The sequence below is a fragment of the Liolophura sinensis genome, chromosome 11 (genome assembly GCF_032854445.1).
Source record: "Liolophura sinensis isolate JHLJ2023 chromosome 11, CUHK_Ljap_v2, whole genome shotgun sequence".
NCBI lineage: Eukaryota > Metazoa > Mollusca > Polyplacophora > Chitonida > Chitonidae > Liolophura > Liolophura sinensis.
Genome location: NC_088305.1, coordinates 14,484,561 through 14,556,649, shown reverse-complemented (window position 1 = coordinate 14,556,649; position 72,089 = coordinate 14,484,561). Strand labels below are relative to the sequence as shown.

The following is a 72,089-nucleotide window of genomic DNA, read 5'->3' as shown; positions in this document are numbered from 1 at the left end:
ATTCTGGAGAATGGTATTTAGCAGTCAGACATATGCACAAGCAAGTAACATCTCAACATGATTGCTACATGTTGGCCGTTATGGCCATCACTATTGTGGGAGGAAACCGGGCAGACCATTCCTTATGGGCCATAGTCTAAAACAATTATCTTTGTTCACTTTGTAAGCCTTAAGTTAACAGAATAAACACGTAACTAAACCCATCATGTAGGAAGTTCTTCTACACGTGCTATAACCTGGAACAGATGTCGACCAATTCTACAGGAAGAGTGATAACAGGAATTTTAGGAACACTCATTTACAACTTACAAGGATATAACAATGACACGGTAGCACTGACCAGGTATAATTGTATTTTAATATAGATCCATGAGAATCTAGATCCATGAGAAATACTGTTGTGTTTTCAACGCAGCTGTTGATTGACTCACATCTTTTGATTTAATACGTGTGGATGAGGGGAGGTTAAAATAATATATTAACCTGAAAAAGCCTTTACCATTCCTGATAAATTATATGGTGGAAACAATAATCCCTGAACTCTTTGCAGGCCATCAGTCACCAGAATAAACATGTAACTAAACACTTCATGAACATGTAGCAGTTTGTTCTGAATGTGCTTCACCCTGGTCAGAAGTCAACCATTTAACAGTAATGCCGATAAAAGGACTGTTGGCGACACTCATTTACAACTCAGTGTGGTATAGCAATGACACATGAGCAATAATCTGCTACAACTATGCTGACAGATCCATGAGAAATGCTGTTGTTTTATTAACACAGCTACTAATTGGGTGACTGTGCCGCTTTAACACGTCTGGATTATGGGAAGTTATTGCCCATTGGTGGAGAGATCGAAGGCGACAGACAAGCCCGCAGACATGTTTGGAGTTCTCTTCACCAACTGATATTCTCTGCTGATTGATTATCACAATTAGGTGGACATGCTTCATTTGTACACTTTTTAAAGTAGACATCTGCCTAAAGGCTTCTTCGACAACAGTAAAAGAAGCAGAGAAATTCGCACGAGGCAAAACATGAACAACCTAGCCCTAAGTGTTCACCATAAACTAACTCGGGCTTTATTTACAAAACTTGTTCGAGTCAATTGTCCATTTCAAAAACGTATACTAACACACAATTTAATAACTATCCAAACTGTAAATTAACGACAGAAAACTTTGCAAATCATAACATGCAAGCTATTAAATCTTCCAAGCCATCTTGTTAACTGGCTTGTCAGAAGTTCATGACACCGCCAAGTGTAATGGAATCTTATTACGTTGTGCGGATATTGTACTCAAACTGAAAAATATTCAAATGTTATTTCAAGCCTCTTTTTCACTCCAAAACAGTAGTAATCAACAAAATTCGTAATAAGCATGGCAGGAAATCTGCTCTCAAAAGTACATTTTTCTGTCGCAGTGGGGCACAGCAATGACACGGTAGCCATGATCAGTCATCATTACACTGACAAACCTGTTGTTCACAAAACACAGCAGTTGATTGGCTCTCGTGACAGTAATCTGGTATGGATTAAAGTGTCAATAAAAATTGAAGGCCAGTGTAATAATGACGTCATCATTATGACGCTGTTGTTTTGTCATCATCAAAACACAAGCTGGCTCGTGTCTAATCGTCAGAATTGATTTCACTTGTTAAATACACAATCAGTTCATATTTCAGGTGTACCTGTATATAAGTGCTGTATGAAGGTGAAACAAGTCAGTTTTCTAAGAACATTTGCAAAGCAACATCGTAAACATATCAAGCTCTCCTTAACTTCTCTCTGGAAATTTACCAAAATGAACCGAGTGACCTCTTTTAGTGACATCTCCACAGTGTCGGATTCGGGATTCTCGTGCATGTCGGAAATGTCTTTCCTCTCCAGCGGTACGTTCCTCTTGTTTCTCTTTATTTCCTGGTGTACATATATACTGGTGAAGGTAGTCATTTGTATGTTTTAAACCCAATTCAACATTACTATAATCAAAATGAAATTTTTTTTGGATACTTTCGTTAAATTGTATTTGTTTGTTTTTTTCGTCCACAGAATATTCTCTTTCCACTATGTCGTCACATTCTCTGACGACGCATTGGCCGACCACAGAAAGTGACAGTTGTCCTAAAAATCTCCAAAACGACATCAATCGGAAAATGTCGTTTTGTGACACCAGCACCCTCTGCCATGACCTCCGATTGGTCACGGAAATGCCGGATCTCTGTGACGTTATGTTTCTTGTTGGCAAAGATGAAGTTCCTGTTTACGGAGTGAAAGCCATCATGGCTACTAGAAGCAGGTAAATATTAAAATTCAGGCTTTAAATGTCTAAATTTCTAGGAAACATTGGCTTATCACTCTATACGGTTCTAAAATGAGGTAATTTTGATTTCTCGGTTTTAAACTTAAAACGTAATATATGTCATTATTGAAAATGAGCATCTTGCCAAATTTAAACTGCTGCCTTAAAATGATAGAAATTCATGTATAAATAATATTTTGTCGATTTTTTCAGATTTTTGTACCAAATTATTCTTGCGTACACAATATTGTTGGTAAGTTGTAGTAACTGTGTGGAAAAGTAGAGTGCCCTCCAAACACTTGGAAGAACGTTTCTGTCTTGACAGTGGATTTGTGTTTAAAGTTCATGTATCCAGTATTTTGAGTCCTCAATTTCAAATGACAATTTGTTAATGCATGTTCTGTGTTGTAGTTTTTACATATTCCCCACATTTCACATATCCTGGGATTTTAGTAACCGTTGTGACCGTTTTCTCCACAGATGTGATGGTCACAGCTGACAGTTACGGTCTCACAGAACTCTGCTCCTCCTGTTTTCACTTCGCCACCAGCTTTATCAACCTGGATAGCATTCTTCTACTTGTCACCTCAACTTTAAGGTTTCTACAAAACATGTGGATAAAACGCTTGTTGATTAAGGTAAGTCAGTGACAGAAAAGATCGGCTGATAACACTGGTTATTAAAAGTGATTAATGCAAATGAAGACATCTGAATGCCAGCCAATCTTTAATAGAGTAATATTCCAGGTCAAATAAATGTACATACGCATATTTGCATGCATTTCCAGCTATATTGTTACATTTCTTTTTTAGATCCGGGATTTTGTGGAGGAAAATGCTGCTCTAATTTTCCAAACTTCAGCATTCGTGAAAATCCCCAAAGAAGCAGCAATGTTGATATTATCCCGACCTAAACTCAGCGTTAAAGAAGCAGAGATTTGCACGGCCGTGTCTCACTGGTGCAGACGACATGGTGACGAGACCGATAAAGAGACATACGACAGTCTGGTACAAGAATTCCTTGCAGTTGTTACATGTTCACAAAACCGTCTCCAGCAGCTTACTGAGGATTTTGACACTGTCGATGAAGAAGTTGAAACAAGGGTAAATGAAAGCCAGCTAGAAATGAGAGCATATGACACCGACTTTTAGTTTGTCTCATTCATGTCTTTGAATTCGGTAAATTGCCACAAATCTGGACATTTGCAGTCAGCGGACCTTAGTGGCTGTTCAGAATATCCTTTCTCCGACAGTGGTGTTGATAATGGCTCTTTTTGATTATTTTGTTTCTTCTTTACGATGAAAATAAAAGTGCTAATGTAATACATAATTCCGTTGTTGACTTACTTTGTACATCTATCTTATTGCTGGCTGAGGACATGCAGACTCTAAAATTCCCCACCAACACAATAACGATTAGGTTTACGGAAAACACACTGCACGGATTAAACCAACCACCTTCTGCAAGTGACTGACCAACATTCCAATGTGTGACATACAGGCTGCACGACTTATTGGTAAAACTGCGTCGAAACAGACAGTGGTATACAAGCCGTCAAGCAATAACAGAGTCCGTGGTCTATAATAGCCAGGTCAATTCTAAAAACGACGTATGACACAAACCAGCAAAGAACAAAGAAAATATATAAAGTGTGAAAGTTGAACGCAGTAATGCAAAGAAAACCACTCTATTGTTTTCAATGATTGTGGAAAGATGGAAGGTATGTTCTAGGTGGCTGAGTGAAATCAGTAGTCAGATCGAGTATGATTTTAGAATATCAGTTGTCGATAACTCTAGAGACTTCTAGATGGAGATATATTTATAACACTCACTACTTGTTTACAAATAGAATTCGGGATGTGGTAATGTCTTGACCCTACATGACGGTAAAACATCCAATTTCTGCTCCTTTTTCGTGAATGCTATTGTTGTTCTGGTCTTCTTTATACCGAATGTGGTAATATCGTGACCATACATGACGGCAAAACTTCCAACTGCTGCTTTTCCCTGAATGATGTTGTTGTTGGGGGCTTCTTTAAACCAAAGCTGTTTTGGTGAAACCAATTATAATTGAGAACAATAACTATTCATGGTAACAATAAAACATTCTGGAAAATGGCATTTAGCAGTCAGACATATGCACAAGCAAGTCTCATCTCAACATCACCAGTCTTCATCGTCCATCACATACTGACCGTAAGTTTGTATAGGCCTATGTTACTCATTTTGTCTGGTTTGTAGAAATGTGTTTTGATATCTACCTGGAGGCTACAGTGAAATCCTATTGGAAAAACATCAGTTAAGCACCGATAAAAATACTTTTTGTTCTTTATTTGCCTCTGAAAAAAACATTTTGAAGTGACTTTTTGGGCTCATGGATTGTTCAGACATAAATACAATTACCGATTAATTGATCATATTGTATGGTCACAGACACTGATATTCACACGTTTACAGACGCAAATTTGAGAGTTCCAGACCTAGAGTGAGAGTTGACGACAGTGTTTACTTGTGGTCTAGTGTGTAATAACGTGACTTGAGTTAAGGCTGGGAGTGAGAGTTTTTGTGGGGTACTGCTGGGATCGACTGTGGGTGGTACGGTGAGGATAACAGACACATCAGGGCAATTTGTTATAAGTAAAACTCGTTAATGACTTAATTAAGTAGATTGAATATGATGTCAGATTGAATTAATAATTAACGTCAAATGTCGCCGGATATACTTTATTGACAGATATAACATCACTAGATAAATCCCAAAACCAAAACAGGTCTCACTTGACAGTGTGATAATTAACAAAGTGAAGATATTTAGTTTTCAGCTGTTACGTGGAAAAGTATTAACTGTTGATGGAAATAAAACACAAACACCCCACAAACCTTAGGTCATTGTTTACATTTATTTGATTGGTGTTTTACACTGAACTCAAGCATATTTCACTTAGGCGACTCTGGCCATCATTATGGCTCCTTACGGCTCATAGTGTAAAACAATAATATCTGCTCTCCTCTCAGGCCATATATTACCAGAATAAATATGCACGTATACTCCTCATGTAATAAGTTATTCTAATAAGAACCAACTTGGATCAGAAGTCGACCAATTCCACAGTAACAGTTATACAGGGTGTCCCAATAGTCGCGCTACATCCATAGCAAGTGTGTTGCCCCATCTCTTCTAAACAAAAAAAAAGAATTTGTCTTTTTCTTGTACTGTTAGTTTATTAGCCATTGTTAACTCTGAAAGAAGGGAAAAAAAATTAAAATCACTATTAATAATAAAACACAGAAAAAAAATGAAAATCAGGAAGGTGTGCGACTTTTGGGACATGCGAATTCTGGGAGATGCGACTTCTTGTATAGCAAGACTATCAGGAAGACTCGTTTACAACTGAGCAGGATATAACAATGACACGGGAGCATTGACCTGCTATCATTATATTTTAATACAGAGTTATGAGAAATCTTGTGTTGTGAACACAGATGTTTATTGAGCCACGTGTTTTGATTGAACACGTATGGTTTAGGGGAGATGTTTCACACATTGTCGGACGAACGGAAGGTGGGGGTCAATTTTTAGAGCTCTCTTCACCGAATGCAAATGTTACTGTTGACAACGTTTTAGAGTTTAGAGAAACTAAAATATATTCCCTTGAAAAAGTCTCTACCATTCTTCATAACTTATATATCGTGGAAACAATAATCCCTGGTCTCTTTGCAGGCCATCAGTCACCAGAATAAACATATAACTAAACAACCCATGGATATGTAGCAGTTTGTTCTGAATATGCTTCACCTTGGTCAGAAGTCAACCATTTAACAGTAATGCCGATAAAAGGACTGTTGGCGACACTCATTTACGACTCAGTGTGGCATAGCAATGGTAAATGAGCAATAATCTGCTACAACTATGCTGACAGATCCATGAGAAATGCTGTTGTTTTATTAACACAGCTACTAATTGGGTGACTGTGCCGCTTTAACACGTCTGGATTAGGGGAAGTTATTGCCCATTGGTGGAGAGAGGGACGGAGAGGGACAAGCAGGCAGACATGTTTGGAGTTCTCTTCACCAACTGATATATTCTGTTCATTTATTATACCAATTAAGTAGACAGGCTTCATTTTGTACACTTTTTAAGTATACTTCTGCCTAAAGGCTTCTTCGACAATAGTAATACAAGCAGAGAAATTCGCACAACTTGAAACCTGAACAACCCAGTATCTATACAAATACCAAAGTGCTTACGTCAAGTCCAAACGGACACATATATTCCACAATATATACCACACAGGCATAAATGCTCAGAAGCAAATTTACAAGAGGGAAATCCACAGTATAACTGAGTCTACGACGAAATATACACAAAATTCCACAGACAGGGTCCGTGTACTAATAAGCACTGTGTATACAAGAGCACAAATTAAACATACAAGTTCAGACTGAACAAGTGCTCTGTGGAGATAGGATATAACAAAGCCAGAGGCTATAGAGACACCAAAATTCAGCACAAAAGGCCTACTAAAGTAATACACAGCGAAAGCATCCAAGCTCTCAATAATTCTCCTTTCTCCGTTCTCTGTTCTCTCCCTTTGACCTGCTTTCATGGGTTTTATATAGCCTGGTGAAATTGTCTAGAATAAGAAAATTCCTGAACACTTGTAAACAAACAGGCACCGAACTGAGCACATTCTGGAATATTCTAAGGTAGAGGCAGACAGCAGGCGCTGAACTCAGCGTATGTACACAGTGGCAAGCTCAATTTAGAAACTGACAGCAGTCGTGCACATAACAAACACCCACTACTTTTTACAAATATAATTCGCGATATGGCCATATTGTGGTCATACATTACGTCAAAACTTCCAAATGATGCTGCTTTTCTGTGAATGTTGTTGCTGTTGTTGGGGTTTTCATTCTGCCGCAGTTGTTTCGGAGAAACCAACATTAATTGATTGTCAGTCAGCTCGTGGAGTGATAAAATGACAATAGCCACAACTTGTTATGGTCAACATCACTTCACACATGCCGGCATTAACCACCAATGAGATACCTTATTGTCAGTTTGGCCCGAATGATACCTGACTGGCAGAACGTTGACTGACAGCTGACCTGCCATTAGCTGTTTGAAACAATCCAAGTGTCTGGACAAATATGTTCACTGATCGGTTTACAATACCTTTGCGTATTATATCAACAAACGTCTCCACGTTAACCCGAACTTGATCCGCCAGAATTTTGCCAACAAGAATTTTTGTAAAATACGGTATTACTTGATCAGCTATTATTCGCCTTAGATAAGCTAGGTCAGAACAAACATTTTAACAGTACAAGAAAGCCTTTAATACAAAAGAGTCAAAAGTTATACCATAATTTTTAGGGCTAAATGATTACAGTTTTTTCTATTATCCACTCAGTTCAATATAGGAATTTTTCATTGATGCGTTATATTTATGTTATATATATTTAATTGTCATTAAAACCGATTTTAAAAAAATTACTCCAAGATCAATGTTTCATCTCGTGGTTAAATAATTAATTTAAAAATAAAAGTAATGTTTATGTTAACGTCTGATTCACCTCTGTAGAGCCTATTGTTCTCGAGTCCTTCCTTATTTGACAATTGTTATTTGTTTTATTGAATTATGCATTATGACTGTTTATTCTTTGGTTGAAGACAACCTCTCCGATTATGATTGGCGCCCAAGTCTGTAGGTTACACGTAGAAAAGTTCAGGTGTTTACCCCGATCATTGGAGTTTTCTTGCACACCACAAAAAAAAGAACTCCATGGTATCAATAAGACATTGCGGTGAAGGCCTTAAAACAGTCAAACATATGCACAAGCAAGTCTCATCTCAACATCACCAGTCCTCATCGTCCTTCATATACTGACCATAAGTTTGTATAGCCCTATGTTACTCATTCTGTCTGGATTGTAGAAACGTGTTTTGATATTTACCTGGAAGCTACAGTGAAATCCTATTGGGAAAATATCAGTTAAGCACCGATAAAAATACTTCTTGTTCTTTGTTTGCCTCTGAAAATAACATTTTGAAGTCGAACTCAAGCATATTTCACTAACGCGATGCCGGCCACCATCACTATTGTGGGAGGAAACCGGGCAGACCATTCCTTATGGGCCATAGTCTAAAACAATTATCTTTGTTCTCCTTGTAGGCCTTAAGTTACCAGAATAAACACGTAACTAATCCCACCATGTAGGAAGTTATTCTACACGTGCTATAACCTGTAACAGTATTTCTACAGGAAAAGTGATATAACAGGAATTTTAGGAATACTCATTTACGACTCACATGGATATAACAATGACACGGTAGCACTGACCGGGTATAATTGTATTTTAATACAGATCCATGAGAAATCCTGTTGTTTTTTCAACGCATCTGTTGATTGACTGACATCTTTTGATTTAATACGTGTGGATGAGGGGAGGTTATTAACACATTGTCGGAGAGACGAAAGGTGGGGGTCAGTATTTTAGAGTTCTCTTCACCAAGTGCAAATGTTTTTGTTGACAACGTTCGGTTATTAGTGGAAATAAAATATAATCCCCAGAAAAAGCCTTTACCATTCCTGATAACTTATATATCGTGGAAACAATAATCCCTAAACTCTGGTCAGAAGTCAACAATTTAACAATAATGTCGATAAAACGACTGTTGGCGACACTGATTTACAACTCAGTGCGGTATAGCAATGACACAAGAGCAATGATCTGCTACAACTATGCTGACAGATACGTCAGAAAAGCTGTTGTTTTATTAACACAGCTACTAATTGATTGACTGTGCCGCTTTAACACGTCTGGATTAGTAAAATTTATTGCCCATTGGTGGAGAGAGCGAAGGCGACAGACAAGCCGGCAGACTTGTTTGGAGTTCTCTTCACCAACTGATATTTTCTGCTGATTGATTATCACAATTAGGTGGACATGCTTCCTTTGTACACTTTTTTAAGTAGACTTCTGCTTAAAAGTTTCTTCGACAACAGTAAAACAAGCAGAGAAATTTGCACGAGGCGAAACCTGAACAACACAGCCCTAAGTGTTCACCATAAACTAACTCGGGCTTTATTCACAAAACTTGTTCGAGCCAGTTGCCCATTCCAAAAACGTATACTAACACACAATGCAATAACTATTCAAAATGTAAATTAACGACAGAAAACTTTGCAAACCATAATATGCAAGCTATTAAAACTTCCAAGCCACCTTGTTAATTGGCTTGTCAGAAGTTAATGACACCACCAAGTGTAATAGAATCTTATTACGTTGTGCGGATATTGTACTCAAACTGAAAAATATTCAAATGTTATTTCAAGTCTCTTTTTCACTCAAAAACAGTAGTAATCAACAAAATTCGTTATATACAGTGCAGGAAATCTGCTCTCAACAGTAAATATATCTGTCGCAGCGGGGCACAGCAATGACACGGTAGCCATGATCAGCCATCATTACACTGACAAACCTGTTGTTCATAAACACAGCTGTTGATTGGCTCTCGTGACAGTAATCTGGTATGGATTAAAGTGTCAATAAAAATTGAAGGCCAGTGTAATAGTGACGTCATCATTGTGACGCTATTGTTTTGTCATCATCAAAACACAAGCTGGCTCGTGTCTAATCGTCAGAATTGATTTTACTTGTTAAATACACATTCAGGACATATTTCAGGTGTACCTGTATATAAGTGCTGTATGAAGGTGATGCAGGTCAGTTTTCTAAGAGCATTTGCAAAGCAACATCGTAAACATTTAAAGCTCTCCTTAACTTCTCTCTGGAAATTTACCAAAATGAACCGAGTGACCTCTTTTAGTGACATCTCCACAGTGTCTGATTCCGGATTCTCGTGCATGTCGGAAATGTCTTTTCTCTCCAGCGGTACGTTCCTCTTGTTTCTCTTATTTTCCTGGTGTACATATATACTGGTGAAGGAAGTCATTCCTATGTTTTCAACCTAATTCAACATTACTTAAAATTTTCTATTGATACTTTCGTTAAATTGCATTTGTTTGTTTTTTTTTCTTCCCCAGAATATTCTCTTTCCACTATGCCGTCACATTCTCTGACGACGCATTGGCCGACCACAGAAAGTGACAGTTGTCCTAAAAATCTCCAAGACGACATAAATCGGAAAATGTCGTTTTGTAACACCAGCACCCTCTCCGATGACCTCCAATTGGTCACGGAAGTGCTGGATCTCTGTGACGTTATGTTTCTTGTTGGCAATGATGAAGTTCCTGTTTACGGAGTGAAAGCCATCATGGCTACTAGAAGCAGGTAAATATTAAAATCCAGGCTTTAAATGTCTAATTTTCTAGGAAACATTGGCTTGTCACTGTATACGGTTCTAAAATGAGGTAATTTTGATTTCTCGGTTTTAAACTTAAAACGTAATATATGTCATTATTGAAAATGAGCATTTTGCCAAATTGAAACTGCCGCCTTGAAATGATATAACTTTATCTATAAATAACATTTTGTCGATTTTTTCAGATTTTTGTACCAAATTATTCTTGCACGACAGAAAACGTTGAGGGGGTCGACAGAGCAAACCAAGTCAAAGTTTGCCTTGTTGTCCAAACTTAAACAAATTAGAAAGAAGAAATCATCGCCTTCAGAGAAAAGACAACCATCGCCTGGACCACTTACTGTGCATTTACCAGACGAAAATCCAGCTACTTTCCGTGACGTCATCCAATTTGTGCACAGTGGAAGAATCAGTGTGGGTGTACACAATATTGTTGGTAAGTTGTAGTAACTGTGTGGAAGAGTAGAGTGCCCTCCAAACACTTGGAAGAACGTTTCTGTCTTGACAATGGATTTGTGTTTAAAGTTCATGTATCCAGTATTTTGAGTGTTCAATTTCAAATGACAATTTCTTAATGCATGTTCTGTGTTGTAGTTTTTACATATTCCCCATATTCGACATATCCTGTGGTTTTAGTAATCGTTGTAACCGTTTTCTCCACAGACGTGATGGTCACAGCTGACATTTACGGTCTCACAGAACTCTGCTCCTCCTGTTTTCACTTCGCCACCAGCTTTATCAACCTGAAAAGCATCCTTCCACTTCTCACCTCAACTTTGAGGTTTCCACAAAACAAGTGGATAAAACGCCTGTTGATTAAGGTAAGTCATTGACAGAAAATATCCGCTTATAACACTGGTTATTAAAAGTGATTATTGCAAATGAAGATATCTGATTGCCAGCCATTGTTTAATAGAGTAATATTCCAGGTTAAAAAAATGTACATATGCATATTTGCATGCATTTCCAGCTATATTGTTACATTTCTTTTTTAGATCTGGGATTTTGTGGAGGAAAATGCTGCTCTAATTTTCCAAACTTCAGCATTCGTGAAAATTCCCAAAGAAGCAGCAATGTTGATATTATCCCGACCTAAACTCAGCGCTAAAGAAGCAGAGATTTGCAAGGCCGTGTCTCACTGGTGCAGACGACAAGGTGACGAGACCGACAAAGAGACATACGACAGTCTGGTACAAGAATTCCTTGCAGTTGTTACATGTTCACAAAACCGTCCCCAGCAGCTTACTGAGGATTTTGACACTGTCAATGAAGAAGTTGAAACAAAGGTAGATAAAAGCCAGCTAGAAATGACAGCGTATGACACCGACTTTTGGTTTGTCTCATCCATGTCTTTGAATTCGGTAAATTGCCACAAATCTGGACATTTGCAGTCAGCGGACCTTAGTGGCTGTTCAGAATATCTTTTCTCCGACAGTGGTGTTGATAATGGCTCTTTTTGATTATTTTGTTTCTTCTTTACGATGAAAATAAAAGTGCTAATGTAATAGACAATTCCGTTGTTGACTTATTTTGTGCACCTATCTTATTGCTGACTGAGGAGATACAGAGTCTAAAATGCCCCACCAACAGAATGACGATTAGTTTTACGGAGAACACACCGGACGGATTAAACCAACCACCTTCTGCAAGCGACTGACCAATATTACGATGTGTGGCATGCTGGCTGCACGACTTATTGGTAAAACTGCATCGAAACAGACAGTGGTATACAAGCCGTCAAGCATTAACAGAGTCCGTGGCCTATAATAGCAAGGTCAGTTCTAAAAACGACGTATGACACAAACCAGCAAAGAACAAAGAAAATAGATAAAGTATGAAAACTGGACGCAGTAATGCAAAGAAAACCAGTCAATTGTTTTCAATGATTGTGGAAAGACGGAAGGTATGTTCTAGGCGGCTGAGTGAAATCAGTAGTCAGATCGAGTATTATTTTCAATTATCAGTTGTTGATAACTGTAGAGACTTCTAGATGGAGATATATTTGTAACACTCAATACTTGTTTACAAATAGAATTCGGGATGTGGTAATATCTTGACCATTCATGACGGCAAAACCTCCAATTTCTGCTCTTTTTTCGTGAATGCTGTTGTTGTTCTGGTCTTCTTTATACCGGATATGGTAATATCGTGACCATACATGACGTCAAAATTTCCAACTGCTGCTTTTCCCTGAATGATGTTGTTGTTGGGGACTTCTTTAAACCGAAGCTGTTTTGGTGAAACTAATATTAATTGAGAACAATAACTGTTCATGGTGACAATAAAACATTCTGGAGAATAGCATTTAGCACTAAGACATATGCACAAGCAAGTCTCATCTCAACATCACCAGTCTTCATCGTTCTTCATATATTGACCGTAAGTTTGTATAGGCCTATGTTACTCATTCTGTCTGGATTGTATTAATGTGTTTTGATATTTATCTGGAAGCTACAGTGAAATCCTAATGGAAAAATATCAAATATGCACAGATAAAAATACTTTTTGTTCTTCATTTGCCTCTGAAAATAACATTTTGAATTGAATTTTTGGGCTTATTGATTGTTTAGACATGAATACAATTACCGGTTAATGGATCATAATGTATGGTCAGGGACACTGATATTCACACGTTTACAGACGCAAATTTGAGTGTTCCAGACCTAGAGTGAGAGTTGACGACAGTGTTTACTTGTGGTCTAGTGTGTAATAATGTGCCCTGAGTTAAGGCTGAGAGTGAGAGTTTCTGTGGGGTACTGCTGGTAGTGACTGTGGGTGGTACGGTGAGGATAACAGACACATGAGGGCAACACTTTCTCCTCAAAAGTACATTTACCATAAGGTTACGGTTAGATTGAATATGATGTCAGTTTGAATTAATAATTTACGTCAAATGTCACCGGATATACTTTATTGACAGATATAACATCACTAGATGAATCCCAAAACCAAAACAGGTCTCACTTGGCAGTGTGATATTTAGCAAAGTGAAGATTTTTAGTTTTAAGCTGTTACGTGGAAAAGTATCAACCTTTGATGGAAATAAAACACAAACACCCCACAAACCTTAGGTCATTCTTTACATTTTTTGATTGGTGTTTTACGCTGAACTCAGGCATATTTCACTTAGGCGACGCCTGCCATCATTATGGCTCCTTAAGGCTCATAGTGTAAAACAATAATATCTGCTCTCCTCTCAGGCCTTATATTACCAGAATAAATATGCACGTATACCTCCTCATGTAGGAAGTTATTTTAAAAGAACCAACTTGGATCAGAAGTCGACCAATTCCACAGTAAGAGTTATGCAGGGTGTCCGAGAAGTCGCGCTACATCCAGAGCAGTGTGTTGCCCCATCTCTTCCAAACCAAAAAAAAAACAATTTATCTTTTTCTTGTACTGTTAGTTTATTAGCCATTGTTAACTCTGAAAGAAGGGAAAAAAAATTAAAATCACTATTATTAATAAACATGGAAAAAATGAAAATGAGGAGGGTGTGCGACTTTTGGGACACGCTATTTCTGGACACGCGACTTCTTGTATAGCAAGACTATCAGGAAGACTCGTTACAACTGAGCAGGATATAACAATGACACGGGAGCATTGACCTGCTATCGCTATATTTTAATACAGAATTATGAGAAATCTTGTGTTGTGAACACAGATGTTTATTAGGCCACGTGTTTTGATTGAACACGTATGGTTTAGGAGAGATTTTTCACACATTGTCGGACGGACGGAAGGTGGGGGTCAATTTTAGAGCTCTCTTCACCCAAGTGCAAATGTTACTGTGACAAGGTTTTAGAGTTTAGAGAAACTAAAATATATTCCCTTGAAAAAGCCTCTACCATTCTTCATAAATTATATATCGTGGAAACAATAATCCCTGTCTCTTTGCAGGCCATCAGTTACCAGAGTGAAGATATAATCAAGCAACTTATGGATATGTAGCAGTTTGTTCTGATATCCTTCACCTTGGTCAGAATCAACATTTAACAGTAATGGCAGATAACAGGACTCGTGGGAACATTGATTTACAACTCGATGTGGTATAGCAATGGCACATGAGCAATAATCTGCTAAACTTATGCTGACAGATCCATGAGAAAATGCTGTTGTTTTATTAACACAGCTACTAATTGGGTGACTGTGCTGCTTTAACACAATCTGGATTAGGGGAAGTTATTACCATTGGTGAAGAGAGAGACCGAGAAGGACAAGCAGGCAGACTTGTTTTGAATTCTCTTCACCAGCCTGATATATTTCTGTTCATTTATTATACCAATTAAGCAGACAGGCTTCATTTTGTACACTTTTTAAGTATACTTCTGCCTAAAGGCTCTTCGACAATAGTAATACAAGCAGAGAAATTCGCACAACTTGAAGCCTGAACAACACAGCCCTAAGTGTTCACCATAAACTAACTCGGGCTTTATTCACAAAACTTGTTCGAGGCAGTGATCATTTCAAAAATTTATAGTAACACACAATGTAATTACTATCCAAAATGCAAATTAATGACAGAAATCTTTGACAATCATAACATGTAGGCTGTTAAAATTTCCAAGCCATCCTGTTAATGGGCTTGTCAGAAGTTAATGACACCACCAAGTGTAATGGAATCTTATTACGTTCTGCGGATATTGTACTTAAACTGAAAAATATTCAGATGTTATTTCAAGCCTCTTTTTCACTCAAAAAATTAGTAATCTACAAAATTCTTTATACGCAGTGCAGGAGATCTGCTCTCAACAGTACATATATTTGTCGCAGTGGGGCACAGCAATGACACGGTAGCCATGATCAGCCATCATTAAACTAACAAACCTGTTGTTCACAAACACAACTGTTGATTGCTTCTCGTGACAGTAATCTGGTATGGATTAAAGTGTCATTAAAATGAAAGGCCAGTGTGATAGTGACGTCATCATTGTGACGCTATTGTTTTGTCATCATCAAAACACAAACTGGCTCGTGTCTAATCGTCAGAATTGATATCACTTGTTAAATACACAATCAGGTCATATTTCAGGTGTACCTGTATATAAGTGCTGTATGAAGGTGATGCAGGTCAGTTTTCTAAGAGCATTTGCAAAGCAACATCGTAAACATATAAAGCTCTCCTTAACTTCTCTCTGGAAATTTACCAAAATGAAGCGAGTGACCTCTTTTAGCGACATCTCCACAGTGTCGGATTCGGGATTCTCGTGCATGTCGGAAATGTGTTTCCTCTCCAACCTAATTCAACATTACTTGGAATTTTCTATTGGTGGTTTAGTTAAATTGTATTTGTTTGTTTTTTTCTTCCGCAGAATATTCTCTTTCCACTATGTCGTCACATTCTCTGACGATGCATTGGCCGACCACAGAAAGTGACAGTTGTCCTAAAAATCTCCAAAACGACATCAATCGGAAAATGTCGTTTTGTGACACCAGCACCCTCTGCGATGACCTCCGATTGGTCACGGAAATGGCGGATCTCTGTGACGTTATGTTTCTTGTTGGCAATGATGAAGTTCCTGTTTACGGAGTGAAAGCCATCATGGCTACTAGAAGCAGGTAAATATTAAAATTCAGGCTTTAAATGTCTAATTTTCTAGGAAACATTGGCTTATCACTGTATACGGTTCTAAAATGAGGTAATTTTGATTTCTCGGTTTTAAACTTAAAACGTAATATACGTCATTATTCAAAATGAGCATTTTGCCAAATTGAAACTGCCACCTTGAAATGATATAACTATATCTATAAATAACATTTTGTCGATTTTTTCAGATTTTTGTACCAAATTATTCTTGCACGACAGAAAACGTTGAGGAGGTCGACAGAGCAAACCAAATCAAAGTTTGCCTTGTTGTCCAAACTTAAACAAATTAGAAAGAAGAAATCATCGCCTTCAGAGAAAAGACAATCGTCGCCTGGACCACTTACTGTGCATTTACCAGAGGAAAATCCAGCTACTTTCCGTGACGTCCTATAATTTGTGCACAGTGGAAGAATCAGTGTTGGTGTACACAATATTGTTGGTAAGTTGTAGTAACTGTGTGGAAGAGTAGAGTGCCCTCCAAACACTTGGAAGAACGTTTCTGTCTTGACAATGGATTTGTGTTTAAAGTTCATGTATCCAGTATTTTGAGTCCTCAATTTCAAATGACAATTTGTTAATGCATGTTCTGTGTTGTAGTTTTTAAATATTCCTCACATTTCACATATCCTGGCGTTTTAGTAACCGTTGTAACCGTTTTCTCCACAGACATGATGGTCACAGCTGACATTTACGGTCTAACAGAAATCTGCTCCTGTTTTCACTTCGTCACCAGCTTTATTAACCTGGATAGCATCCTTCCACTTCTCACCTCAACTTTGAGGTTTCCACAAAACAAGTGGATAAAACGCTTGTTGATTAAGGTAAGTCATTGACAGAAAATATCCGCTTATAACACTGGTTATTAAAAGTGATTATTGCAAATGAAGATATCTGATTGCCAGCCATTGTTTAATAGAGTAATATTCCAGGTCAAATAAATGTACATACGCATATTTGCATGCATTTCCAGCTATATTGTTACATTTGTTTTTTAGATCTGGGATTTTGTGGAGGAAAATGCTGCTCTAATTTTCCAAACTTCCGCGTTCTTGAAAATTCCCAAAGAAGCAGCAATGTTGATATTATCCCGACCTAAACTCAGCGCTAAAGCAGCAGAGATTTGCACGGCCATGTCTCATTGGTGCAGACGACATGGTGACGTGACAGACAAAGAGACATTTGACAGTCTGGTACGAGAACTCCTTGCAGTGCTTACTTATTCACAAAACCGTCCCCAGGAACTTACTGAGGACTTAGGCTCTGTCAGTGAAAAAGTTGCAACAAATGTAGATGGAAGCCAGCTAGATATGAGAGCGTATGACACCGACTTTTTGTTTGTCTCATCCATGTCTTTGAATTCGGTAAATTGCCACAAATCTGGACAATTGCAGTCAGCGGACCTTAGTGGCTGTTCAGAAGATCTTTTCTCCGACAGTGGTGTTAATAATGGTTCTTTTTGATTATTTTGTTTCTTCTTTACGATGAAAATAAAAGTGCTAATGTAATACATAATTCCGTTGTTAAATTATTTTATACATTTATCTTATTGCTGCCTGACGACATGCAGACTCTAAAATCCTCGGTTACTATTGGTTAGAGGAGCGGCTTTCTATCAGTATAACATGATCATTACCCAGTTTGCCATGTGCGGACTACCGTTGATTGACAGTTACCACAGACATGTCCATTACCTTTTAACAGAATATTGCCGTTTTAGGACCAAGCTTCACAAAGGAGCATACCACATATTTTATCGTACATTTGTCGTACGATATTGTGTACGTTACTATTACCGTACCATTGTATTTGCGATTACCGTACATGTACGACATCTGTATGTGCCATTATAGCACATTTACGACATCTGTATGTGCGATTATCGTACATCTATGACATCTGTATGTGCGATTATCGTACATGTACGACATCTGTATGTGCGATTACCGTATATGTACGACATCTGTATGTGCGATAATCGCACATGTATGGAATCAATACGTGCGATTATCGTATATGTACGAGATCTGTATGTGCGATTATCGTACTTGTACGACATTTGTATGTGCAATTATCGTACATTTATGGCATCTGTATATGCGATTATCATACATGTTCGACGTCTTTGTGAAACTGGACCCTGGTCTGCCTTACCCACTTGCATAACCAACCGGCCTCCAAAGTTCTGCAATTTTGTTTACACATTAAACGCTCCACTGCGACGGTTGTATGGAAATTTGGAATAAAATAAAGTCGAACATTGATTTCAGATTCTATCAGATTACTATTATGATACAGAAACTAGTAGTTTATAGTAGCTGTGGAGCTACTATGGAAGCTGTGGAGCTACTATGGGAGCTGTGGAGCTACTATGGAAGCTGTGGAGCTACTATGGGAGCTGTGGAGCTACTATGGAAGCTGTGGAGCTACTATGGGAGCTGTGGAGTTACTATGGGAGTTGTGGAGCTACTATGGGAGTTGTGGAGCTACTATGGGAGCGGTGATTTTAAGGAAACCAAATTACATTGCATTTTCGCAACGTGTTATAAAAACCATTACATTTTTAAAACATGTTATGAAAACCAGACAATATTTAAAGCAGGAATGACACGGACCATTAATCAATGAGAATCACAGAGTTCATATATGTTTATACTTATTTGTAAAATTTTTGATGGCTCGGGCTGGTTATCGAACATAATTTGGGGAGGACCGCCAATCGCTCAAATACATGACTGCGTGGTATACCTGTAAGTTGGCTCACAGCACTGACAGGCTAAAGCAAGGAAATGGTTGACCCATTTTTATTTAATCAGATTTGATTTCGTGAATCCCTTAAAGTGTTCAAGGTCCTGGACTTTTCTTCATAAATATGCACGATTCTCAGCCCAAGTAGTTTACGCTTTACAAAGCGTGCGGTGTACACGTATAGGTGAATGAATGAGTGAGCGCTTGGTGTTTAACGTCGTACTTAACAATTTTTCAGTCAATTGACGACGATACATGTATATGAGATAAATTATCTCAGAGTAGTCTTAGAAGAACAGCTAGAGCAAAAAAAAAAAAAAATCCCTGCCCACCGACTTGTTAAATACTTTAGTGGGAACGGTCATTTTTAGTCTAGAAATTTGAGGTGAAACAATATAGGCTACACTGGCTGTTCGGCCTCTTACTCCATTGCTGGCATTACCTGAGAGTTCAGTGTTTATTTATTATTTATTTATTTGATTGGGGTTTTGCGCCGTATTCAAGAACATTTCACTTATACGACGGCGGCCAGCATTTTGATGGGAGGAAAGCGGGCAAAGCCCGGGGGAAACCCACAACCATCCGCTGGTTGCTTAAATACCTTCCCACGTGCGGGCGGAGAGGAAGCCAGCATGAGCTGGACTTGAAGTCACAGCGACCGCACTGGTGAGAGACTCTTGGGTCATTACGCTGTGCTAGCGCGCTAACCGACTGAGCCACGGCGGCCCCTGAGAGTTCAGTGACTTTCCGTTGTCTGTTCGTGTCGATAAAAACACATCACGGCACTGTTTATTACTGTTGTCTAATGTTGTATTTTTTAATAAACTGGATCCGAAAGTGCATGCATTTGCGTCTAAAATTAGGAAATAGGTGATTAATAACTGATTGAAAAGCCCTAGGATATAAGTATCCGGCCGCAAAGCCACTAGTTGTCAAAAGAGCAGGTTTCTAAAGATTTCCAACATTGATTTGTATGTGCTGCTAGAATGCATTCTGTTATTGCAGCAGATTCACACACATTATTCTATGAAATCAACATAAAGATTATATTAGACTAGGTACAGGTACATGTCTGTCTGTTTGGGCTGACGGCTGTTACAGGTAAATGTATGTCTGTTTTAACCGACGGCTGTCACAGGTACATGTATATCTGTTTTTGCTGACGGCTGTTACAGGCAATTGTATGTCTGTTTTGGCTGACGGCTGTTACAGGTACATGTATGTCTGTTTTGACTGACGGCTGTTACAGGTACATGTTTGTCTGTTTTGGCTGACTGTTACAAGAAACAAGTATGTCTGTTTTAACCGACGGCTGTACATGTATGTCTGCTTTTTTTTCTGACGGCTGTTACAGGTACAAGTATGTCTGTTTTTTTCTGACGGCTGTTACAGGTACAAGCATGTCTGTTTTTCCTGACGGCTGTTACAGGTACATGTATGTCTGTTTTGTCAGACGGCTGTCACAGGTACATGTATGTCTGTTTTGTCAGACGGCTGTTACAGGCAAATGTATGTCTTTTTTGTCCGAAGGCTGTTGCAGGTAAATGTATGTTTGTTTTGGCAGAGGGCTGTTACAGGCACAAGTATGTATGTTTTGGTTGACGGCTGATACAGGTACATGTATGTCTTTTCTGTCTGAAGGCTCTTACAGGTACATGTTTGTGTGTTTTGTCTAAAGGCTGTTACAGGTACATTTAATTCTGTTTTTTCTGACGGCTGATACAGGCACATGAATGCGTATTTTGTCTGAAGGCTGTTGCAGGTAGATGTGCGTCTCTTTTGGCTCACGGCAGCTACAGGTACATGTATGTCTGCTTTGGCTGAGGGCTTGTACATGTACATGTATGTCTGTTTCCGCTCACGGCTGTTACAGGTACATGTATGTCTGTTTTGGCTGAGGGCTTGTACATGTACATGCATGTCTGTTTCGGCTGACGGCTGTTACATGTAAATGTATGTTTGTTTTGGCTGACGGCTATTACAAGTACATGTATATCTGTGTTGGCTGACGGCTGTTACAGGTAGATGTATGTCTGTTTTGATTGACGGCTGTTACTGAAACATATATGTCATTTTTGACAGACGGCTGTTACAAGTACATTCATGTCTGTTTTGGCTCACAGCTGTTTTTGTACATGTATGTCTGTTTTTTTCTGACGGCTGTTACAGGTACATGTAAGTGTGTTTTGGCTGACGGCTGTCACAGGTACATGTTTGTCTGTTTTGTCAGACGGCTGTCACAGGTACATGTATGTCTGTTTTTTTTCTGACGGCTGTCACAGGTACAAGTATGTCTGTTTTTTTCTGTCGGCTGTTACAGTTACATGTATGTCTGTTTTTTTCTGACGGCTGTTACAGGTACAAGCATGTCTGTTTTGGCTGACAGCTGTTACAGGCACAAGTATGTCTGTTTTTTCTGACAGCTGTTACAGGTACAAGTATGTCTGTTTTTTCTGAGAGCTGTTACAGATACAAGCATGTCTGTTTTTTTTGGCTGACAGCTGTTACAGGTATATGTATGTCTGTTTTGGCTGACGGCTGTTACAGGTACATGCATGTCTGTTTTAGCTCACAGCTGTTACAGGTACATGTATGTCTGTTTTGCCTGACGGCAGCGACAGGTACAAGTATGTCTTTTTTGGCTGACGGCTATTACAGGTACATGTATGTCTGTTTTGGCCGACGGCTGTCACAGGTACATGTATGTCTGTTACAAGCATATGTATGTTTTTTTGTCTGAAGGCTGTTACAGGTACATGTATGTCTGTTTTGGCTGACAGCTGTTACAGGTACATGTATGTCTGTTTTTTTTCCTGACGGCTTTCACAGGTACAAGCATGTCTGTTTTTTCTGTCGGCTGTTACAGGTACATGTATGTCTGTTTTTTTCTGACAGCTGTTACAGGTACAAGCATGTCTGTTTTGGCTGACAGCTGTTACAGGCACGAGTATGTCTGTTTTGACCGACGGCTGTCACAGGTACATGTATGTCTGTTTTGTCAGACGGCTGTTACACGCACATGTATGTTTTTTTTTCTCTGAAGGTTGTTACAGGTAGATGCATGTCTGTTTTGGCTGACAGCTGTTACAGGTACAAGTATGTCTGTTTTTGCTGACGGCAGCTACAAGTACATGCATGCGTGTTGCGGCTGACAGCTGTTACAGGTAAATGCATGTCTGCATTGGCTGACGGCTATTACAAGTACATGTATGTCCGTGTTGGCTGACGGCTGTTACAGGTACATGTATGTCTGTTTTAGCTCACAGCTGTTACAGAAACATGTATGTCTCTTTTGGCTGACGGCTGTTACAGGAACATGTAAGTAAGTTTTGGCTGACGGCTGTTACAGGTACATGCATGTCTGTTTTTGCTGACAGCTGTTATAGGTACATGTATGTCTATTTTGGCTGACGGCAGCTACAGGTACAAGTATGTCTGTTTTGGCTGACAGCTGTTACAGGAACATGTAAGTTAGTTTTGGCTGACAGCTGTTACAGGTACATGTATGTCTGTTTTGGCTGACAGCTGTTACAGGTACATGTATGTCTGTTTTAGCTCACAGCTGTTACAGATACATGTATGTCTCTTTTGGCTGACAGCTGTTACAGGTACATGTATGTCTGTTTTAGCTCACAGCTGTTACAGGTACATGTATGTCTGTTTTTTTTCCTGACCGCTGTCACAGGTACAAGCATGTCTGTTTTTTCTGTCGGCTGTTACAGGTACATGTATGTCTGTTTTTTTCTGACGGCTGTTACAGGTACAAGCATGTCTGTTTTGGCTGACAGCTGTTACAGGCACAAGTATGTCTGTTTTGACCGACGGCTGTCACAGGTACATGTATGTCTGTTTTGTCAGACGGCTGTTACACGCACATGTATGTTTTTTTTTGTCTGAAGGCTGTTACAGGTAGATGTATGTCTGTTTTTGCTGACGGCTGTTACAGGTACAAGTATGTCTGTTTTGGTTGACGGCTGGTACAGGTACATGTATGTTTGTTTTGGCTTACGGCAGCTACAGGTACAAGTATATCTGCTTTGCTGACGGCAGCTACAAGTACATGCATGCGTGTTGCGGCTGACAGCTGTTACAGGTACATGCATGTCTGTATTGGCTGACGGCTATTACAAGTACATGTATGTCCGTGTTGGCTGACGGCTGTTACAGGTACATGTATGTCTGTTTTGATTGACGGCTGTTACAGGTACATGTACGTCTGTTTTGGCTGACGGCTGTTACAGGTACATGTATGTCTGTTTTAGCTCACAGCTGTTACAGATACATGTGTGTCTCTTTTGGCTGACGGCTGTTACAGGAACATGTAAGTAAGTTTTGGCTGACGGCTGTTACAGGTACATGTATGTCTGTTTTGGCTGACAGCTGTTACAGGTACATGTATGTCTATTTTGGCTGACGGCAGCTACAGGTACAAGTATGTCTGTTTTGGCTGACAGCTGTTACAGGTACATGTATGTCTGTTTTGGCTGACAGCTGTTACAGGTACATGTATGTCTGTTTTGGCTGACGGCTGTTACAGGTACATGTATGTCTGTTTTAGCTCACAGCTGTTACAGATACATGTATGTCTCTTTTGGCTGACGGCTGTTACAGGAACATGTAAGTAAGTTTTGGCTGACGGCTGTTACAGGTACATGTATGTCTGTTTTGGCTGACAGCTGTTACAGGTACATGTATGTCTGTTTTGGCTGACGGCTGTTACAGGTACAAGTATGTCTGTTTTGGCTGACAGCTGTTACAGGAACATGTAAGTTAGTTTTGGCTGACAGCTGTTACAGGTACATGTATGTCTGTTTTGGCTGACAGCTGTTACAGGAACATGTAAGTTAGTTTTGGCTTACAGCTGTTACAGGAACATGTAAGTTAGTTTTGGCTGACAGCTGTTACAGGTACATGTATGTCTGTTTTGGCTGACAGCTGTTACAGGTATATGTATGTCTGTTTTGGCTGACGGCTGTTACAGTTACATGCATGTCTGTTTTAGCTCACAGCTGTTACAGGTACATGTATGTCTGTTTTGCCTGACGGCAGCGACAGGTACAAGTATGTCTTTTTTGGCTGACGGCTATTACAGGTACATGTATGTCTGTTTTAGCTCACAGCTGTTACAGGTACATGTATGTCTGTTTTGGCTGACGGCAGCCACAGGTACAAGTATGCCTGTTTTGGCTGACGGCTGTTACAGGAACATGTAAGTTAGTTTTGGCTGACAGCTGTTACAGGTACATGTATGTCTGTTTTTTTCTGACAGCTGTTACAGGTACATGTTTGTCTGTTTTGGCTTACAGCTGTTACAGGTACATGCATGTCTGTTTTGGCTGACAGCTGTTATAGGTTCAAGTATGTCTATTTTGATGCCAATATCGAACCATTATACTCATGACTAAAAGACTGATACAAAGTGTCGATCTTCAAAATCATTTCTCCCTAACAAAGTGTGTAACGTGTAAAGCAAGACCCTGACGAAGATATATTCTACAGCAATATATCTAGATGTATATGTATTATATATACACGTGTTTTCAATCGCTAAGACAGGCGGGGTGCAGGTTTAACATGAAATGGTTATAGGTTCCCTGCTCTGCGTGCTTGTGTGCATGGCGTTGACATGGGCGAAAATAAGCCGTCGACGAGATCTTGTGGCCTCTTCGCCGTCTAAAGATAATTTGAAGGGCACTGATTTTCCATCAATGTCTGAATATGTGTATGTCACATTTGAGGACATTCTCCAGGAACCTACAGACGGTCGACGGTTTACACCGTGCACACTATTCTCATCTCTTCCGATTAAAAGGGACCGCTGTCCTAATAAGTGAAAAGCAATGTGCATAGCATTGAACAGCAACTTATGTCGATAGATAAATAAACAAGAAAAAATAGGTTTTAACCAAGTACGCTTGGTAAGCTGGCTGGAAATCACTCCAATAGTTAATCTGTTATAAGGACGGAATGTTGTTATCTGAGTGATGACAGAATAGATTATGCTATGGTCACAAATCAGAAAACACAACATTCTGTTAAGTATAGTAGATCAGTTCTTCGACTGTGCATAATTAATAATACAAAAATATGCTGTACAAAGTTACTCCGTTTTAATTATGCACGATTCCAGTGAGATTTACAGGCCTGTAACCTTTACACCTTTATTAGAACCTGACGTGGACAAAAGAACAAAGGCACGTTCATCCCGTTACGAGACACTGTTAATGGCGGTATGTCACGCTGGCTTCCTCTGCGGTCGCACGTAGGACGGTCTGACAGCATCCTGAAGGGGGTCATAGATTGCCCGGTTTCCTTCCACATTAATGTTGGATGCCATTGTACAAGTAAATGTTCTTGAGTGTGGCACAAAGAAACAATCAAATAAAGAAATAAGCTATGTCTGCAATGGCAAGGTCAGAATCTCCCAAAGTAAATAGACAACAACATAAATATAATATTCGGAAAAATCGTTTTTCGTTTTATTTGATATCACAGTATGCTCTTCAACATCTCCGTGTTTCCTGATATTTTCTTATTAAAGGTCAGATAGAACTTTGACGATGAAAATAAAATACAGAAACACCTCACAGAAAGGCCTATTAACATGAGCAGGCTAGGCCTACATGTACGAAACCCTACCAGACACTCCTTTACAAAGTTTCATCAACGAATTCAAACATCAAGTTCACACAGTTTCAAACCTCAATTTTACACAGTTTCATACCCCAAGTTTACAAAGATGCAAATCTCACGTTACAAAGATTCACTCCACATGTTTACAGTGATTCATATTTCTCGTTTACAAAGATTCTTGTCTTTACAAACAAGTTATTTAGAACCGTGACCTCAGTTAATGACGTGCCAATACTATAAAAAATATACACACTATTTCCAGTCCTAAGTTTCCCGCCTTTACTTTAAGCATTCAATGTCCCTCTGTTCGATTTAGGTGGATATCAAATAATCTTTTTATGATATCACACATCCATAATACGACACAAGTCTAAGTTAATGCTAAGCTGCTTTAAAGTCAGGAAAATTAAAAGAAATGGACAACATTTCAGGTCATGGTGTCTTCGGGTCATTAAAGTATTTGAAAAAATGATATGCACGTAGGTAAAGATACATATATATTGTTAACTAAATCCTTTAAATGTAGAAATAAAAGCAAAGTAATACGAATTTCCTTAGCCGCCCATTCTTATGGCAGGGGTTGTATTTCAATCAGCATTAAGTCGCAAGTTGCTTCACCAGGATTTATTTTACAAGCAGATGTTGTAACAAAACAAAGTGGATCCACACGTGGATATATCGTAAATTGTGAAAATTAATGATGAACAGTTAACGCGCCTGTATAGAGGGACGCAAAGATGCAGAAAGGTAACAGTACCAAACCCGATGTCACCCGGCTTACGGCGTTTGCGATCGGTTTCTTCTGATGAAGGTAGCTTAGTTCCCCGATGTAAGTGCGAACGATCCTCATGTTAATTGGTCCACTGGGAGAAAAGTCGAGGCGGCCTAAGAACCAGCGGCCAGCATCTGGAGCTGTCACCCATAGGTATCCTTGCTCATCGATTGCCATCGTATCGGGCCAGGCCAGTTTTTTGGCGTCCTTAAGGAGTGTATTGACGCTCTTGAGGGTTGCCTCCCCTTCCGACCTGCTCGGCGTCTTTGTGATGTCGTTAACGACATCCCAGCGTAGAACGGTGCTGTCGTTGAGGCCCGTATAATACAGGTTATGTTGGCCGTAGACCATGCCATCAGATTGAGTTGGTTTCACACCAACAGCGCGAATAGCAGAGGATATGTTAGAGGCGGGATCCCGAAGAGCATCGGTGGGAACCTGATAGAGCGTCAAGCCGGCGACCGCTGAGAAGTACAGGTAACGGAAATCAGGTGACATAGCAATTCCGTTAATGCCAAGCTTTGGATCAAATGGTGTGCCGTCGATGTCAACTGGCAGGCCTTTTTGAGGTGCCATGGTCGCTGGGTCTTCGAATCTATAGGACTGATTTTTCCTTACATCAAACACCACAATAGCAGGGTCAAGGCTGTCTGTAATGTAAACGTACGCGACAGTCCCGTCAACGTAATGCAGAACAACGTCATTGAGAAAACTGGTGTTTCTGGCAACAACTTCAGGCGGAAAGATGTAACGACTGACCTCTCTCTTGGTCTCTAGATCATACACCACAATCTTGGCCGGACAAGAGTTTCTTGTGGCGCTTGGTTTGAATATTGCTGACCTACCGACGTCTACAGCCCACATTAGTCCTGTATTCGGATCAATCTCCATGGACTGCACAAACTGTAAAGAATTACAGTCACCTGAAAGAAAAAAACCATGAACATAACTCATTGACTGATTCTCTAATGAAGACACTGATTTATTTATTTGATTGTCATTTTACGCCGTACTCAGGAATATTTGACCTATACAAGGGTGACCAGCATTACTGTGGAAGGAAACCAGACAGGGCGCACTGCTTGAAAGGCTCGTTTACGTTAAACTGACTGATGTGTAGTTGGTATTAATGTAGCATTATATACAGTGGAACATGCATACGGAATGATGGCTAAATTCATTCAAATGACTGATTGATCTCTCATCAACCTAATAAATTACACCCTTGTACATGTCCACTATAGTAGAGATGTATTGCTAACTAAATATTACAAATGATGATTTGGTATTTTAATTAGTATCTCAGATTTATTTTACAATTTTTAAAAGGTGTTTTTCATTTATTTGATTAGTACTTTACATTGGTTTCAAGAATATTTCACTTATACGTCGGCATCCAACATTATGGTGGGAGAAAAGTGGACAGAGCCCGGGGAAAAAAACACGACCATCCGCAAGTTGCTGCAGACTTTCCCATGTAAGAATAGGTGCTGTACAATCTCATTTTATATGTAAACCAACACATCCACCATTTTAAAATTTGATTGGAGGTAGTATGTACGCTCCTGTGTGATCTATACAGAATAGTGTGCTGGCCTACGCGCCCGTATGATCCACCTAGACTGAATGTTTGGCCAGGGACACAGCTGGATTTCTCAGACGGTTAAAACATCTTCGACCAGCGAGGTCGCGTGTTCGAATCCAACTTCTATTGATTCACCCACGGCTTTGAGTCAGGTGAGGGCGCTTTTCGTATCAGTGAAAACTTCTTGAGTACGGAGTTAAACACAAATCAGCCAACTAAACAACGGATTGCTCAACCCATTGACTCACTCAACCATATCGGACCCTGTTCTATAAAGCAATTGTGTACAAAAAATACACAAGATGTGTACCACAGGCACACATTATAACAATTTTGCACAGGATCATTAATGTATACCTTGCATAAATCATCTGTATATACCTACACATTTAATGTCTACCAAATTTTGCATACACATCTTGTTTACAGGCAAATGTGTGCAAAACATTTCACACTGACTCCATTGTTTGCCGCGTGTCATTCATCCTACCAATTCACGGATTTGCTAGTGACGTGTTCAAGTGACGCACTAGTTTCGCAGTTTCCATTTAAAAAAAAAAAAAAATACTGTTTCACTGATCGAGATTTGAAATCGGATCTATGTTTCTGTAGTCCAGCTCTCTGCCAGCTGTGCTATTGTATTACTCCTCGTTTATTACTGGTAGAACAAGCACTTGAAACTTGGTCCCGTTACACCTTTCTATGATAAGCCGGTTAAGGCCATCATCATACCATCGTGCTATCTCTTCTCGGCACTGACATTTTTCAACAACAACATCGCATTGATTATATAATGTCCTTTGTCCAAACTATTTAAATCAACTGAAGATAAACATGTTTCCATTTTCAGTATGGCGGATTTATAGGTATTGTTCTTTGTTGATCGGAGGGGGAAGGGGGGGGGGTACACTACTTGACAGATTTTATAAGTTTACCGGTAAATTATTTCTCAGCGTGGAGAGCGTCGTGCAATATCAGCTACACCAGTGTGTTGGATGGGTATACAGTTGCGGAGCAATATAGCTATCATTCGAGTAATGGGTTGCGAGAGTCAAATGCGCCGGATTTACGCTAAAACATTTACCACTGTTCACATCTGCATTAAAACGTTCCTGGAATAAACAGACATATGAAATTAACTAAACTGTTTTTAGGCTGGCCTAACTGTATACGATCAATGGCAATGACACACAAGTCACAAAAAACAATACTTTTTCAGAGTGTAACCTTCTGCAGCTGCAATCTTGATTTGGCAGAAAATTAACAATAAATTCCAGAAATAGTGAACCTCAAACTTTACTTTATCAGTAAGAAACACTACGGCTGTTGCTGGCCTATATGCTTCCACATATCTGTCGAAACTAATGATATGTCAAGGAATACCTTAACGACATCTGTTCACCTGTCAGCGTCAGTGAAGATTTGAAATACTTGAATTTGAATACAAAGCTAAATAAATACTACACTTTTCGTGTAAACAGCCAGTTGCATGATTGTGCGAATTCCCGTGAACTGTAGATCCGGTTCAGATTTTAGTTAAATGAATACAAATGATATCCTGTTCTTCAGCAAACGACAGTCTGAACTACCTCAGTCTGCCTAAAGCAATCTTTGTTACGGGGTAATCTTCAGGTGAGCCTTCATGACGCGACCGACGTGACCTGTTAACCCTGTCTCTAGGAGAAGGGATCGGTATGTGTTCAGGTTTATACAGATATCCTGTCTTAGTGCACAAAGCTAGAGGTAGAGACCTGTACACTGTATGTCCACCCAGTTTGAACCCACTGTCTTATACATCGGATATTGTACATAAGATTAAATAATGTTAAATACAACTGTTTGATATTGGCGAAGGAAGGAAAGCATTTATAATTTTAGTTTACTGCTTTCTGAATTCATACAAATTTAATATTTACAAACTGATCAAAAAATATTGTAATGTAACACTGTTTTATGTGTAAAATTAATGGTCTTAGGAGTTATTCTATAAATGTACAGTCTTGTTATCTATTTACCTGATTGGTGTTTAACGCCGAACTCAAAAATATGTCACTATAGCAATTCTCAGTTTTCAGTTTGTTATTTATTTATTTGATTGGTGTTTTACGTCGTACTCAAGAATATTTCACTTATACGACAGCGGCCAGCATTATGGTGGATGGAAACCGGGCAGAGCTTACATACATTCCCACGTGCGGCCGGAGAGGAAGCCAGCATGAGCTGGACTTGAACTCACAGCGACCGCATTGGTGAGAGACTCCTGGGTCATTACGCTGCGCTAGCGCGCTAACCAACTGAGCCACGGAGGCCCCTTTTCAGTTTGTATATACTAGGGATTTAAGATATGTTATCATTGTATTATATGCAGCATCACAATATCCCGTTGTATCAACAAAGCTTTCTATCTAAATAAAAGAATAAGTCCGGGCTATATAACATAACATTTTGTAGCAATAAAATAACCTTTGATGCCATCGCCGCACTCAGAAAATATACAGTATTCTGTAAATCTAACTGACTAGATTTTAGAGTGCACGAACCTTCTTCGATTTCCACTGAGTATCTCGACGCTCTTGAATTTAGCAAATCTATTTACATGCATTGCTTAAAAACTCTAAAATGTCCACACTTTTATATATTTCGAAGAGCTTATTATCAACATAAATTTAGCACAGTATATCTTCAATTAAATAATTTCAACCCAGATTGATCAAATATAACACGCCGTGCTTCTGCTTAAACGCTTGAATGATATCTGGAAGCGTTCATCATAGGTGACGCTCATTATAATTACCAGAGCCCATAGCCCGAGAAACAGTCCACCAATTCCTACTTGAAATACTGGAATAAAACCCGAGTTTCATCTTTGCTGGTACCACTACCAAGAAAGACAAATTTTAGCAGTGTAACCGAGCCGCTACATTTCCCAACTCACACTTCTGAGCAATTATCATCTTTATTGTATAACTGATATTATGACAGGTCTACACTGAGAGAAAAGTGTGGGTAAATCTGAGTTATATAATAAACTAATTCAACCCAGAAAGCTGAAACACACCTGGTCACATTGCTGACTTCTTGGTTATTCGGAAAACTCGCAGGAGTCTTTCTGGACTCAACTCAAATTTTGAGTTGAATTAGCTCTATTGTATAACTTAGATATTTGAGCAAGTTGACTTTAACCCTTCTCTCAGTGTTTATGACACCGGTCGTTTTTTAGTTACTATCTGGTATGTTCCTCCATACTCTTACCTATCGTGTGAGAGTCCCAGTCAGGGAAGGGCTGCATCACGGATGTGCCATCATCTTTCGTCACAATCTTATCGAGTGAAGCTGGAACACCGTCAAAGAATCGTGACGTTGTCACGTACACGTCTCCTTTGTATACTTTTATCCCCGTCATTCCGTTGTTTTCAGGAATGTATTTTCCCGTGTTGATGTAGTTTTCTTTCATGGCCGGGCTAGTCCAGTCGTAGTCGATTCTCGTCCAACCATAGACCACTTCGAAGTTTGGTGGTATCGGCCTGTTGCTGTTCGGCAACCCTTGCGTGCGCCCATGCACATGCACCAAATAGAGCGCACAAATTAAAACTAGAACAAACTGCATTGCGACTTTTTGAGCAATAACAGAAATCGATCCTTTCTCAAATCTTCTCATTGCTGTTTTGAATTCTCCACACCTTATATACTACCCCACATCCTGTTAAAAAGCTAACCTGTACTTGCTTTGTTCTCTGTTTCACAATTCACGCTGCCCTGGGAACGGGTCAAGTTTAAGTCCGGAACGTCTCGGTCATATTCCCAGAATAGATGGGGCACTCGAATGAATGGGACAATGACTCTGCAATATTTGATTTATCATACGTATACATTCAGTTATATAGAACCTAGAAACCGGACACCCTGAAATAGAAAAAAATGGAGGAAAGCGGGGATTCCCACTTTCGCCGACACTTGATTTTGCTGGTCTCTTTACCGCAATAAAAATAACTGATTTTGCTAGAACTTTGGTCTTTCGTTTCAAGCAAATATATGGCACGTTTAACTATTGAAAATCTGACTGGTGAGTGTACGTAAATGGGCACCATGTGATACAAACACCTTCCCTACAATACAATGTAGAAGAAATCTTTGTAAACCTAAATAATACCTCAAGTACGATTTCCGTACAGTACTATGATATAAACCGTAGGACTCTGGTACAGGGTACCACTAATTAACTAATTTCTCATTTGTGCAAATCTCTGTATTCCTCATACTACAATCAGCAGCAATAGTCATGCATTTACCACCACTAATACTCACACGAAGATGAACGCTGCAAAACCCATACACTCATGCCAAGATTACACTCACCAATGTGTGATACGCATACCAAGAGAGGCAATGTATAATACGCCTATCAAGATTAGCAATGTATAATACTCATATCAAGATTAGCAATGCGTAATACTCCTATCAAGATTAGCAATGTGTAATACTCCTATCAAGATTAGCAATGAGTAACACTCATTTCAAGATTAGCAATGCGTAATACTCCTATCAAGATTAGCAATGTGTAATACTCCTATCAAGATTAGCAATGTGTAATACTCATACCAAGATTAGCAATGTGTAATACTCCTATCAAGATTAGCAATGTGTAATACTCATTTCAAGATTAGCAATGCGTAATACTCCTATCAAGATTAGCAATGTGTAATACTCCTATCAAGATTAGCAATATATAATACTCGTACCAAGATTAGCAATGTGTAATACTCATTTCAAGATTAGCAATGCGTAATACTCCTATCAAGATTAGCAATGTGTAATACTCCTATCAAGATTAGCAATATATAATACTCGTACCAAGATTAGCAATGTGTAATACTCATTTCAAGATTAGCAATGCGTAATACTCCTGTCAAGATTAGCAATGTGTAATACTCCTATCAAGATTAGCAATGTGTAATACTCATTTCAAGATTAGCAATGTGTAATACTCCTATCAAGATTAGCAATATATAATACTCGTACCAAGATTAGCAATATGTAATGTTCGTGAGCTATTCAGTACTGTGAATACTCATATAGAACGATCAGCTCTGAACTCATCCCATAAAAAACAGCATTGTAACACATATCTGTTTATTTATCTATTCGATTGGTATTTTACACCGTTTTTAAAACTTTTGACTGATATATTACGGCGGCCAGATTTATGGAAGGGGAAATATTGGGTAGTGCCCAGAGGAGAGCCGACGACCATGCGCATGTGGTTGACTTCCTACGTACCACAAGAGAGGAAGCCCAAATGAAGGTTACAGCGATAGCATTGGTAAGAGGCACTCTCACTGCGCGTCTTGTTCTGCGCTGGCACACTCACCATTTGGCCACGAAGCCGACAAGTCCGATACTGTGACACCCAGTGGTTAGCATTACAATACTCATGATAAAATCCCCACCGGAATACGCGTGCAAAGATCAGCACGATGATTTCCATACAGGGGCATCGTAACACTTTAAGATCTGCATTGTAACATGTATGCAATGTTTAACGATGTAATATTCATACATGCTTATCAATTTAACGTTTGCATAAGGCCCAATATTCTATCGGATGTTTATCTTCCCGGTCACAACCTAATATGTGTAATTCTAAGGTAATTTATTTTTCCTTTCATATCACTATTTTGAAGTTTCCCTAACTCTTTGGGGGTGTGAAATAAAACTCCATTACATTTTATTTATTTGATGTATTCATTTGATTGGTGTTTTACGCCGTACTAAAGAATATTTCACTTATACGACGGCGGCCAGCGTTATTGTCGGAGGAAATCGGGCAGAGCCCGGGGGAAACCACGACCATCCGCAGTAACTTACCAAGTACGGGCGGAGAGGAAGCCAGCATGAGCTGTACTTGAAGTCACAGCGACCGCATTGGTGAGAAACTCCTGGGTCATTAACGCTGCGCTAGCGCGCTAACCAACTGAGCCACGGAGGCCCCTCAATTACATTGTAGTTACGCTTCAAATAATCCAAATCTATAAATTCGCCATTGTGAATCATATCTCATATATATTAAGACTCTACTTCAACTTCATATTTTTGTGAAAACATAGAACCATTGTTTAAAACTTCTCCTACTGGTATATTCCCTAAATTTTGCTTTTTAGATGATAAATACAATAATTCCAGCATAAACATACCATGTCTTCAAAAACTACAGCTTGTCTATCTCGTGAGAAGGTCCTGACATAGTTTTTAAAATTTGGCGCGGTATATTGCTTTGCATTTCAGCTAACCCAGCAATGTATTGGTGTGGGCCAGTGAAACTTTTTGCTGAGTAATCCTCGTCCCCCGTCACTGGCCATACGACGGCTATGCCTCTAACTTATTTTCAACCAGTGAAAAGGCGCGATAAAATAGCTCAGTCATGACAGGTATCTTACAGTGCAGAATACAACATAGACAGTGATGAAAGCAGAGAAAATATTCAATCTCTATATAAAAAACTTCTCCAAATATATCTAAAAATGTTGTTATTTTCTAAACATTTTCATATCATGTTTTTTTTCTTTTACAGTGAGCATCTAGTCTTGTAGGGAATTCATTATTAGATTTTTCGTCAGCCACAGTGGTGCATAAATACACCGTATCCATGTGGTTCAATCCGTGCATGAGGTAGCGTGGAGTAAGGAGCATAAATTTAGTCGTGAGTCAGTCCTGCTATTCGTAACATGCATATGAACGGGTCCGGGAAAGTGGGATAAAATAATCGTGTTGCTGGGCGGATAAAAGTACATCCTTGTAATCCTCACCTGTATACACAGTTTAAGGTTACGTATGCCCGGATACTAAAGTGGGTCAGTTGTATATGCTGTAAATGACCTAAAATTTCAGCCAGGAAAGTGCATTTTTGAAGGCAAACATACTGTTTTTTTGTGCTAAAACGTGTATTTTTCCAGCAGAATTTTCCAGTACACGTCGACACATCATTCTAACATGAATACAACTCTCAGAATCAATTAAAATGCGCGACATAGTCATGCGAGACATTTTAGCTCATTTACCACTTTCAGGGCTGTCCTTTTTTCTACAGTGTCCGGGTAAGGGCTATAAAGAATAACGATTAGGTGCAAAGATATATTGTTAGTTGTCCCTACATCATCCGTGATTCTCGGTTGTCATTGGCTGATCAGGCGGGTTATATTAATGACATATACTTGTCAGACCCGCAAAGCCACGCCCACACGAGGTATATGTAAATATATACATAAAACATGAACTTTTATGCGATCATTTTCTGACATATTTTGGCAAGTTTCACGTCCATATTTCTGCCGTACTTCTGCTATAGTCTATCAGGCGTTATTCGTGGTACAGTGGATTAGCGAAATCATTAACGAAAATTGGTAACACCTCGAGGAAGAGTTCGAATCCTGATGGATGGTTTTCTTTTTTGTCTTTGTGCGAGTAAAGACACAGACCGTCTTACATCAAACAGGTGTTATCATGATTTATTTATTTATTTATTTATACCCTGCATTTATACGGCAGCGGCTAACATTGTGGTTGAGGGAAACCGGGCAGAGTCCGAGGGGAACCCAAGACCATCCGCAGGCTGCCGGCAGACCGTCCCACGTACAGCCGGAGAGTGTTATCATGAATTAGAATGGATTTACCCAACACGTGGCAACTATAGTATCAAAATCCTGCATGACTCATTAACAGTAACATGTTCTGCGTTGCAGAATCATGAGGCTGAAACTTACATTTGTTATATTTATTTAATTGATTGGTGCATAACTGCGTGCTCAAAAACTTTTCACAGTTACATTTGTGGTTCAGTGATTTTCCCCACTCCGGGTGTCTGGAGTAGGCTATTATTTTTCGACAAAAAAATAGCTCTTCACTGCATGTTATGGAGCTTTATAAATTGCATTTTTTCGATGTAACAGCAAAAGAAGTGTAAAGCACACCTAAAAGAAGAAGTGGCCTGACGAATGTGTCAGCTGCTTCCACCCACGGCTATAGTCGGCTATTGTTTTGCTTCTTGGGGTGCACATTTACACGCAGTGGGGCCGAATACCCGCCTTATCATACCAGGTCCTTTAAACCTTGCACCCCTGAATTACTATGCAGGCTGACGTCATTTTTTTTTTTGTGACGCTGCATTCCATAGGTCTGTCTGCAGTCGCCAGGGCTGGCGTGATTTTTTCCTAGCTCAGCTTTACACATACGCGAGAATGACTTTCTATTTGATAAATATTGTAGGGACAAAATTGTTATCCAAAATTGTGTATGGGGATTTAAACCTTGAATTAATACCCTAGGAAATATAACACAAAGACTTATAAGACAAACGAAACAAAAATTTGTAAAAGATAAATAAACAGAAATGATTACATGAGAAATGAGTTTTCACGTCTATAATGTGACGACAGTATGTCCAGTTAAAGATGGACTCTGCAACACATGTGACGTATCTCAGACATCAGTGTCTATAAGTTACTTAATTTACGCATGGTAACACAGATCACACAGCATATGGGTAATACGCTTGCATTTCCTACATGTACCATGCGACATCTTAAACTTATAGTAAATGGAAAAAATCTGTGTATATATATGAGATATGTATTCACTCGCTTAGCTTAATATTACATTATACCCACTTAAGTTTTGCTCCCATTACAAGTGTTTCTTATTTTCGCCGGCAAACGTCGTTTGTGATCAGCCGTCATAGTCTATGACGCAGGAAACAGTTTTCTTCCATGTCCGACGTCTTTTTCTCAAAGCTACACTTTTGCCTAATGTTGGATTGCCACTTGGATTGACAAATATATAAAATGGCAAGTGAAAATCATATTTCTGACATATGCATATACTTTCCACAGATCGCTGAAAAATATGTGACATTCAGGCGTATACCCAGGTCTCTCAGTTTAGTGTCAGCGAAAATTTCTGAATATATTGAACAATGTGCAAATTTAGTATATATTTAGGACATAGTACCTGTGTACATAGCAGAGCCTTCGTGGCCATGTACATTACCAACAGAACGTCCTAACATTGAACTCTGAAGGCATATTGCCGTAAGATCACATAGCTATAAGATATAAAATAAATTCCATTTACTAATATTAAGGTTATATTTCCCTTGAAAACACTTGAAAACAGTTTCGCACGTGGCAAAGTCAGGGTTTACAGTCAAGACAAAGCTTAGGTAACTTGTGTCAACCTTCATCATGCATATTGACCTCCGCCCAGAATCCAATACCCTATACCACCCTGTTTTGAATAATTATGAGCTATTGCCGTCGATACTGAGCTTATGCAGTTTAATATTATGACTTAGAAAAAATAGATTTCTAACAACATTTTCTTTGTAAAAATAATACTTTTTAACACATCCATATATAGTGTTCCGAGTATGACTGATTTTACAAATAGCGGAATATAGAAGTCTGATTATAAGAAACAAACTATAGTACACATTTTATCTGAATAAAGAACTAAAGAACAAACCACCACCACTCAGATGGTAATGTTAGTAGCTACTCCATTACAAAGACCTCAGTTGGTTAGCGCGCTAGCGCAGCGCAATGACCCAGGAGTCTCTCACCAATGCGGTCGCTGTGAGTTCAAGTCCAGCTCATGCTGGCTTCCTCTCCGGCCGTACGTGGGAAGGTCTGTCAGCAACCCGCGGATGGTCGTGGGTTTCCACCGGGCTCTGCCCGGTTTCCACTCACCATAATGCTGGTCGCCATCGTATAAGTGAAATATTCTTGAGTACGGCGTAAAACACCAATCAAATAAATAAATAAATAAATTACAAAGACATACGTTTGTCACAAGATGAGTGATTGCGTCGACGTTTTTTTTAACGTTAATGGCCCTCTACGATCTCATAAATTGCCCAAGATTTATTTTTTATAAACCTTGACTTAGTCATCAGTACTCGCCTGGACAGATTTGCTTTTTAGTTTTCAAGTGACTTGTAGTCTTCAAGCAAGCTGTTTCGGTTGAGGAGTTCGTCAGGCGGGCTCTGCACGGTTTTACTCCACTGTAATGCTGGTCGCCGTCATATAAGCGAAATATTTTGGAGTACGGCGTAAAACACCAACGAAATAAGGAAATAACTATATGCAACGAGCTCTGCAGTCTAGTACACAGTTTAACTGAGCAAAGAGCAAATGTACAAAATAATCTCACCAGATTTTCCTGTTTAAACTTTGACTGATTTGCTTTTCAGTTATTAAGTGACTGGCAGTGTTCCAGCAGGATGTCTCGGTAGCAGGAGTTTACGTCAGCTGGATTGGCATTTTTTTTTTTTATTATCTTTTCTTAGGCTTCTTTTGCTGCGGTGTTGTTTGATGAGTTGATACTTTAACATCAGCGAGTGGAAGAAGATTATACATGTGTCAAAAGGTGGTTTTTCTCGGAAGTGGCCAAATGCTTTCTCTTGCCTGCGGAGAGAATGGGGCCCACGCATATACAAATCAAGTCATACTAGCATAGCCCATGTAGCTAAAGATATTTCAGTAGCGACCGTTTTGACCGCTGTTGACTCTATTACTATTCCCTAAACACCCTAATCTTCTGAATTCATTTCTATATATTTTATTGCGTTAAACAGAATGGAGTTGTGAGCAAGTTCTATAAAACTCTGGTCCCTTTCCCTAAATAAATATGTTTTAACGGTTTGACTATAGATATAAGAAAAGAATGGCAGTAGATTAATTATTGTCAAAGTGTACTTTGTGGTGTTTCCCTAAAACCCGTTGAACAGCATTTAATTTCTCAATGACTAGACGACAGAGCATTGTCCTTGTATTAAACAATACATTTTTGACATACTCTAGGGAGAGTTTGATTTCTAAACTTATCTTGACATGTCCCTATTGTTAGTAGTAAGGCTGATCCATTGCTTATGTAGAAGAAAAACATGTTTCTCTTCTGGAGATTGGGATATGGTAAGACTAATTGCAAGCTGGTTTCTCCATAAGAATTTATGGGTGAAAATTTTCTTTCCATGTATGCTTTAGTCGTTTGCTAGTCAGTTTCCTCCACCAATAAAAAACATTCATTCATCAAACATTCGTGAAAGGCACACAACAAAAAAAATTAAATTAGATCTGTCTTGGTCATTAGGTTTTGTTTCAAATATACAAGTGTAAAACGATCCCGTTTTACGGCGTGTGAATTCTCTCAGAAAATCAGAATCTGTGAAACTAATTATTGCTCTAAAAATAATATCAAGCACCACTTGCAACCAGATGGGAAACCTTCCCAAACAATGTAGTTATGAGGCATATTTTAGGCGGAGAATCCGGAAAATCTTACTTCAGTAAGAGTAAGAGTAAATATACAAAATATCTAAAGATGCACGCGCACAGATGGTAAGACCAGGACCAGCGACGACAGTGTTATAGCATGTCAAACGGTCACACGTGACCGGAGAAATACGATTTCTTATCAGTTTACACGTACCTCAGTTAGGGTTTTATTCTAGCTGTTTATGTAAATGCATAATTAGTAACAATCTACACGCTCCCTAGCGTCATGCATGGCTTAAGCAGAAGCAGATATAAAGTGCAGCGATGTTAATTACAGTTTATTAGATGCCAGTGTTCTCGAAATACTAAAAATGTTGTGTTGTCATCGAACAACAATGACAACAACATTAAATCACGCGCGTGGATAGCTGGAGTGATGTGATTCCCACTTTTTCTTCTTTTGAAAGACAACGGTAAAGTGAAAATCTGTTAAATGACCGACTTTAGGCCGAGGCTGTTTAGAAAATTTACCGTTTTACTTGTTTGAAACCATGACAACAAAGCAATTAAGTACATACATTTTAATGCAAATTATAATCTTTTTAGTGAAGACAAATCACTGTATCTTTTCTGTGTTCCGCATAAAGATTATACAAAAATAGTTGTACATGTAAATATGGTCTTCAGCATTTTTAGAGACTTTTAAGAGACAAAGACTTGAAAATAAGTTTTGCATGATGGGCATTTGGGACCACCTCTTGATACATATTGTCTTTGTGCAATAAAGTAATAATTTAGGATGTAACACAAGTTTATTTGCAATAGAATCTGGTCTTTTTAGCTAACAAATGTGCTCAACCTAGATTTTTTTATCATAATTTCATTTTTTTTAAATATAAATTTTCATAAATATTATTGCAATTCAGGCTAAATGCATGTGTTTGGGAATACAATAACAAATTCACATTCAAATGAATTTACAAGACATAAAGACATGCTTAAAGACCATTGTTATTGGTAAGTAATTTTGGTAATGTAACGTAACTTGTTGTGAGGCCGAAACAACAATGGGACAACGCGACGACACGATACGGCAAAGCCATGAAACTTTTCGCATTGCGAGCCTATCGCCGGACGATGATGGTTTTAACCGGCATCCGTACATATCACTATTTACAAAAAAAAATACGCAAATCACTCGTCGTTTTGTTCGACTTACTGGGTGGAGTGTTTGTTGTCATCAGACATCAATATACCGCACTGAACCTTCTAAGCGTTCATCCTCTTACCCAGGAAACGGCTCGAGCAGTATCCTTGTCAAAACATGATACTGAACGAGACTGAAAGAGTTGTCTCCCATTTCTTTTATTGAGATTTAATTTTGCTGTTTATTTTCAGAAGTCAAATTAAATACAAATGTTTGCAACAATGTCTATATTTTTTCAAACTTGTTCTATCCAGTAAGGACGTATAAGAAGATTTTCATGTTTCTATGACTTAGTCTTATTACCCGAAGATACTCTGAAAAGCCTGTTGGACGATAATTTCTATCGCTCTTATATGCTCAGCTTAGAAATATACCAGTAGATTTTAACTCCTCAATTCACCTTTCAAATCTTTAAGCATTTAAAGTACAATGTATAAGCGTTATGGCATACCGTTGTGGGTTGTATCCTGAAACGTACTGCATGTAGTGAACTGAGGTTTTGCAAACAAGTAAAGCACAATTACATGAAAGGGACGTTTCATCGCTCATGCGCTGTGTTCATAATAATTACATTAAATTGCCTGATTAATTTAAATTAAATTGCACAATTCACGACTTACCGGTAGTGTATTGTGTATCAGAGTCAATCTTAAGGTAAATGTTAGGGCTGGTATCTGAAAAAGTATTGCATGCATTGAGCTGAAGTTTTACATACATATAGAGCACAATGACACAGCCGGGATGTCCCGCGCTCTGTGTGCACATTAATTACCGTAAATTACCAAATTCATGACTCCAGTACTTTATGTATTGAGCTGAGGTTTTGCATTTATGAGTGTCCTACAGCTCAACTCTTTGTTTCCCTTGCTAAAAAAATCTAAGTTATAAGAAAATGGCTGGTTGTTGATTTGCCGTTATTCCATAATAATTCATTTGGACACATTTGCCTACTCATGTTGTTTTCATTTGAATCTCGCCCAGAACTGAACACACATCTACCCAGTTTTGAATAAAGGGATTTATTGTATGTTGTCGATAAGTCCGCCTGGGAAAAATATAGAATGTTGCTAAGGGCTTCTCTGTACAATCGCCATAATATTTATCAGTTGTTGTGCTCCTTTGTCTAGAGGTACATGTAACATGCATGGCTTTACAACCATTGTTTGCACGTGAAATAAGGAATTCAGTTAATGAATTGATTGACTGACTGATTGAGATACTGAAAAACGAATTTCATCACACAAGAAATTAGTCTGGTTTGTGCATTTGGCCAGGCTATTCACTGGGTAAGTTTTCAAATATCATAATATATTTTTATGGTCGATACATGATATATTTACAATGAAAGATCAGTGCAGCCAAAAATATGTACGTGTTGTCCACGTTCTCGGTCTTGTGTGAGGCGAAACTTGTCATTACAGTGAAATCAGCTTATCTTTGTTATAAATGTCCCAGTGATATACCCGTGATATAATTATTAACACCAACACTTCTTCCAAACACCAACATCTTAATACATAGAACTGATATTATATCATGTTTTTCAAAAAACAAGGCTTTTTGCTTGTCTCTTCGGCTACATCTGTTGTTTAACTTCAACGGCATACCCATTAAAGCCAAACCTCGGCCCATCGGTGACTGTGAGCACACACATAACGAGCCCTCGTCAAAACAAGGCGACGTAAAACCTCAAGTACATACATGTACACACACGTACGCACACCCTCACGCACAAACGCACACACGGCACACACACACAGCACACACACACACACACCACACACACCAACACGCACACACACGCATACTTTCATACAAACATACATTCATAAATACATATTCTTTATTGTTAGCCATATAGAGTAATCTGAAAGAATATACATACTTACATGCATACATACATACATACATACATACATACATACATACATACATACATACATACATACATACATACATACATACATACATACATACATACATACATACATATTCTTTATAATTAGCCATATAGAGTAATCTGAAAGAATATACATACATACATGCATATATACATGCATACATACATACATACACACCATAAAACGCGTCCAAAACTCAGTGAAGTGAAGTGTTTGTGTATTCTCCTAGTTTACTGAAAGAAATCGGCAGGTTATTCATTTGCTCTGGTGTTCACCTTTTCAAACAGGTGTTTGCACGAATGTTCACTGTCTGCAGAAGTGACTACGCTATTTCACTGTGCTCGCTCTGATGTGAATCAAACTATATGTAGGCCATCATGCGCTATGCCAGTACAGTATCTTCACAGTTCAGTGATTCTCAAACCACACTAGGCTTATCCAGGTTAACCGAATGAAACAGGGATAGATGTGTTACATTTTGAGAGAAGGTAAGGTTAAATTTTTTTCTGGTTTGTATTTATGTGTTCAGAAGACTAGTCAATTATCTATGTATGAAAAGTAATAAGATTGATTTGTTACGCCTTAATGAAGAATTTAAAATAAGGTACCATGTATGCGGTATATTGCAAAGGTACACATGGAACACACTGTGGTATGGTACGGATGGCTCTTGGTCGAGCTCCCGGTATAGGCCTACTATAATGTAATAGATTTCCTATAAGGCACAGATCCCAAAAGGTATCCTGCATGGGCTAAGCGAACCTAAGACATGGACCCCAAGGTGACCAGCACCAAATAGGCGAGCCTAAAGTCGCGAAAATTCAGTCAATCTGCACTCGAACCTGTGTGTGTGTGTGTGTGTGTGTGTGTGTGTGTGTGTGTGTGTGTGTGTGTGTTCCTATAACTACTGCTTTAACGGTGAAACAGTGTGATGTGTGTGTGTGTGTGTGTGTGTTCCTATAACTACTGCTTTAACGGTGAAACAGTGTGATGTGTGATTTTTTCAGTGTAACCCGTAAAAGTATTTCTCCTACATGATTTTTGAACAGTTATTTATTTATTTATTTATTTGATTGGTGTTTTACGTCGTACTCAAGAATATTTCACTTATACGACGGCGGCCAGCATTATGGTGGGTGGAAACCGGGCAGAGCCTGTGGGAAACCCATGGCCCTCCACAGGTTGCTGGCAGACCTTCCCACGTACGGCCGGAGAGGAAGCCAGCATTAGCTGTACTTGAACTCACAGCGACCTCATTGGTGAGAGACTCCTGGGTCATTACGCTGCGCTAGCGCGCTAACCAACTGAGCCACGGAGGCCCCATCATGCTTTGTAAAATCAGCCTTAAATGTGGTAAATGTATTTTCTTGTTTTTATGCACCTTACGAACGGGGCTCACTTCACCTATTGCATGCTTGTTACAATTATGTAACTGTTTTGCCCAAACGTTATGCACCGAACTATGCACTAAATAGTTATTTATTGTCTCCTCTCAATGTATAACCACCTGACTTCCGCTGCCTCAAACACTACGTAATTCTCATGCCATGTAATATCCCTGCCGATTTACCTGATATCAAGCTTGTGTACTTATTTTGATATCTGCATTGCCTCATTTAGCTCGCTATTTACGTGAATGTGTTAATAATACTTATCAAGGCAAACCTTTCAGCTGACACTTTTGATCATAACGATCTGGATAACGTGTGTTTCGATCCACTGGACTTAAGTGATACACCTGCCACTCAAACCAGTACTGAGGATAAGGATTGTGAATTTGCCCATTTTCAGGGAGTACAAAGCATAAATTGTAATTAGTAATTACTACTCGCCTTCATCCTTTATATCTGAATCTGTTTTACTAATCCCTGATACCAGCCACATTTCTTTTCCTGCACATGACCGCAAGAAGCCTTAACAAGAACTTTGACGAAATAGTCAGCTTTATTCATAGTCTAAATTTTCCCTTCACCGTCCTTGGGTTCTCTGAAAGCTGGGTCTCTGATACGAATTCATCACTTTTTGAGCTGCCAGGTTATAAGTCCTTTCTTATGTCACGGTCTAAGCGAAAGGGTGGAGGCTTTTTTGACATGTGAATGATAGGATAAGTAGTTGTTATCTCAGAGAAGATTTAAGAAGTATCGATTCATTGTGTCATTAGTGGAATTGGTTTTCTGATTGGAAATATATATAGACACCCCCCCCCCCCCGTACAAATGTCAATACTTTTGATGAACATTTATTGTCTGTTCTCAAAGTATGAGCAAATGAAAGGAAAAAATGTATTATCACGTGTGACTGTAATATAGACCTTTTCAAAGCTGATATGCATCACCCAACTAGATCCTTTCTTCAAATAATGAAATCCTGTTATTTCTTCCCTGAGATAACCAAACCAACAAGCGTCCAATATCGATCTGCTACCTTAATTGACAATTTTTTTTGTAATATTCATGAATCAAATCTTCTGGCAGGAATTTTACGAAAGGATATTACAGATCACTTACCACTTTTTTTTTATAAAATACATGTTGACCAGCATAAATTGATGTCAGCATAGCAAAATATAAGCTATCGTAAGTTTACACCAATAGAAAAGGAACGCTTTTACCAATAAATAAGAGCCACAAGCTGGGATAATATACTGACGAATCAAGATACAAATTCGGTACTCTCTAAATTTTTGGATCAATTTACTTCAATGCACGACGGATATTTAACAGTAACAACCACGACTTCCAAAAAAAAAAACATAATTAAACCTTGGATTTCTCGTACCTTACTGGAATCAATCCACGAGAAGAACAGGCTGTACAGGCAACAACTTAAAAATAGGACAAGTAATGGTCGTCAGAAATTTAGAACTTATCGTAGTAAAGTAGTAGTCCATTCCGTCTTACAAGGACACTATATTTCGAAGTTCAACAAAGTTCAACAAAGTAAATCAAGACCTAAGAAAGATCTGGAAAATTATTAATGGATCCCTGTGTCGAAATAAAAAAAGCAAATAAGCGGCAAGTTTTCAATATAAATGGTAGTGCCATTTGTGATGAGACCGTGATTGCTAACAACTATAATGAGTATTTCAGTACAATAGCAGACAAACTAATGAGAAACATGCAAATGAACAATTTACAGATCAGATTTTCTTGGACAACCAAGCTGGAATACTTACATTCCTTGTGAAGTTGGTGTCAGGTGTAATATCTACACCTCTAGCACACATTATCGATTTATCTCTTACTTCTGGAACTGGTCCGAAAAGCCTGAAAATTGCTAAAGTCTTGCTTATGTATAAATTTGGTCAGACTAATCACATTGAAAATGATAGACCTATTTCTGTCCTGCCTTGTTTCAGCAAAATCCTTGAGAGAATTGTATCAATAGTGTTCTTCGAAAATCTAGAAGAGGAATCTATAATTAATCCAAATCAGTTTGGTTTCAGTGAAATATTCTTGAGTACGGCGTAAAACACTAATCAAATAAATAAATAAATAAATAAATAATAAATAAATAACTTTACGAAAAACTAGTAAATGCGAAAGAGAATAAACAGCACAGTGCCATAACATTCTTGAACCTGTCAAAGGCATTTTGCACTGTTAATCATGGGATTCTTTTTCTTAAACTTTCTCATTATGGCATTCGTAACTGTCCAAATACATTTTTTGAAAACTATCTGTCTGACGGACAAGAATATGTAAAGATTAAATAAGCCCAGTCTAACCAAGCTACCGTCACCTCTGGTGTCCCACGGGGATCTGTTCTCGGTACGACTTTTTCCTACTCTACATTAATGACATCATTAGAGCATCAAACCTCCTGGATCTTACTCTATTTGCAGATGACACAAGTTGCATTTACTCCACAGATAACGCAACTCAAGTCATTTCTGTTACAAATGTCCAGTTGGAAAAAATTTATACGTGGCTTCTGGCTGACAACTTCCGGTGAATCTCTGAATATATCTCCAAATCCAAATATATTTCAATAAAACCCAATAACAAGAAAGTAACTGCAATTCCCAGTTTGGTTATCTCTGGTAACAAAGTTGAAAAAGTTGATAAATTCAAATTTCTTGGTAAATTTTTCCATGACCTGGAACTGTTCATATAAGCTTATGTTCCAAACTGTCCAATGTTCCAATGTTCCAAACATTGAACATTCTGTAAATGAAACAAACCCTCCTAATCTTTTATCACTCACTTATTTATCCATATCTACCATGTGACAATATATTATGGAGAAACGCACATCAGACACACCTCAAGCCCTTGTATATAGTTCAAGAAAGGATAATTAGACCAATTACTTTATCAGGCTAACCGCATTTTTGCGAACAGAAAATCTTACGCTTGCCGAACAATCTCTATTTTCTACTCTGTTACAAACTCATACTTACTTTTATTCCACAGACACTATCCCTTTAAGTTTAAAATCCTGTTTAATCAATCAAGAACTATTAAATCCGTATCACACGCAAGACAGGCATCTAGCCTTCCACAAACCATTGTATAATGCAAATCTATCATATCATTTATTCAGAACTTCCGGTCCTAAGGAATGAAGCAAGCTTCCATTAACAATAAGATCAGTTTCTTCGAAATCCTACTTTCACTCTTTATTAAAATCTTTTCTACTTTCTAAGCTGCAATCTTCGGTCTAAAGTTACACAATTAAGGCATAGTTGAGAGAAAATAAATTCATAATATTTAGAATCAAAAAAGAATTATTTGACACAAAGTGAAATGTCAGCGTCACGCCTCCAATGCTGTCACTACTTATACATGGGATAGAACAAGCTCTACTTTGAGTACGGTGTGAAACACCAATCTTTATTTATTTATTTATTTGATGGGTGTTTTACGCCGTACTCAAGAATATTTCACTTATGCGACGGCGGCCAGCATTATGGTGGGAGAAAACCGGGCAGAGCCCGGAGGAAACCCACGACCATCTGCAGGTTGCTGGCAGCCCTTCAAAGCACCAATCAAATAAATAAATAAATAAATCTAGACTTTATTGTTATTACATTATTTTGTTGGTCTCTTAAAATCCAATGTATGTATTTATTTTTGAATGGCTAATAAAATCAATTAATCAATCAATCAATCAATCAATTACGAGATGGTAACTCGTCCAGTGTTTGTAATTATGATGACTGTATGGCCTACTGTCACCTATTGCAACTGCAAACAACCATTCCTCAAGTTTCCCTGAGGTAAGCAACTGGCGGGCAAGCAAACTGGCAACAGTTTATCTGGCTTGTAGGCATACTTTACATGCAAGTCAAATTCGTTTTCTTTTCAAACCATCAGCTGGCAGTTTCGTTGGACTTCGTTTTCATTTGTTTTGTGGAAGTTATGTAAACGGCATAAAAGGCTACCGACTTGTTCTGTTATAACACGACTAACAACAGATGAATCTGCAGTCAAAAGCTGACACACATGCACATTTTAAAGAGGTGATTAACGCAAGATCATTTCCAGCAGATGCAACATCAACAAAGCCGTTCTACCTTAGAGTTTTCATAGAGGCTTAGAGGTCAAATTTACCCAAAATTTCCCACTTGTGTAGACTTGCACGCCAGTGATTATCTTGTAAAGCCGTTTCGCTCTGCTAGGAAACTCTCATTTCAACGGAAAGCGAACGCACAGCTTACGAAGGGCACAAACCCGTTAATTATATTGCGATATGCTCCACTGATTTCAGTGTTAATTGGCCTTTGCATGTGAAAAATATGGAAGCCGTATCCCGCCATACTATCTCCTTCACATATGTCCCAAAACAGGCAGGACGGCATGACCATTAGTGCGAGATTTAGTCAAGATTAGGTCGTCACAAGGAAGATAGGAGACCATCTAACTAGATTGCTACAGGACTCCAACGACATTTAGTTAAGAATCTCGTGTAAATATCTCTCAATCGTCTAAAACTCGCTTTGGCGACTAAAGCTCGCGCCCTCGTTCAGTTTTCGCATGCTTGTTCATTGCTCAACCAAATCTCCACTAAATATTGCACACTCCACAGATTCTCGACTTAATGTGGCCAGAATGTTGACTATATTATTAATCTCGAGAGAATGTTGTCAGTATTATTAATCTTATCAGAATGTTGTCCGTATTATTAATCTTATCAGAATGTTGTCCGTATTATTAATCTTATCAGAATGTTGTCCGTATTATTAATCTCAAGAGAATGTTGTCCGTATTATTAATCTTATCAGAATGTTGTCCATATTATTAATCTTATCAGAATGTTGTCCGTATTAATAATCTTATCACAATGTTGTCCGTATTATTAATCTTATCAGAATGTTGTCCGTATTATTAATCTCAAGAGAATGTTGTCCGTATTATTAATCTTATCAGAATGTTGTCCATATTATTAATCTTATCAGAATGTTGTCCGTATTATTAATCTTATCAGAATGTTGTCCGTATTATTAATCTTATCAGAGTGTTGTCCGTATTATTAATCTTATCAGAATGTTGTCCATATTATTAATCTTATCAGAATGTTGTCCGTATTATTAATCTTATCAGAATGTTGTCCGTATTATTAATCTTATCAGAATGTTGTCCGTATTATTAATCTTATCAGAATGTTGTCCATATTATTAATCTTATCAGAATGTTGTCCGTATTATTAATCTCAAGAGAATGTTGTCCGTATTATTAATCTTATCAGAATGTTGTCCGTATTATTAATCTTATCAGAATGTTGTCCGTGTTATTAATCTTATCAGAATGTTGTCCATAATATTAATCTTATCAGAATGTTGTCCGTATTATTAATCTCAAGAGAATGTTGTCCGTATTATTAATCTTATCAGAATGTTGTCCATAATATTAATCTTATCAGAATGTTGTCCGTATTATTAATCTCAAGAGAATGTTGTCCGTATTATTAATCTTATCAGAATGTTGTCCGTATTATTAATCTTATCAGAATGTTGTCCATATTATTAATCTTATCAGAATGTTGTCCATATTATTAATCTTATCAGAATGTTGTCCATAATATTAATCTTATCAGAATGTTGTCCGTATTATTAATCTTATCAGAATGTTGTCCATAATATTAATCTTATCAGAATGTTGTCCGTATTATTAATCTCAAGAGAATGTTGTCCGTATTATTAATCTTATCAGAATGTTGTCCGTATTATTAATCTCAAGAGAATGTTGTCCGTATTATTAATCTTATCAGAATGTTGTCCATATTATTAATCTTATCAGAATGTTGTCCATAATATTAATCTTATCAGAATGTTGTCCGTATTATTAATCTTATCAGAATGTTGTCCATATTATTAATCTTATCAGAATGTTGTCCGTATTATTAATCTTATCAGAATGTTGTCCGTATTATTAATCTCAAGAGAATGTTGTCCGTATTATTAATCTCAAGAGAATGTTGTCCGTATTATTAATCTTATCAGAATGTTGTCCGTATTATTAATCTCAAGAGAATGTTGTCCGTATTATTAATCTTATCACAATGTTGTCCGTATTATTAATCTTATCAGAATGTTGTCCGTATTATTAATCTTATCAGAATGTTGTCCGTATTATTAATCTTATCAGAATGTTGTCCATATTATTAATCTTATCAGAATGTTGTCCGTATTATTAATCTCAAGAGAATGTTGTCCGTATTATTAATCTTATCACAATGTTGTCCGTATTATTAATCTTATCAGAATGTTGTCCGTATTATTAATCTTATCAGAATGTTGTCCGTATTATTAATCTTATCAGAATGTTGTCCATATTATTAATCTTATCAGAATGTTGTCCGTATTATTAATCTTATCAGAATGTTGTCCGTATTATTAATCTCAAGAGAATGTTGTCCGTATTATTAATCTTATCAGAATGTTGTCCGTATTATTAATCTTATCAGAATGTTGTCCGTATTATTAATCTCAAGAGAATGTTGTCCATATTATTAATCTTATCAGAATGTTGTCCGTATTATTAATCTTATCAGAATGTTGTCCATATTATTAATCTTATCAGAATGTTGTCCGTATTATTAATCTTATCAGAATGTTGTCCATATTATTAATCTTATCAGAATGCTGTCCGTATTATTAATCTTATCAGAATGTTGTCCGTATTATTAATCTTATCCGAATGTTGTCCGTATTATTAATCTTATCAGAGTGTTGTCCGTATTATTAATCTTATCAGAATGTTGTCCGTATTATTAATCTTATCAGAATGTTGTCCGTATTATTAATCTTATCAGAATGTTGTCCGTATTATTAATCTTATCAGAATGTTGTCCATATTATTAATCTTATCAGAATGTTGACTGTATTATAAATCGCCTTAGAATGTTGCCTGTACTATTAATCTCGTCAAAATATCGACTATGTAATTAATCTCGCCAGAGTGTTGCGGTATCCTAGAAAGAATTGATCAGATTCTTCAAGCTTTACATGCAGCTCACCTTGGAAGTAGCGACATTGGGGCGACAACGCCAGATAAGGACGAGATTTGAAAAACAGGGTGTCATTCTGACGAGATCAGCGCGTGACTTAGCCGAGAATGCGAGATTCACAGGAGTGCTGTGTTGTGGAACCAAGTCTGAACTAAGTCTCTACTAAATCTCTTGTCCACTAAATCTCTGCCGAAAATTCGTCCGAATATCGCGCTGTCGTGTGCGTCTCGTCAGAATATCGCTTTCTCGTCAGACTGGAAGGAAGGTTGAATTGCTGAGTATGAGGACAAATATACTTAGGTTTTCTACAATGTCTATACTATTATTCCTCATAAAGATTTAATTGACATCGTTTCATCACTAATAGTATTGGTCTTTAAGAAATCTGAATACCGCTACAAACGTCATAGGTCACAAAGCCTTCTTCAGTTCCACTACATGCAAGGGTTTCCATTCATGAAATTTTTCGTTGTTCATCGAATTGCTTGAATTTCTCGTCAATAACGTCTATAGGAAATTCGAGGGAACCATATATGAACAGCCTATATGTATTCTGATACGTACGTATTGTAACCTTTTTGGCTAGCCCATACCTGTTCTCATATGAATACAACTGTATGCAGAATTATGCACTAAAAAGTAATATATCAATCCTGGTCAGACCCGATCTTCCTCTTCCACTAAACGCTGTATTCATGATCTATTAGCGTTAAACAATCCATATATAGCAAAGACTGTGAGAGATATTTAACCACCTTTGCCTGGTTTAAAGGAAACTGCATTCATGGAAAATTTACATCTTCTCTGAACCATTATTAGTACAAACATCAAAACGGTTTTCTCTCTTGCAGACTGTGCGACCAGACGTGTAGTTTCAGTTTTGACATTGCAAATTACTACAATATATTGACAGCAATTGACAGCAATATATCAGTGTATTATGCGACAATTTCAATCAACGTCACAAGTTATTATGACAAAAACTAGGACTTCCATCAAACACTTTCACTGTAAGGTTCTTGAGTTTTATAATGAGTATAATTTTTTTTTATAATTAATCATGTACAGAGCGTCCATACTCTCTTGTACTGTGTCTATTTTTTGACTAGGTCTAATTCCGTTTAACCCGAGACTAACAGCTGGGTATTTATCTTGTTGAATTAGATCGCCACTTCAGATATATGAACAGTTTAAATTGAGTGAGTTCTTGGGGTTTAACGTCGTACTTAACAATTTTTAGTCATGTGGGGACGAAGGAAGCCATTATACTAATACGGGTCAACCAGTCGTTGCACTATCCCCTTCTTGCTAAACGGCAAACGCCTTCCTCTTTTAAAGTCTTAGGGGTGACTCGAACCAGGATTGACCAAGGTTCTACCGCTCCCGAAGGGGACGCTCTGCCAACTGTGCTATAGGGGCCGGTTAGTTAAAATTGAAGCTCAACTGAGTTACATGTTTTATTATCGACAGCTTACACTGTAGCATGGTACACGATTTTAATACTGATTTCACTCTTTCGTGCAGAAGATAGCTTGCGCCTTTCTGACATCACTGGAAACTGCTGACTGCTTATTTTTGCAAGACTCCTAATTTGTACCTTATTTTGGTGGTTTGTGACTAACCTTACGATTGTTGATCCGGAACGTCCACATTGGTTGGCAGCTGGTATACGAATGTCTTTTTCGGCGCATAAAATTGTCATAAAAGTTCGACTGTATGCATCTCACTACGGTAGCCCTTTAGTGCCATTCGAAGTTCTTAGCATTTTCTAATGATTTACCGTGGTTTAAGGTTTATCCAATGAATGTTTATTATCAAGAACAAATAATGTATATCGAAAAGAAAATTAATGCAAACAGAAAAATATGTTGGACAAAACTGATAAATTCAGTTGTAAAGTTCGAATAACAGTGAAAAACTTTTTCTCCTTGAGGTAAAGGTTTCTGCGTAGTGTATAGCTTTTCTCCGCTATGAAAAGGTTTTCCCCGTGGGGTGTAAATGTTTTCTCCACGGTAGAAAGGTTTTCTCCGCGATGTAAAGGTTTCCTCTTCATGGCAAAAGTTTTTTCCTTGGCGGAAATGTTTTCTCCGTGGTGTATAAAAGTTTTCTCCCTGGTGTAAAGATTTCCTCTGCAATGCTATGGTTTCCTCCTCGGTGAAAAGGTTTTCAAGTCCTATATACGTGTACTCGGCCGAGGTAGTAGATCAAGACTATACTTGGGTACATTCCACAGGGGGTTTGTTTACTTTGGACACGCGATTTTTCGTCACAAATATACAACGTTAAACAAAGATAAAATAAGTATAAGTCACATATGTCCTTAAATGAGATAATATGCTCAAGGTGTGATTTCCTCTTTTTAGGTCAAGGATAAAACATGGAGGTGCTTGAACTGGTTATCGTTATTCATCTAGGCCTATTAGGCGGGCTGCGATCTGGACAAGTGGAGGGTAAAATTGTACACACTAGTTCTGGAATGGTTCAAGGTTTCGAAGACGCTGGCACTCATCAGTTTTTGGGCATTCCTTTTGCTGAGGCACCTATTGGGGAGCATCGTTTCAAGCGGCCTGTTTGGAAAACGCGCATGCCGGGAACCTACAATGCCTCGTACTTCCGGCCAAGATGTCCGCAAATGCTGGTAAACAATCCAATCGTAGATCCCAATGATAAAATGGAAGAAGACTGTTTGTATCTGAACATCTACACACCCCTGGATACGTCCGTGACGTCACCTAAGACCGTCATGGTGTGGATACACGGCGGTTCATTTACCATGGGCTCGGGCCAGGACTATCCGGGTACAATGCTTGCGCTGAGGAACGATGTGGTTGTTGTGAATACAAATTACAGGCTCGGTGCGTTGGGGTTCCTGAGCACAATGGACGACAATGCTGTGGGAAATTTCGGTCTGTGGGACCAGACAATGGCGCTAGAGTGGGTTAAAGTGAACATTGCAGCCTTTGGAGGAAACCCAGATTCGGTGACAGTTTTCGGCGAGTCGGCCGGTAGTGCCAGTGTGACACTTCTGGCACTTTCTCCATTCACCGAAGGCCTATTCCGGAGAGTTATCGCGCAGAGTGGAAGCGCTTTCGCTTCATGGAGCATTTCTCCAGATCCTCTAAAAGCTAGCAGGGATTTGGGGAAGAGGCTTGGTTGCCCATCAGCTACGAATGAAATTCTCATACGCTGTTTACGACATCAGTCCGTTCAGGATATAGTGGAAAGTCAACACCTCATAACCCCTGGAAACGCCTTCACTGCTGCGCTTGGAACAGAGTTTTTGCCTTTTAGTCCCACTGAACTCATCACTACTCATAAAAACTCAACAGTGGCCAGAAAATTAGCAGAAGTGGACTTCCTCATCGGTCAAAACACGGATGAAGCCGCCAGTTTCTTCAAGCCATTTTTGGCACCTGTTCTTGATGCGGGAGAATTGGTGGACGACTTTACCGGAATCAGCCAGAAGATATTTGACACGTTTATGGCTAACAGCCTGATTTCTTACACACAGGGTGATTCTAACCTAGCCCAGAAACTAGTGACTCCATTCACCTTTATGTACACAGATTGGAGTGATCGACAAGATGGCATAACACGCTCAGAAATGCTCATTAAATTCCTGGCTGATAGCATGTTTACGGTTTCAGTTGTGCAGTTTGCTAGAGCCCATGCCCTCTTGAGACAACACTGGAACACGTCTGCTGTCAGCGGGTCAAGGACGTTCATGTACCTGTACGATCACCGTGGTAGCTGGATGCCTATGGAACCCTGGAGGTCTGGAGCTGACCACGCTGATGAAATACCGTTTGTGTTCGGGTTACCTTTAACAGGGATAATCCCAAACATCACCGATGAAGAAAAACAGTTGAGCGATATCTTAATGAGATATTGGACAAACTTTGCCAAAACTGGGTAAGAATTTAAGAATTTCGGGTAAGAATATATATGCATGATATAGCTAGTGCGGAGCAATTACAGGTTGATTAGATTAATGATTGTACGCTGTACTTAACGATAAGTCGTGACTATAAACAATTTAAGAAAACCACCACACCAAAAATGCAAAACAGTGTCTTGAAAATGAATAAATCAAGTTGTGAATGAATTATTTTACTGAAAAAAACCACTTTCCCTGATATTTAATATGAAAACGATTAAACTCTGATATTTTGCTTTGTATTCTTAGTAGAACAGCATTTAGTTTATCTAAATTCAGCTTTGGAATCCCATATTTCTCTTCTGCGGCTGCGCCCTTAAGTCAGAGAAGACCGATATATTGAATGGTGCGGTGGTTTCGTCTATGAGCCCATTTCCTGATAAATAAATCATTTATTATTTGAGTCAAATATTCTTGCGTACAGTGTAAAAATACCAGTCAAAAAAATAAACGGAAAAATGAGTGTCACGCGACAGACGTGACACGCACAAAACACGGCGTAGCGGTTTAAGCTACAATTGGTGCTACAGTCAGCTATCACGGCTGAGCGGCTGGATATTTCAGTGAAGCAGCATCATAAATTTACCTGCTCAGAAATCGACATTATACCAACGCTGCAACCCCGCCCACCCATCCTCTTCCCTCCGTCTTTAAAATGAATTTACCATGCTTAAAAATACATTTTAATATGTGTTTTTTTTTTACCACAGCTGTCTTTTCTGCCATTTCTTTTTGAAACCTTAATCTCATTTTGTGATGTATACCTTTTTATGTATCCACAAGTGAAATATTCGTAAGTACGGCATAAACTCTAGTAAAGTAATTAAATGATATCACACTCATATTTTTATTTTTCTCCGGAAAATTACATGCAACATTTACAGTTACAGTAAGTAAAAGTTTTGTTCTTTTGTACAGAGATCCAAATGAGTCTGCAGCCGGCTCTCGTTTGGTAAAATGGCCTAGGTTTGAAGTCGGAACAGAGCGTTACTTGAGGCTTCACACTGGGATGATGTCAGATTCCGTGGGACAACGGGTGTACAACAATAGAGTGGAATTCTGGTTGGACTATCTCCCAAAACAAATGAACATTTTCCAACAAGAGCCGATTAAAATAAAATGTAGCTAAGGTTGATAGTCCTTTACACACAAAAAGCAAGTAAATTTTCTCTAGATTGTACTTCCTTTTCATCCTCGTATGCTTCGCTTTCATGTGTAACGTCTTGGTAGTTAGCGAGAAAGTTCATTGCATAATTCTGCAACTTTTGTTTGAATCAGAATACTGGTTTTCCCAAACACCGTTTGTCTTCGATATTTTCAGTGTCCTCAGTTGAGACATAAACACGGTCAGATAGATATGTCAAATGTCTGCATACGGTACGCTCGATAAGAGCTTTCCTCACCCTTGTACCACTGTCTGGTTGTCCACGGCGTAATGGATTTGATTTATTTATTTTGATTGGTGTTTTACGCCGTACTCAAGAATATTTCACTTTTACCACGGCGACCAGCATTATAGTGGGTGGAAACCGGGCACAACCATGGGGAAACCCACAGATCTTCCCACGTACGGCCTTAGAGGATACCAGCATGAGCTGGACTTGAACTCACAGCGACCGCATTGGTGAGAGACCCCTGGGTCATTACACTGCGCTAGCGCGCTAACCAACTGAGCCACGGAGGCCCCGCGGCGTAATTGAGATGTGTATCTATACTCGGTATGTCTAAACAACAAGCTGATGCTCCCAGACCAGAGCAGAAATGAGTAGAAAAATTTTTGCCCACGTTTGTTGTCTTTTACTTGTCAGCCCTTGTTAATTTTTCAAGCACTACTGTTAAAAATTAAATCATGACTACCTGAAAGTTGATATTTTCTATTCCAATCGACTTGTTCAAGAACCAACTCTTTGTTAGTGTTATTTTCCCTGCATTTCCTCATGAAGAATTGACTAGAAATGATCAGAAGTTGAATCTTTATGATTTTCTGCTTCATTGGCATTATTTCAGCGTTCTCGGGATTGATTATATCAACAACATGGTTTCAAATGAGAGAGGTTTAGGCATTTAAATGTTATTGGAACCTACACTTATATAAAACTACAAGCCTAGAACTAGGTTAATGACCCTAAAATATTAAAAGAAAAGCATCGTCAAACAAGTTGTTAAATACATCTACTTGTAAAATAGTTCTGCTTCTAAAAATTAACAGTTTCTGGCATTTGACTGTCGCACAACATCAAAACTGTTGTAGGGATATGCATGTCGAATTGAGAGAAAAGGGACATATTAGAGAGACCTTCTCCCCCTCCTTGCTCGCATCAAGTATATTTTGTATGATCAACAGGAATCCGCATTGCCGCACTACATCACAATTATTATCAGGACATGCATGCCGAATGGACACACAAGGAACACATAAGAACCCCCCCGCCTCCCCCCTCCCTTTTGTGCACCCATCAAGTATGGCTAGTGTGTTAAACAGTGTGACTCCCCATTGTCGGACTACATCAGAACGATTGTCGGGACATGAGTGTCGAATTGAGAGACAACGAACACATTGAAGGGACCTTCCCTCTCAATGCTCCCATCAAGTATGACTAGTCTGTTAAACCGGAATCCGCGTTGTTGCACACCATCACAACTATGTTTGGGACATGCATGCCAAACTGAGACACATGGAACACAGAGCCCCCCACCCCCCACCCCCTCCCAACTTCTAGTGTGTCAAACAGGAATCCGCATTGTCCCACCACATCAGAACTATTGTCTGGAAATGCACGAATTGACACAGCAGGAACACATGGAAAGAACTTCGTCACCCCCAACCCCACCCCACCCCCATACTCCCATCAAATATGACTAGTGTGTTAAACAGGAATCCGCATTTTCGCACTATATCAGAACTATTATCGGGATACGCACACCGAAACGAGACACAAGGAATACATTGGAGCGACGTTAACCCTCCATGCTCCCTTTAATTCTGACCAGTGTGTTAAACAGGAATCAACATTCTCGCCCTACATCAGAACTAATGTCGGGACATGGATGTCGAACTGAGACACAAGGAACACATATAAAAGCCAGCTTCTCCACCTCCATGATCCTCTCAAGTATGACTAGTGTCTAAAACTGGAATCCGCATTGTCGCACTACAACAGAACCGCTGTGGGGATATGCATGTCGAGCTGATACACAAGGAACACATTGGAGCGACCTTCTCCCTCCCCATGCTTCCACCAAGTATAACTAACGTTGTCAGTATAAATAGTCAAACGAGAATCCTCATTGTACCACTACATCAAAACTATTGTTGGGGCATGCATATGCACAATATTGAGACACATCAAACTCACTTGAACGACCTTCCCCCCTCCATGCTCTTATGAAGTATGACTGGTGTGTTAAATAGAAATCCACATTGTCACACTACATCAGAACTATTGTGGGTAGATGCATGTGGAATTGAGACGCAGGGAACATATTGGGGCGACCTTCTCCCTCCATGGTCCCACCAAGTAGGACTAGTTTGTTAAACAGGAATCCTCATTGTCCCACTACATCACAACTTTGGTTGGGACATGCGTGTCGTATTAAAACACATGGAACACATTAGAGCGACCTGTCTTTTCCATGCTCCGAAATGGTATAACAAGTTTGTAATGCAGGAATCCGCTTTGTCGCACTACATCAGAATTATAATTGGGACATGCATGCCGAATTGAGACATTAGGAACACATTGGAGCGAACTTCCCTCTCAACGCTTCCATTAAATATGCTATGTGTGATAAAGAGGAATCCACAAGGTTGCCCTACATCAGAGCTATTGTCGGGACATGCATGCCGACATGCATGGGGTTGTTGGTGAGGGTCTCTGTCATGTGATTCTTGTGTCTCAATCCGCCATGCAAAAGGCTTTTAGTCGGTTGTGTGAAGCCGATATTCCACAAAGGTTCTCTACAATAGGCACTATATTAGATGTATATGTATTTAGCATCATTGTTGGGGATGCTGTCATACAGTATTTCAGTCTTTGACCTGCATGTAAGGATGTGGTTTTGTACGTTTATAAGTACTGCGCGCCGTACTTTGAGGTGCGTAATCGTTTTATTTTCAAAGGTTCTCGTCCTGCGTTGATCTTTCTTCGTTGATTGTCCTGAAAGACACCCGTAGATCTAAAACCTAATACTTCTGAAATATTTTAACACACCATTTAAAAAGCAGTTTTTGAAAAATTAATAAGAGCTAACAATTATAAGGCAGCCGGTGTGGGCAAACACTTTTCAATTTATTTGTGTCCTGTTCTGAGACCATGACCTATTTTTGGCAACGGGTGGAGTTTTCGTATACATGTCAATTAAGTTGCGGACAACCACAATAGCATATTTATGCGGGAAACTCGACGTTACTCTCGACAAACATCTGGACTATATACCTGACCGTGTTTATATTTCAACCAAGAATACTTTTTTATTTACTTGATTGGTGTTATACGCCGTACTCACTAACATTTGGCTTTACAATGGCTGCCATCATTATGGTGGTAGGAAACCTTACACAGCCCGGCGCAAACCCACAGCTCTCCGCCCGTTGCTAGAAGACATTATCACGTACGCCCGTAGAGGAAACCAGAATTAAATGAACTTGAACTCACGCCGACCGCATTGCTGACAGTCACCGGAGGCATTCCGCAACGCTGGCAGCCTGACCACCGGGCAACAGAGATCATTCAACACTCCTATGAGTGTACACAATTAGAGTTACACACATGTTGATTTTCTGTTACTTACAGGTAGGCCTACGTGTGTAAATAATTATTTATCAAACATATGCAAATCTATGTAAAAACACACACCTTGTCATTGTTACTTACAACTGAGCTGGAGCTTGTTTGTACCAACTATAATTTGAATTCTTTTGTGTTCTGAGTTTGGGTTTATCAGCACAACCAATGCATGGCCAAAGTTTCAAGATGCTTGACATATACGAGCTCATCCCCCCCCCCAAAAAAAATACCCCCCAAAAAGCATCGAAATGGTTGGTTGAAAGCAAAAGTGTGCAGCTCTTTGTTTCACTAGGGCAAAGAAAACTAACAAACTGGAGCAATATTCTGAAGTTACGAAGTTGCATGAAAATGGTACATGCTTTTAAACTTGATTGACTTTACCAGAAGGTCCATTTGGAACCGCGAACTAGTACTTAAATTACTCCTGGATGGTTGACGCACATGTATATTTGTATGAGGAATACTTTGGCTATTTGCATTCGTCCAACATTCATTCTACAACGTCAACATCTCACTCCTAGATGTTTTGCCTTCTAATCACCATGCAGGTCTGTACCGCATCAGGACTATAGGATAGTGGATCTCGAGCAATCTGGTCACGAAAACGCTTAAAGAACATATCTTTTTTGTTTTGTTTTATTTTTTTTCTTGACAAAACAACTAATCAAAGAACAAGCATCCCCGAGGCCTGATCCCTGTGCATTGTTTTAGTTTTATGGTATGTTAAATGAAAACATAGCATTTTGAGTAATTCTAGACGAGTGATGTCTAATATATTGCAATTAATCTCAGTGAATTTGTTTACCTAATTCCCCTTGTGCCACTGGACTAGTGAATGTCTAATTTGTTACCATTTATCCGTTTACATCAACAGTTAGAATAAAACCCTCGCTGTGGTAAATTGCCAAGAGGCCGCCATTTATTGCATTGTCGTTGCTGCATTGGTTTTTCCCTGTATGCTCTAAGTTTTTCATTAAAATTATGAAACTTCAGTATATTTTACATGTAGATAACCACCTTAGCTTTTGCAAACGTTGCATTAAGTGACTTGGTGGCAACATTGGATATTGTGCAATATGAAAAAAATTCTTATTCTCCATGCAGACTGATGCAATTGCGCTGGAACAAAAGCTCAACTTGCATAAAGCCCTGGCATGTTGAATTCGTTCGTGAGGGCTTTTTCGGATGAAAATGGTATAAGTTCGCTATAATTCGGTGAAAATGTCATGTGACGGAAAACGTCGTTTATTGCAATTTCCACCCTGCTGAAAATATCCTCGAGAGATTTATCTCTCTTTCTGATAAACTGGTTTGCGCTGATTCCGAGTGTGAAATTTTAGAAAAAACAGAAGTGGCATCTTCATGACCGGAAGTGAATATTTCTCAGTAACAAATAAAGCTAGGACGCACTCCTAACGACTAACATCATCCCAATGCATGGAGACAAACCGAAACTGACCTCTGCAAACTAGTATGGCATGGCAAAGAAATCGTATTTTTTATCATTTTTTTCATAATTGAAAAAACTTCTTCTACTAAAACGGCATAACAGAAATTGGCAAAACTTTGGTATGTAGTAGACCTGGAAGTAAACTCTTATGTCCGCTTGCTTTAATATAATATAAATATGTTACCTGACGCTGCCATTACAAATGTGGTCTTACCTAGTTTCCGCGACGTATACTTTTGTCGCAAATTGCGAACCACGTTAAGTTACGTAATTTCACCCATATTTGCAGGTCTCCTGACAGAAAACTGGTCAAGCTATAAATCGCCGAGTATAAAAGAGCCATACATATACTGTATGCAGTGCTTCCCTTGTGTTAAAAAACAAAGGACTTGCAGTCTTTCGAAAATTTTCCAAATTCTGATTTACTATATTTGGCACATTTACATGTGCATTCTAAATAGTGTACATACAATGTACTGATGGCTAGGAAGAATTTACGATTTCTAATTAAATTATTTATATCTCAGTTTGTAAAGACACTATTTAACTAAACGGAAGTCACGCGGCCCAGGCCGGAAATATCGTCTTATTCTCCGGTATCGCTGCTTCATCATCTTTATTTAATACCAGTCCTGTTTATGGAATCAAACCTTTCAACAATTCAAAACAAGACAATGGCAAATAGTGGGAATTGCAGACTTGGGCATGCTTCACCAGCGTGAGATCAAAACGGGAAGACAATTTCAAACAGGTTTGGTGATTCAGTGATTACATGTATTTTTTTATATAGTCTTTTTTTTGTAAAAATTGGTACCCATCACGGCTTATTGGGACCCCAATAAGCCGTGACTTATACTGTGACCCATTTGTTGAATACAACATTTTGACAGATGAATAACTGTATGTGTGTATATATATACAATGTAAGCAGACTAGCAAATTACATGTGCAAGAGAAAGTGCTTCTGGAGGGGACGTGCAGTGCTGAATGGGCTACATATCAACAGTTCAAAATGGACGATATAATATAGACGTGCTTGAATAAATAGGAAAATTGACAGATATCTAGGAACACAATGGAAAATTTCCTAAAATTATACGGCTAAATACTGCTGAATTAAATGCCCGGCTCTCATTAATAAAGCTACCCATATGTTGCATAATTATTTCATTATATTTTGCCGGAAGTGTTGTCCCAAAAAGTAACGTAACAGGCGTAATAACACCAGTATAACCCAACGTCATAACACCATCCATTAGTTTAACCCTCTGTGCATCATAAAGATGACAATGTTCAGCATTTTCATACTTGTGTCCACTAGTACATTCTGGAGAATCAGAAAGGAAGTTGTCAAATAGATCGCCGTTGAGATTACTGCAGCCATTTCGAAGTCTGCATAATAAAATGTTCGTCAATATAAATTCTGAGTAGCACCAAGGAGGTGAATTTGTCAACCGAAACAATAAATCGAGTTTAGATTTAAAATGGGCTTGATCACTAAGTTGTTTCATATAGGGGGAGGGGGGAGGGAAGAGCATTCCAATCTCGAAGAGTGCGAGGGAAGAATGAATTTCTAAACCGTTCTGTTCGGCAGAAGAAAGAGGTAATTGCTCCAACAGAGTGCAACGGGTAGGGATTTGTATTAGAAAAAAGTCTGGGATAAGACGATTTAGGACATGATTTGGTGTTTGAAAAACTATTTTATGGAAAAGTGTAAGTCTGTGGATGAGACGCCTTTTTGCTAAAGGCAAGAACCCAGATTTCTCATACAACAATGCCGTTGTACTACTTCTTGTAAGACCAGTTATAGTTCCCAAGGCGTCTTTTTGAAGCATTTCAATTCGAATTATTTGTTCTTTCGTGAGGTTATCCCAGACTACATCAGCATACTCAAGGGAAAGTCTAACAAAAGGTTTTATACATAATTTCTAAACTTTTCCTGTCCTGTATGTATTTAAGACTTCTAAAGATTTCGATCGTTTCACATGAACCAGAAATAATATTGTCGATATGCTCGTTCCAAGTGCCATTTTCTGATGCGTCAGACACAGATGTTTTAGGGACAGGGATGTTTTAAATGTGACTGAGTTGAGGGCAGGGGTTAGAATGGATGGTGTTTTGCGTCTGGGCACAAGTAAAGAATTTGTTTTATCAGAAGTAAATTTAACGAGCCATTTTTGGACCACTCAGACGGTATAGGTGACCCCCGCAGTACTCCCCCGGACAACTCTTACCACAGAGCTCCGTGGAGCCGATGAGAAGCCATCGGCAATTATTGTAACCCTTTCGCATGTTGCATACACGCTTGGTGTAGAAGCATACCTGGTGCAATTGGTATGTCTTATAGAACCCGAGTAGGGGATGGGAGGCTCATATCAATGTGTGTGTGTGTAGGCTAGACTCGTAAATAAGCGTGTATGCCTTGGCTGGGGAAGCAGGGAAAGGGGGGTGGGGGCCTCTATTTGTTATGTGGAGGGCCCCAAGGGAGGGCGTGCGCCAGAACCTAAACTCTGTATACTACTTTGGAAGGAAAATGTAGTTAGAATGTTTTTTTCTAATTCATGGTGCTGAACTGCATAAGCATGGTTTAAACACCAAAGACTCATTACCTCTGTGACGTCATAATTGTCCGGAAACAAGCGGAATGCTGGGCAATGGGTGTGGAGAGTAATTTGTATTACAATGCATCAAGAAGCGGTTAAAACAAACTCCACGCAGTGATACACATTACACTACTGTGTCTGCGAATAGACTACATGGCTTTAATTTCCGAACATCTATCTTCCACACCTCCGTGAGATCATATATTAGAAGAGATAAAATAAAACTCATTTATTAAGGATATATCATACTAAAACGTGTAAACAACTACAAATATGACAGTGTCAGTAACAGGGTTTACAGTTAAGTCTATACCAGTTAAAGTACCAGGTGTCGCCCTGCGTCAAAGATGTTGAACTCCTCCCATTATCCAGCATACCACTGGTTTAGGAGAAATTATAACGTCATCCGAGGCAATTACTTCTTGGTGTCGAAACAAGGCTGATTGAGTTTAACATTATAAATTAGAACAAGACTTCCACTTCTTTTGGTAACTGATTTTACAGACATCTGAATATAGGCGACTGGCTAAAAGAAATAGACTGTAGAGGTCAATCGCGTGGGCCCGGTGAAAGATATAGGTCTACATCTTCTCAGCGCTACAATCAGTCGGCTGGTCACGCCTGTTCAGATGTGCGGGAATCATCTTTGATATATTAAATTGTGATGTGAACTACCTCTTAACATGTCAAGACTTTTTCAGAGAGGTCTTCGGACATCCTGGCCGTTCCTGTGAGGTCAACCGAGTGGGCTGATTGTGTTTTTATACAGCTGATCCCCTTGAGTGTGAATGTAAAATCCAGCTGATCAAAGGTGGAGTGGATACTGCGTTACTTATGTCTGTAACTTCCAGAAGCGGTTTCCTCAAACCTGACCCGGCGAACGTGTGAAACACGGCGCGTTTAATTCTCTCTTCGTTATGTCTTCTGTCAACCTTAGCCCGTGTTAAACAGCCATTTCACTGATCAACTAATCTGGAACTGTTATGTACCGAATCAGCATTTTGGTCTCGTGAGTTCTCGCAGATTTATGCGAGACATAAATGGGGGCTTTTGTAATCTAGGGGGGGGGGGGGGGGCTAAAACACGCGATTTTTGGGTAGTTTATAACACCGTTAACACGGCAAACCTGACCATGCAAGATGTATATTCAGTCCAACTACCGTAAGTCACGCCTTTTACCCGCGTTTGTTTGCGATAATCCCCACCTAGTGTAGCCCGAGCGTGCGTGAGATCATGAAATTCATGAGGTATTAATTCAGTTCATTTGACAGCTGTTTGTAAGTCGTTTTACGGTTGTGTAACATCTCATCACTGAGAATGCTTACAGCTTATTGCGTGGCCATACGATTTGCTCAGTGTAGACTTTCAGAAAAAAAACGGGCTTATTTTCGGTAGCCAGGCCATCAGTAAGCTATGTGACTGTCATTTAAGAGAACCAGGTTTAATTTATTGATAGAATTCTCACGAGTTTCAAGTCTCTGTGCTCTACTCTATTTTCAGAACACCCATTTTTTCTGCCGTTGTTTGTCGTTGGTTTTGTTTTATTTTTGTACCCAACAGAACTACACCACATTCTATGGATTGCCAAGAATTCAGAATCTGTGCTATGTTTCCCTAATGTAAAGTTACGCGTAGAACTACTCTTTCTAGAGTAGGTCTTTCGGAGTTGTGCTGTCTCAGAATTAAATTTGACCTGTTTGTTGTTGACATGCTTTAAGGTTTTCAGGTCAATAATATTACTTTTGGCTCAGGAGTCAAATAATATGTCCAAATCTGTGCAACTCAAACCTTCCTTCAGCACATGGTGAATGATGAATGCAAATTATCAGTTTCTTCTCCCTGATTTAGCTTACACTGTACTTCGGATTCACACGCAGAAGAGATCTCTACCATACCACACTTGACATACTTGTCCTCGAATTGGATATGTCGAGTCACGACAAATATGACCTACTAAACCATAGCGATAGCATAACTAGTTCATGTTAATTTTTGCTCTGTTTTTTGCCACCCCAGTTTTTGTGAAATCCTGTTTAGTGTTTTATTTTTACTAGCACTTGCTGTCTCGGTATTGTGGAGCTTACTGACAGTGAAGACAACTGTTTGATATGCAATCTGTGTATCTGTTTACACAGTGAAGCAGGAGCCTCTCACCAATGCGGTCGCTGTGACTTCAAGTCCAGCTTATGATGGCTTCCTCTCGGGCCGTAAGTGGGAAGGTCCGCCAGCAACCTGCGGATGGTCGTGGGTTTCCCCCGGGCTGTGCCCGGTTTCCACCCACCATAATGCTGGCCGCCGTCGTGTAAGTAAAATATTCTTGAGTACGGCGTAAAACACCAATCAAATAAATAAATAAATACACAGTGAAGCTATTCTGAGTAAGCAAGACAGTGTCGCGACTTGAACTCCAATATTTTTCCAATTTTTAGCCAACTGTGCGCTTGCTGAGTACAGTGTCTTTGATTTCACATCTTCTTTCGCCACTATCCTCCGGCTTTTTAGCAAATTGCGGCAGTTTATTTTGGGTTTTTTAACTGCCTGGACAAAACACGAATTCAGCGCTCCCACCGCTCTTCCGAAGAGTTACCGCTGTCGTATAGGTGAAATATTCTTGTGTGCGGTGTGTCCGCCAGCATAGCAAAAGACCTTGCACATCGCAGAAGTGAGATTTACATAAGATGTATATGTATTTAGCATCACAGATGGCGATGCTGTCATTCAGTATTTCAGTCATTGACCTTCATGCAAGAATGTGGTTTTATACATTTATTTATTTATTTGAATGGTGTTTTACGCCGTTATATTTCACCTATACAACGGCGGCCAGCATTACGCTGAGAGGAAACCGATCAGAGCCCAGGGGAAAGCCACGACCATCCGCAGATTGAAGGGAGATCTAACCAGGTCTGGGCGGAAAGGAGGCCAGCACGAGCTGGACTTGAACTCACAGCGACCACATTGGTTTATATATAAATGTAGATTATAATAGTACACGCGACATGCCAAAGTCTCGATCGAGACCATATTCACTAGGTTTGATGGCGTATTTATCCCAGACAAGGTTGAAATATTGCTGATGAAGCTAAATCCAAAACGATCCAACCTTCATACATTCTAGTTTAACAGGGGAAACGTCGAGTTTTTCACCACACAATAAATACTGCCCAAATCTTCCCTCGCTTTTACTTCAGACATCTTCACAGACATGACTGTTGAGTACGACGTTAAACCCCCAGCACTCACTCACTCACAGACATAACAAACCTGCTCTGCGGAAAAGCCAATAAGAATCTGCAGGCAACACTCACAAAACAACCGGTTCTCAGACAAGCGGAATGGAGCAGAAAACGTGCTGGTTAATCATGATTTAATTTGCAAAGGGCGTCGTCCTACATTGATCTTTCTTCGTTGATCTTTCTTCGTTGATTGTCCTGCATTGATCTTTCTTCGTTGATTGTCCTGAAAGACACCCGTAGATCTAAAACCTATCACTTCTGAAATATTTTAACACACCAGTTGAACAACAGTTTCTGAAAAACTAATAAGAGCTAACAATTATAAGGCAGCCGGTGTGGGCAAACACTTTTCAATTTACTTGTGTCCTGTTCTGAGACCATGACCTATTTTTTTCAACGGGTGGAGTTTACACACACATGTGATTTAAGTTGCGGACAACCACAATAGCACATTTATGAGGGAAACTCGACGTTACAGTCGACAAATATCTGACTGATTTACCTGACCGTGTTTATATTTCAATTAAGGATACTTTTTAAATTATTTGATGGCCTTTACGATGGCGGCCATCATTATGGTGGTAGAAAACGACGGGGCCCGGCGCAAACCAATGGCTCTTCGCCCGTTGCTAGAAGACATTCTCACGTACGCCCATAGACGATGCCAGAATTAAGTGGCTTTGAACTCACGGCAACCGCCATGCTGATAGTCTCCTGAGGCAAATAATTATTTATCAACCATATGCAAATGTAAAATAAAACATACCTTACTTTTGTGACTTATAACTCGACCGGAACTTGTTTGTCGGGCAAAAAAAATAACAAACTCAAGCAATTTTCTGAAGTTACAAAGATGCACAAAACTGGTACATGCCTTAAGATTTGATGGACTTTAAAAGGAGGTCCATTTGGAAATGCGAACTAGTACTTGAATTACCTTCGAATGGTTGAAGCACATGTACGTATGTATGAGGAATACTTTGGCTATTTGCATTCGTCCAATATTCATTGTACGACGTCAACATCTTCCTCCTAGATGTTTTGCTTTCTAATCACCATGCAAGTCTGTACGATATCAGGACTATGGGATAGTGGATCTCGAGCAACCTGGTCACGGAAACGCTCAAAGAACATGTCAAGAATTTTAGTTTTGTCTCCTTCTGATCTGTGCTCGCTCAGTCCTTGATGTAAGCTTCCCTCAATCCACGGTATTACGGCAGCCACAAGTGCTTTGGCAAGGTCTCTGGCTTCCGAGGACTCTAAAACAAACGTTGATATTCAATGTACATATTCATCTAACAGTGATATTCCATTTATATCTTTCATGTTTTTTTTTATGGCCTCGGCATTTAACTATTCATAAGCACACACATTTTCACTATGTTTAGGGATCCAGGACATCCAAACTTGAATCCCTATTGTATGTGTTCGGGTAATTATTATCTTCACCAATACTGTGGATCGTTTTCTATTTTTTGTTGTTGTTGTTGTTTTTTAACAAAACACCTAATCAGACACCAAATATCCACGAGGCCTGTTCCCTTTGCATTGTTTCAGTTTTATGGTATGTTAAATGTGATGAAAACATAGCATTTTGAGTAATTCTAGACCAGTTATGTCTAATATATTGCAATTAATCTAAGTGATTTTTTTTACCTAATTTTCCTTGTGCCATTGTACTAGTGAGCGTCTAATGTATTTCTATGTATGCATTTACATGAACAGTTAGAATAAAACCTTTACTGTGGTCAATTTATCATGTATACCCTGTAAAGTTTTTCATTAAATTTATGAAACTTCAGTATGCTTTACTGGAACAGTGGACCAAAAGCTGCACTTACACAAAACCTTGGCTCGCTATATTTCGGTGAAAATTCATGTGACCGAAAACCTTGGGCTTTTTTTTTCTTGCAATTTCCACCCTGGTTAAAATATTCCCGACAGGTTTATCCATCTATTGGATAAACTGGTGCGCGCTGATTCCGAATGTGTAACTTAGGAAAAAAACGGAACTGGCATCTTTATGACCAGAAGTGGATATTTCACCGTAATAAATGAACCTAGGACGCAAACTCCTAAAGACTAACATGATCCCAATGCAAGGAGAGAAACCGAAAGTGACCTCTGCAAACTAGTATGAAATGGCAAAGAAATCGCACTTTTTATTACATTTTTTTCATAATTTTCACTTTTCGTAATTTTGAAAACTTCTTCTACTAAAACGGCAGAACAGAAATAGGCATAACTTTGGTATTAGTTCAGCAGAAAATATCGCCTTTGTGTCCAGTTCTGCAGAAAACATCGCGTTTGTGTCCGGTTCAGCAGAAAATATCGCGTTTGTGTCCGGTTCAGCAGAAAATATCGCGTATGTATCCAGGTCAACAAACAAGTTTGTACTTGTAAAGTATGTGTTTTAATGGCTGGAGATGTGATGTTTAATCCCAGACTAACTTTCTCCAAATCTGGTGATATTTCGTTTGCCAATAAGCATAATGGCTAATCTGGTGATCTTTGGTGAATTCATTGGCGATATGACATACGTACTGAGACCACAAAGAGGAGGACATTCTCTGCAGGATATGTGGAAAAGCTTCTTCACTCCTTAGTACTCTGCCTATTTCCACCCTTAAAACCATACACCGTGGTATAAGAGAATATTTTTGAACACTCCATGTAACCTAAATCAACTTAACAAGACTTGTGTATAATTGTGGGGAAAAGTGTAGGCGTAAAGAAAACTGGCTTCATTTCAATATAGTTGACGTTTTAGTATTCATCACAATCACTTACCATTTTTATGATTTTTAGCAAGTTTTCTGCGCTGTTGTCTTAATGGACACTGGACTACATTCGTTTCTAAGGATACCAGGAAAAGGCCGCTCTTTAACACGGAGGATTCTGTATCCTTGAATGGTCTCTCTAGCTCCTCCCGTGACCGGTAGTGAATGGCGATTTCTGTGCGTTCAAACTCCACCTGTGGAGATGTTTAAATGTGTAGGAAAGAAATCGTTACCTTTCACACAGCCTAGAAAACATTTACTTCATTGTTGTATGACGCCATAATTAGGAAGTTTTTGCATCTATCATGGCGGTCAGTTTTATACGTTGAGAAATCCGGATCAACAGACGTTAGATCGCGCCAAGGACAATAAGAGCGTCGTCAACAGCTCAGTGTGACCAAAGCCACGCACACAAAATGATATTGGTAGAATGTTTGGCGTCAATTCGGCAGAATACTACCCCTGACCCGAATTCAGCTCCCATTGAGCCAAAGCCTTTAGTCTGGAGGTTTGTCAGATATCTGGTCAAGGGCGGCAAACAAATGAATAAATACCAAATATTACTGTACATCTCGGTGAACTTTAGATATTTAATGACACTATCGAAAACAAATATTTATTAAGAACTAATCTCTAGAAAGAGTTGTTACCTTATTAATGACTCCATCATCAAACAAGTTTCTCCAGACATTCGAAATATTAGCATGAAAATCTTTCACTGGAAATGTCACCCGATCATCTGGTGTACACCACAAACTAGTGACCACTAAATATCCACCTGAGAAAGATACATTTATCAGATCGTAAAATACCGCTATCAAAGCTTGACCCAGGGTACAACACACGAACGATGGAATTTAGCTTAGACACCATACAAGCACAAAAGAATTTAACTGAGACATCATACACGTGCTATGGCATTTCAAATGAGACATCATACACGTGCCATGGCATTTAAATTGAAACATCATACACATGCCATGGTATTAAAACTGAGACATCATACACGTGGCATGGCAATGAAACTAAGATACCACATACGTGGGATGGCATTTAAATTAAGACACCATACATGTACGCAGACACTTAGTCTGAGACATCATTCATTTATGATGGCATTTAAGCTGATACATTATACATGTACAATGGTATTTAAACTGAGAACGTCATACATGTACACTGGCATTTAAACTGAGACATCACACATGTACACTCACAAAGAAACTGATACAACATACATGTACAATGGCATGAAAAGTACTTCTCCAATGAGACTATACGTTGTTACGTAGTAGGCCCCTGTGTTTAATTTATAACATCACAACGTGTCAATTATATGAGTAAACACATACGAACACGATATCACATTATGTTTGATTCATACGATTGTATGATCTCATTTAAAATGATTGACTGAAGATATAATATGAATTACTTTAAAACATCTGGTTGATGATGTTATATGAAGTCATTTAGAACTATTGTACCCATTCAATTACAGGTATATACTCTCGATATACAGGTCATGTGAACTGTGTTAGTAATGAGACTATGGTTTGGTCATTAGATGGTATTTATTCCCGAGAACATATTATGACATACGAATTAACTGACTACTTATCATTACACTATAATCGGTTTCATACCAAAGACTTTAAAAATAATATTTATTTCTGCCTCGGTCGACTCTCTGCAGAGATAAGTTGGAGTGAGGAAACAGGGTTCGTTTGGCCGATGTCATGCCGTTGTCGTATGCCTGAAAAATTCTTAACTACGACGTAAAACTCCGGAAAGAATATATGCATTACGCAATGTGACTAAGAATGATCATTTCGTTGGTGGTCATGTATGATACGCCGTTTTACATTGTTTGTAATATCGGGGTTTATATCATATCATTTGATAAAAACTAAATGACTCCTGAGCATATACACTGTTGTTTGTAATGAGTGACTCTTAAAGACATAAGTGCGACTCTTCCTGACTAAAGGAGAACTTGCGTGCCACATGACGATAAACTTTACTAGAACGTGTATTGGTTATAGATCTGACTGTGTGCCTTTTGGTCTGTTGATCTGTTTGTCTGTCTGTCTGTCTGTTGGCCTCTCTGCCTGTTGATGTATCTGTCTGCATGCTTGTCGGTTTGTCGGTCTTCATGACTGTTAGTTAGTTTGTCTTTTGGTCTACCTGTCTGTTGGTCTGTCCGTCTGTTGGTCTGACTGCTAGTTTGTCTGTTGGTCTGTTTGTTGGTGTGTATGACTGTTAATCTGTCTGCATGTTAGGTGTGCTGATGTATCTGTCTGTTGGCCTGTTTGTTGGTGTGTCTGTCTGTTGGTCTGTTTCTCTGTTAGTCTCTGTGGAACTTGTCTGTCTGTAATTTGTCTGTTGGTGTGTCTGTCTGTCGGTTAATCTATGGTCTAACTGTTGGTCTGTCTGTTGGTATGTCTGTCTTTATGTTGGGTCTGTCTGTCGGTTTGTCTGTCTGTTGGTCTGTCCCTGTCTACCTTTATGTGTAT

General features: G+C 38.9%; 2 protein-coding genes across 3 annotated transcripts; one reads left to right on the top strand and one right to left on the bottom strand.

The window, feature by feature from the left end:
* Positions 1-25,417: 25,417 nt before the first annotated feature.
* Positions 25,418-31,689, bottom strand: LOC135477507 (protein yellow-like). Its single transcript, XM_064757632.1, has 2 exons — positions 31,210-31,689; positions 25,418-27,295 (listed from the first exon to the last, which is right to left on the bottom strand). Exons 1-2 carry the CDS (start codon positions 31,613-31,615, stop codon positions 26,295-26,297), a joined length of 1,407 nt encoding a protein of 468 aa, XP_064613702.1. The 5' UTR covers positions 31,616-31,689; the 3' UTR covers positions 25,418-26,294.
* Positions 31,690-42,763: 11,074 nt separating this feature from the next.
* On the top strand, positions 42,764-56,611 carry LOC135477921 (acetylcholinesterase-like). 2 transcript variants are annotated; one of them, XM_064758141.1, is made up of 3 exons: positions 42,764-42,817; positions 53,144-54,692; positions 55,636-56,611. In XM_064758141.1, the coding sequence occupies exons 2-3, from the start codon at positions 53,158-53,160 to the stop codon at positions 55,844-55,846; spliced, it is 1,746 nt and encodes a 581-aa protein (XP_064614211.1). In that variant the 5' UTR covers positions 42,764-42,817; positions 53,144-53,157; the 3' UTR covers positions 55,847-56,611. The 2 variants fall into 2 exon arrangements, with proteins under 2 accessions (XP_064614211.1, XP_064614212.1); XM_064758142.1 differs by lacking the exon at positions 42,764-42,817 and adding an exon at positions 47,499-47,550.
* Positions 56,612-72,089: the final 15,478 nt, after the last annotated feature.

What these genes read in the sequence shown, in the direction of transcription:
- LOC135477507 (XM_064757632.1), bottom strand. Translation starts at nt 31,615, where the DNA reads ATGAGAAGATTTGAGAAAGGATCGATTTCTGTTATTGCTCAAAAAGTC. An exon ending in CTGGGACTCTCACACGATAG is followed by an intron (nt 27,296 to 31,209) that starts GTAAGAGTATGG and finishes TTTTTCTTTCAG; the next exon opens with GTGACTGTAATTCTTTACAG.
- LOC135477921 (XM_064758141.1), top strand. Translation starts at nt 53,158, where the DNA reads ATGGAGGTGCTTGAACTGGTTATCGTTATTCATCTAGGCCTATTAGGC. An exon ending in ACAAACTTTGCCAAAACTGG is followed by an intron (nt 54,693 to 55,635) that starts GTAAGAATTTAA and finishes TCTTTTGTACAG; the next exon opens with AGATCCAAATGAGTCTGCAG.